The sequence below is a fragment of the Amia ocellicauda genome, chromosome 3 (assembly GCF_036373705.1).
Source record: "Amia ocellicauda isolate fAmiCal2 chromosome 3, fAmiCal2.hap1, whole genome shotgun sequence".
Taxonomy (NCBI): Eukaryota; Metazoa; Chordata; class Actinopteri; order Amiiformes; family Amiidae; genus Amia; species Amia ocellicauda.
In genome coordinates, this window is record NC_089852.1 from 31,576,768 (window position 1) to 31,648,856 (window position 72,089).

Sequence of the window (72,089 nt, forward strand, 5' to 3'; positions counted from 1 at the left end):
TGATTCGTTCAGTCCAGAAAGAGTAAAGATTGTAACCTGTGTAGAGTTCTCCATTTTGAACTTCGATTTCCTATGATTTTTGGTGAAGAAACAATAAGTTTATGTTAAAATGTACATACATTTGAATGCCACCTGGTAATAGGACCAAGCTGATTAGAGTTGGGTAAAATTCATAACCAGATCTGATGGATTAAGACCACTTATGGATTAAGTGGCAGAATGTATTAAATAATAATTAACACCATGAAAATTAAACTTTATATAAAAAATATGTCATGGCTATTCTCAGATTCACCAAAGTAAACACCTATGTGCCGAATGCTTGAAATTAAAATAAAAAAACATTACCATGTACCAATTACACTCTCATTTTGTCTTTAATTATACTATACTATTGTAGATCGGTTTTACTGACATTACCTCATTGACATATCCTGGAGTGTTTCTGCAAGGGAAGCATTAGCCTGCACTGAACTCAGCAGGTTTATGAGCTTTATACTTCCCTCTGAGGGGATGGTCTTTGGGGATCTGCAATGATCAACACATCCTGAGAGAGCTGTGCCACAAAGCATTCTTTAATGAGCCCAAGAACAAGGATGAGAAGTGAAGCCACAGAAGACACATTCTCGAAAGAGATCCTTTATTTAGTCAAGTGTTTATTTTGTCATAAATTTAACAAGTATGATGATATACAGAACCAATCATGTCAACTTTACCAGTCTGGTGTACAAATTAGAGAAAACCATGAAATAAACCAAAAAAGAACAATAAATCTCATTAGCACTGTATTCAGTGGTGAAAGTAGATTTTGATTGTTACCCGGTACCAGTATAGCCTACACCTAACCGCCCCCCCCCAAAAAATAAAATAATGTGTTGCCATCATGAAATCCTCAATATATTATGTTGTCAATTATCTGCAATAAATATTTTTCCTTCATTGCTGAGGAGACATGCTCTATGATATCAACATGTTTTGCTTTGAAGCAATCACCCCATTTCAACCCCATTCATTTGTTTCAGGTCAATCAGGGTCTCTTGGTCTGTAAAAAGGAAGATTCATTTTTGCAATGTAAACCATCCTGAAAACATGAGCAGTGGTTTCAAAGGCTGCTTCATCACGTTTTGCATTAGGTTTGACAAAATGTCTGTTTTACTGTTAGAATTTTTGTAGCTGTGTTTTTTTGTTTTTCTCAAAAGAGGATATTTGATATTTGCCCAACTAGAAGCGATATCCATGCCTCTAGTAATTTGAAGCGTCAAATTAGTAACATCCTTAAATGTTGTGCAACATAGCTTTCACCTTTCTCCTGTCCAGGTTTGTAATTGTTGCGCAATGTATGAGCGGATAGGTGCAGTTGCGTTACTGTAGAACCCAGTAAAGAATTTAAGTCTTTGAAGCACAGAGAATAATATATTTATTTAACATGACTGGAAGGCCCTGACATGGAAGCTCCCCAATGTAACAAAATGTAACAGACTTTATAGAAAGCATGACATGTTGTGCTTTAAAAAAAAAAAAAAAATCCTGGTACGCAGTACATTTCTTACTGGCTTACTTTCACCACTGACTGTAATGTTCACCTGGTGCATCTTTAATTTGATAGTCACAAATAAAGCCTGTTAATAGAAAATTAACTCCTTTAACTACAGTGAGGGAAAAAAGTATTTGATCCCCTGCTGATTTTGTATATTTGCCCACTGACAAAGAAATTATCAGTCTATAATGTTAATGGTAGGTGTATTTTAAGTGAGAGACAGAATAACAACAACAAAATCCAGAAAAACGCATTTCAAAAAAGTTATCAATTGATTTGCATGTTAATGAGGGAAATAAGTATTTGACCCCTTCGACTTAGTACTTGGTGGCAAAACCCTTGTTGGCAATCACAGAGGTCAGACGTTTCTTATAGTTGGCCACCAGGTTTGCACACATCTCAGGAGGGATTTTGTCCCACTCCTCTTTGCAGATCCAAGTCATTAAGGTTTCGAGGCTGACGTTTGACAACTTGAACCTTCAGCTCCCTCCACAGATTTTCTATGGGATTAAGGTCTGGAGACTGGCTAGGCCACCCCAGGACCTTAATGTGCTTCTTCTTGAGCCACTCCTTTGTTGCCTTGGCTGTGTGTTTTGGGTCATTGTCATGCTGGAATACCCATCCACGACCCATTTTCACTGCCCTGGCTGAGGAAAGGAGTTTCTCACCCAAGATTTGACGGTACATGGCCCCGTCCATTGTCCCTTTGATGCGGTGCAGTTATCCTGTCCCCTTAGCAGAAAAACACCCCCAAAGCATAATGTTTCCACCTCCATGTTTGACGGTAGGGGGTCATTCCTCCTCCTCCAAACACGGCGAGTTGAGTTGATGCCAAAGAGCTCGATTTTGGTCTCATCTGACCACAACACTTTCACCCAGTTCTCCTCTGAATCATTCAGATGTTCATTGGCAAACTTCAGACGTTCCTGTACATGTGCTTTCTTGAGCAGGGGGACCTCTGCGGGCGCTGCAGGATTTCAGTCCTTCACGGCGTAGTGTGTTACCAATTGTTTTCTTGGTGACTATGGTCCCAGCTGCCTTGAGATCATTAACAAGATCCTCCTGTGTAGTTCTGGGCTCACCGTTCTCATGATCATTGAAACTCCACGAGGTGAGATCTTGCATGGAGCCCCAGACCGAGGGAGACTGACAGTTATTTTGTGTTTCTTCCATTTGCGAATAATCGCACCAACTGTTGTCACCTTCTCACCAAGTTGCTTGGTGATGGTCTTGTAGCCCATTCCAGCCTTGTGTAGGTCTACAATCTTGTCCCTGACATCCTTGGACAGCTCTTTGGTCTTGGCCATGGTGGAGAGTCTGGAATCTGATTGATCGATTGCTTCTGTGGACAGGTGTCTTTTATACAGGTAAGGGGCTGAGATTAGGAGCACTCCCTTTAAGAGAGTGCTCCTAATCTCAGCTCTTTACCTGTATAAAAGACACCTGGGAGCCAGAAATCTTGCTGATTGATAGGGGAGAAAATACTTATTTCCCTCATTAACATGCAAATCAATTTATAACTTTTTTGAAATGCGTTTTTCTGGATTTTTGTTGTTGTTATTCTGTTTTTCACCGTTAAAATACACCTACCATTAAAATTATAGACTGATTTCTTTGACATTTCTTTGTCAGTGGGCAAATGTACAAAATCAGTAGGGGATCAAATACTTTTTTCCCTCACTGTAACTATTGGGCAGGGGTGACCAACCCTTCCCCTGGTGTTTTTTGTTTTATCCAGATCATTAACTGTTGAATTATTATTATAATAATAATAATAATAATAATAATAATAATAATAATAATAATAATAATAATAATAATAAGGAAGGAGAGTGGAGAGGAGGCAGAATTAGTCTTCTGGCACCGGAAGACTGCAGTGGTCTGGAGGGGATGTATGAAGAGATAAGGGTAACTTGTCAAGGTAACTCGGTGCAGTGTGGTCGAGACAGCGTTAGGTAAGGGTCAATGTCTTAAACTGAATGCATATAACTGAGTCAATAGAGTTTTTCTTTTTTTTTTACTTCTTTATTGTTTTAATTAAACAGATAAATCCATATTGATTGTGAGAAACTTGGCATTAATGGGCACATCACTGATACATTTTTGGTATAAGGAAAATACACCAAATAAAAGATTAATTAAAAAAAGATCCTAACTAATAATACAAAATAGAAATATTATATTCACCTAATTGGCAAATCGAAATGAGTAATAGCTGGGGACCATCTTGTTATAAATCTTTCCATTGTCAAATGTAGTTTTGCTGTTATTGATTCCATTAAGTACACAGTTTTTATTTTTTCAACCAATAGATTTAATGTTGGTGGCTCTGGCTTTAACCAGCATATAATAATGTTTTTTCTTGCTATCATTAAAAGTACCTGTAAAAAGTAGTGTGTATTACTGTCCTCTAAGCCTTCTTGTGAGTCTCCTAACACATAATACAGTGGTTCAAAAGGAATTGTTATATTTAAATAGTTTGTAATTCTATTTCAATACCTTTCAAAACCTGATCTAATTTTGGGAAATCCCAGAATATATTAGCATGATCTCCTAATAATTTACAACCTTTCCAACACAACTCTGACGTCTGTCTATTGATTTTGTTTTGTATGAGGAAGGTCTTAAAAAATATATTTTTGTTTTCCAATTATTTTGTTTTCCATAATGGGGCATTTGTCAATTTGTGACCTTCACAACATATTTGTTCCGAAGATTCATCTGTAATAATTGTGTTAATTTCCCACTTTTCTTTTACATCAAGTGTATTACCTGCAAGTGTAGTCTGTAGTATGCTGTAGAGGCTGGAAATTACATTTCTTACTGTCTGACCCCCACCTACACTGATAAAGTACCTTTCAATGTTTGATGATTGTCTTTTTATTTCCTGCCATTCCAGATGGGTTGTCAAATAATGTCTCAGCTGTAAAAATCTAAGGAAATCAGTGGTTGCTGGTAATAATTGTAATGATTGTAATTATTCTCCTTCAAATATTTGAGATATTGTGACCAAACTCTTTTTAGCCCACCTCTTATAACCAAAATCTAATTTTGCCAGAATAAATTCTTTATACATTTATTGCTATTGTAGTTGCTCTAGATACTGAAGTTGGCAACCAGCACAACCATTTATTCGTAATTTTGATTTGGTTTATCAATTTATGTTTCACAAATGGTAGCACATCCAAAGAAACATGAGATCATGCGTTTTGTTCTAGCTGTAACCATCTAGTGTCTTTATTATATTGTATCCATGTCACCATTGCCATCAATTGGGCTGCCCAGTAGTATAATTTTAAGTTTGGCAGATTCAAGCCCCCTTTCTTTTTTAAGGAATGTAAAATGTTCTGTTTTATTCTGGGTTTTTTATTTTGCCATATCAATTTCATTATGAATCTAACATTTCAAAAGTACTAGTTGGAACTGGAATAGGCAGGGATTGGAATTAAAATAAAAGTCTAGGCAGTATGTTCATTATAGACAATATAGACAAAAGCCATTTGCCCTAACCCTAGACCTTGGATTCAAGTATAATACTTTGACCCAGTTCATAAATTCTAGATGAAACCCCATTTTGTTTAATACGAGTTCAACAAATGACCAATTAACCCTGTCAAATGCCTTCTCTGCATCTAGGCTAAGTAACATTGAGGTTTGTTTATTTATTATTTGTTCTCTGTCTTCCACTAATAAATCCTGTTTGGTATGGATTAATCAGTTTGGTAATATTTTTTTCAATTCAGTTTGCCATTCATTTATTTAAGATTATCAGATCTGTATTCAGAAGGGAAATCGGCCTATATGAAGCACAGTTTAACAGATCTTTTCCTTCCTTGTATATCAGTGATATAGCCTCAGATCATGTATTCGGCGTTGATCATCTTTTAATAATATTGTGACCAGATATATTGAAAATTGTTTATTGAATTAATTTGGATATCCATCTGTACCTGGTGATCTATTTTTTTCAAACATTTAAATAACTTCTTCAATTTCAAACTCAGTAAAGTGTTTCACCATCTCACTTATTTAATTGTAATCGTTAATTTTGTTAATTTTCATTTAAAATCTTTTAAATATTCATTGTGTTGGGTTGGTGTTTTTGGTTTGGTGAATCATATATATCTTTATAGTAAGCAGCAAAGGCGTTCACTACCTCCTTTGGGAGGAAAACCGTTTTGTTAGAATAAGGATGCTTAACATCTGAAATGCAAGCAAGCAGCTGTATCTATTATCCATCTCATAATAACACTGATTAGTATATCTCATTGCTAATTCTGCTTTATGTGTTAATAAGCAATTAAGTTCTTACCTGAAATTAGTAAGTTATTTCAATATATTACTCTTTATTGGTTGAGGATGTGCCTGTTCCAGTTCCCTTTTTTATTTTTCTAACTCTAATTGTTTTTCAGCTTGTTTCTTTTTTCTTATTGAAAACATAGCTAATCTTCCACTTAGAACTGCCTTGTCTCCCTCCCACAAATTTGTTGGTGAAATGTCAGCTGTCATTAAATTCAAGCTTTTGTTTTAGTTCCAGTATCTGAATTGTCTTTCTTGGTTCAAATGAATAGTAATTACAACTGGGGCATGGTCTGTAATAGTAATAGGCTGCATGTCACAATCTCCAACCCTGTATAAGTCCTGGGTGGATACACAAAAAATATCAATACAGGAATAACTTCCATGAACTGCAGAGTAAAAAATCTTTAACTGTCGGGTGTTTAGAACAAAATACCTCAATAAGACCTAGTTCTTTCATTACATTGATAAGCATTTTAGATTTCAAGACGGAGGCCTGTGATCAGAAGGAAATTTGTCAATGTTTGTATTTATTACACAATTTAAGTCCCCTCCCAAAATAATCATCTCCTTAGTCTTACTTGACAATATCTCTGCTACTGACTTAAAGAATTTGGGGTCATCTTCGTTTGGAGCATATACTGTATATAGAGCAATGATACTTCCACCTCTAATACCATACCTACTACCATTACATATCTACCTTGGGTATCTTGATATTGGTCTATTTGAGTAAAATTTAGTGATTTGTTAATTAATATCGCTACCCCCTTTTTCCCCAATTCAGAAGTCGAGAAAAAACCCTGATCTACCCATTCCCTTCTTAACTTTCTATGTTCAACATCTGTAAGATACAGTGGCTCGTTGAGGACATGAAAAAAATATATATAGCCCCTCTGGTTATCTCGTGATCATGACATAAATTACCTCCCGTTAACTTGTGATGACGACATAATGGGCCATTGTCGCGATCATGAGTTATCTCTCATTAACATGGCAGAGGCAGTGCTGGATCAACGCATTTGATGTTATTTCCAACAAGACTTAATGCAGACAGAAATCATTTTATGTCTTTCAATTGAAGGGCTGCACTTCATTGTATGCCACCTTACACATCAACTTGACAGACTTGGACTTCACAGATGCAAACATCAAAGTTATCCTGAAACTGTGGTGAACTTCATTATAACACAAGGTTAATGAATACTACAACAGCAAGAGGTCAATAAAGGAAAAAGTGAAACAGATAAATGGCAAAAATGGAAGTATCTTGGAAAATGAACAAGATGTGGCAAATGTTCTAAATTAGTATTTCACAGAGGTTTTTACAAAAGAAAAAATGGATAACATGCCACAGGTTAACAACCAGTCCAATCAAAACTCTGAGAGATATCAGGATAAATGAGGAGGAGGAGGTACTAAAGGGTCTAGCAGAATTAAGTACTGTTGGAAATACACTGATCAGCCATAACATTTTGACCACTGACAGGTGAAGTGAATAACACTGATAATCTCGGTATCATGGCACTTGTCAGTGGGTGGGATATATTAGGCAGCAAGTGAACATTTTGTCCTCAAAGTTGATGTGTTAGAAGCAGGACAAATGGGCAAGTGTAAGGATCTTAGGGACTTTGACAAGGGCCAAATTGTGATGGCTAGACGACTGGGTCAGGGCATCTCCAAAACTGCAGCTCTTGTGGGGTGTTCCCAGTCTGCAGTGGTCAGTACCTATCAAAAGTGGTCAAAGGAAGGAAAAGCGGTGAACCGGCGACAGGGTCATGGGCGGCCAAGGCTCATTGATGCACGTGGGGAGCGAAGGCTGGCCTGTATGGTCCAATCCAACAGACGAGGTACTGTAGCTCAAATTGCTGAAAAAGTTAATGCTGGTTCTCATAGAAAGGTGTCAGAACACACAGTGCATCGCAGTTTGTTGCGTATGGGGCTGCGTAGCCGCAGAACAGTCAGGGTGCCCATGCTGACCCTTGTCCACTGCTGAAAACGCCTACAATGGGCATGTGAACATCAGAACTGGACCACGGAGCAATGGAAGAAGATGCCAGATACCAAAAAGGGGGACCTACACAATATTAGGCAGGTGGTCATAATGTTATGGCTGATCGGTGTATACCATCTGGCCCAGGTGATTTGTTTGTTTTTAAAGAAATTAGGGAAATTATGTATAGGCCGCTAACTCAAATATTCCAAATGACACTTAGAACAGGGGATGTGCCAAGTATTCAACACAGACCCTATTCTATTTCTGATACCCTGTGTATTGATTTTGTAGATAAAACATGGACAGGTTTTATGAATACCTAAAGGAGAGGGACCTCGATACGGAGTCTATTCACAGAATGAAGCATTTATTATTATTATTATTATTTTTATTTCTTGGCAGACGCCCTTATCCAGGGTGACTTACAACATAATGACAAGGATGACAAGGTAAGTGGATTTATTTATATTTTCATATACCCAGATGAAAAAGTACTATAATTCAATGTACACGTGTCACTGGAATGCATTATTGTATTGTTTGTTTCCTTCAATGTTTAAATTGTATACTTTTCCTGATGATGTATTTTTAATGTATATGTATTATGAGAGTACTTGTGTTTAATGGCACAAAAATGTATTTTAACCATTTACTCATGTTTATATAATGTAGGCATTGTGATAAAATTTGTGATAAAAGTATAAGTATTAAAGTCTGTAAACAAATGCAGGAAACATTTTGTTTTTGTTCTGAAATTAAATGTACTTTTTTATTAGGGTAAAGTTTTTACTAATTACAGAAAGTAAATTGTATTTGTAATAGCGTTTCTCATGCAAGTTACTAATTAAATGTAACTTAATTATTTGTTTTTACCAAGTCTCATTCTTATTTATATATTTTTAGTTTGATTCTGCTGTGGTCAATCTAATGTATCTAAATATATCCCAAACTGCGGGGACCGCTTGTATGCCAAAAATTGGAAAGAAATGTAACGGGCTCATTCGGAGCACATTGCAAAGTGACATAACCCCTCAGTAAAAGTAATACAGCGTTAAGCCACCCATCAGAGCTGTGGATATAAAGAGGTGCCAAAATCTAAAATTGGAAAGAAGCTTTTCTTTCCTATGGGAGTTTCTAAAAAAGGTAAAGATGATTTTGAATTAATGGTAAGCTTATTAGGAGACTGTGTAGATGCTTTGGATGAAAATGTTACGGTTGGTCACCTGTATGAGTCAACACATCACAGAATCCTGAGGTTTTACATATGTACAAAGAAAAAAAGTGAAATGAGCCTTTCTGATGATGTCCAGCAAAACCAGACTGTAATGAATACACAAGTTTTAAAAAGATCCATATGTTTTAGGTAAATCAACATCAATGCCAGAAAACTATTTTCGAGTCATTTTCTCTTGATTCAGTGACAGAGAAAAAGGCCAAAGTGTACAACAGTGAAGACAATGATGACAATGAATCTGATGTGCTTCAAAATCAAAGTGAGGAAAAACCTGTATTGCCATTTATTGTATTGTTTTTATTGTATTGTCTTTATTCTCTTTATGAAGATTGTGACCACTCTTCAGATTAGATCATTATTGTCAACAGTGAAGATCAAATTTCATTTGCAGACTTGAGTGACACACTAATTTATTCCCCGCTGCATGAATGTGCATCAGTAGAAGTAAACTCAGATTTGGTGCCCTTCCAGCAATTGGACACACATTGCAGTGTTCTGGATAGCAGTGATGCAGCTCCAGAGACAAACGGTAGGATTGCTGACATTGACAGTGGAAATGTAGACATAGCTGATGTAAGTGACCAGCGAGACACTGATTTTGATACACCAGCAGACCTGCCTGAAAAATAAACACTATTCAAATGCAAAGTCCATTGTTTGTTAGATATGATTACAATGTTCTCAGATGAAAATATATTGTTGGCTGACATTGAGATCAAGTGCCTACTGTAAAATGGCAAAGAGGAAAAGGGTGCTGGAGTAGGAGTTATTCATGCAGGGGTGATTCATCTGGTGTGGGGGGTCCAGGGCCATGCTCCCCATGGTCCCTTTTTTGTAAAATGGTTATAAAAACTCAAATTTGAAGATAGGATTGAAGCAAATTACAAGGATAAGGAGGGCAATTCATAAAAATACAGCACAAATGAAAATATAATTGCTACACTTTGCTAGTGACAAAATTATATATTTTTATTGACATTAATATTTATATTAATTAATATTTATATAATATAATATAATATTTATTGTCAAATTAATATTTGACAATATTTACATCTTCTCCACCCCCCTAACCCCCAAAAGTGCTTCAATATGGATACATGAGCATTTGTTCTGTGCAATAGGGAATGGTATTGGTAAACAAAATATGCAGACATAAATAAAGGAAATGCCTGATTGGACAGAATGGGTAGACAAAAAACACCTACCCATATGAACTTGCCTGCCTCCTCCTGCTCATCATATCTCTCTCTCTTCCTTCCTATATTTTTATTCAATCTCTGTATATTTGCACTCACCCTCTCTCTCTCCTGAACAGATTAAAATAGTTAAATTCTACGGTTGTTATGGGTGTTGCTAAAACGTTTAACAAACGTATCAATGTCTAATAACTTTGCCCGCCTTGATACAATGCTCAAGACTCCAAGACGGTCTTCTCCCATTGTTGTTCTTAGGTGGTTTTTAATAAGCTTGAGTGCAGAGAAGCTTCTTTCACATGTGGCACTACAGACTGGCTATCTTACACAGTCAGAAAAGTTAATGGATGCATGGTTCCAGAAATACCACAAACTCAAGAAAGGTGGTCATGCTCTGCATTCAATTTTTTTTTCTTTCCTTTCCAAAAGCCTCCTAGTTTGATATAGCTCATGTTTCAGATCTTCTTGATTCAAAAATCTTTGCAAATCTAAACAGAGGTCCTCATCTAAAAATGTGCTGCTTTTAGGGTGAAGTGCTTGGATTCCTTTCATTATTGTGCAGTTTGGTTTTGAGAACCGCTTCTGCAGTTCACAATCATTGAGTCGAGGACCGGAAAGAATATCCTTCTTCTAAAGACTTCACCTTGCCCAATTCTACACTTACCAGTTGGAGAAATGATTATAGATCCATAAAGCCTACTGCTTGTCTTCTGTTGTCTTTTTTGTAGTTTCCAAATTGACATTACATTTTTGAGCAATGATAAGAAGTGATAGAGAGAGAGGGGGAACTGACTGTGAAAGTGCTGGGCAGAGCTGGGAGCAAGCCGAGTTTGTGTTTTTATTTTATTTTAATCTATTAGAAGATAGTTACTCTTACTAAGCTGGCAATTGAGCTGAGTAACGTCTGGAGAGCTGTAATACTACATGTGATTTCATGCTGTTGGGGGGATGGTAGCAGTAAGCCTGGCTTGTGAGATCCGGGTTTGACCAAGTGCAATACCAACTGTTTGCTCTCCGCTCTGCGGAGTGCCTATTGAGTTATCTTTCAAGTCAGAAGATCCCAAGGGGGAGGGGTTTCTGTGCACTTCCATAGGAACCCGATCGAAACGTCACTCTATCAAAGCTGCCATCCTCCCTTGCGACAGGTTTTGTTATACAGTAACCCCTCCCCCTAGGGCAGTGCTTCCAACTTGAAAGATTGCGTATGTCACCCCGGTTATCTGAAAAAGGAAGCACTGCCCAAGGGTTGCAAGGTCGTGGTTGGAGTAATGCTCCCGGCAAAAGAGGACGGACCTGCGCTGACGTCACATTTTAACAGGAACAGGAAGTGGGAAGGGACCTGTTCTGAGTGACGAACACAGGGGCCAATGGCAGCTTTGATAGAGTGACGTTCCGATCGGGTTCCTACGGAAGTGCGCAGAAACCCCTCCCCCTTGGGCAGTGCTTCCTTTTTCAGATAACCGGGGTTGCATACGCAACCTATCATTTTAATTAGATTTCCTTTTTAAACTAAAAGCTCTTTCCCCTGCTGTGTTTCTGGTTTTAGATGTAGTTTTAATGTACTGAGATATTGAAATTGTGATTTATAACTTTATATCTAATTACTGAAAGTGATTGTTAGATTTAATGCAACTCCTCCCTTTAATTAATTACAACTAAGTATATGCAATAAGTGTCTTTGAAAGACATCACACCCTTAAATTAGGTTATTGTTCAGGATTGGGATACTATACATTTACACGTTTGGAGTTGTGTTGCTATTTGGTTATTTGTTTTGAGATTGGTGTTAATTGGAGTTTATATGGTTGGTTTATTATTTTTTTGGATTTCGTTGTTTGAATTTAATTTGATTTGATTTGGTTCTCATTTTTGGTATTTGAACTTTTACTTCCCTCTACCTATGCAAATTCCCTGCTTTAATTGAGGTTAAGTTAATAGAGGTACTCATATTGAACATTGACAACTTGTTAATTGAATTACTTGCTGTGTTGGGAACATTGTAATTTATTATTGCTGGATTTTGCACAATCATTATTGCTGGATTTTGCACAAAGAACTTGCTGTATTTTGCACAATTGATCTCAGTATTTTATAACTTTTATCCATTTTTAAACAAAATAAATAATTCTATATTTGAATATTGTTGTCACGTGTGCCTCGGGGGCTCGGGAACAGAGGACCCAGGTGCAGTGCTGGATAGCGGGATCGTCGGGAAGGCATGGGTCGGGTACCGGCAGATCAGGGCAAGAAAGGCAAGGCAGAGTCGTGGTCGAGGTCACAGGCAGGGGTCGTGGGATCGGGCAAACAGAGCAAACAAGGGCTGGGCGAAGACATGGTTGAGGCTCGGAGGAGAGGAGACAGGGCTCGGAGGAGACAGGGCTCGGAGGCAAGGCAACAGGGCTCAGAGTCATAAGCGGTGCTTGACGAGACTTCGCCCTGACTGAGGGCAGTGAGGGGTTTAAGACAGGGAGCAGGAACTGGGAAGAAAGGTGCAGAGCCAATGGAAACAGAGGAAGAGTGAAGAAGTGCACAAGGGAGACCGGAATGTTAATAAGGTGATTGACAGGTGAGAAAAGAACAATGAGGGGAAAGGAAAGACAGAGAGACAGCGGCCTCTAGTGGAGAGAGAGGGTGATGGCTTAAAACCATGACAATTGTCTCCTCCTTGCATTGTGCATTTTATAATTGCTCTCCCAATTAAATAATCTGTGTGGGAAGTTAAAGGGGTTCTATATGTACAAGAGGACCTTGCCCTCTATAAACACAAGGTGGCATAGTTTAACCCTTAGTAGAAGCTTTGTAGTGACCCGCTAAAGCTCATGTGGCATAGTTGGCAGGATTGGGTTTAATTTTATGCAATGTTTATATTGTGCACAATGCCAGGAGACGGGACACCAACTGCTCCGGTTGTAATGTTTCCTTTTTTGTACGGGTGCTGCAGGATCTTTGAAATTTGGAGGGCCTAATTCTACCATAACATTAACTGAATGGAAAGAAAGTTTGCAATCTATGTCGAAAATGTATAATGTGCCTTCAGACCATTATTTTGACTGGGTTTTAAATGGTTTAGAAGGGGACAAAATATTCAAGGCCTTAGAGGAGTTGTATGGTGATAGGGTCCCTGTTTCGGTCATTCGCTCCATGTGTTTCAGTTTCAGGCAAGAACCTAATGAAGGTGTTCGAGAGTTTGCCCTGCGACTGCAAGAGCTGTTTAGAAGACTTGAGAAACGAGATGCCAATGGAATTCAAGATGAGGACCTGCTGATCAGAGACCAGTTTGTAGATGGCCTTCAAGACCCAATGCTGTAAAGGGAACTATGAGCTCAGGTATTACTAAACTCAAGCTTGTCTTTTGTCAGAGTGAAGCAGGAAGCTCTTTTGCAGATGGAAGCATATGGAGAACTTGCACCGCCTGTGCATCAGTGTCAGGCTTCAGTTGAACCCAAGCTGCTGTTCCCTCCTGAGAACCTGCAACAATGGAAAGAAAATCTGTGTAAAGAGCTTGCTGGTGAAATGAAGGACCAGATGGCTGAACTTTCCCGAAACCTCCTGGGAGAATTGAAGACAGAATTAAGAAGTTATGGACAAGAAAGGAGTCCAATACATCCAGTGGGTGCCATGACTAGAGCTCCAATTCCTGCACCTCATTATGATGGTTTCTACCACCAAGAGAGATGACCACTTGATTACCGGGGGCTGAATATGAACAGTTATGGTGGGCGAGGATGACCCATCTGTAGAAAATATCAACAAGCTGGACACATAGACCGATATTGTCTGGAGTCTGCAAGACCTCACAGCCATTTTAGGGTGCAGGATTTAAACTAGCATGTCCCACCATTACAGATCCAATGGTGGGAAGTTCAAAAATGGATCTACAAGAACAGTTAGAACCAGAAGTCCTGGCTGGAGACCTTCCATTAGTGTAAGTAGAAATGGATGGTGTTAAGGTCCAGTGCTTACTAAATACAAGCTCCCAGGTGACCCTGCTTAGAGAGAGTTTCTTTAATAGACATTTTGGCCCCCAGGTCTCTCGCCTTGAAGATCCCTCTGCTTGGCTCTCCTTAAAAGCGGCCAATGGCTTGAGTATTCCCTACTTGGGTTATGTGGAGATGGACATCTTGGTGGGTGAGGTGAAGATTCTTAGATGTGGTGTGGTCGTTGTTCAAGATGACTGTCTCCCTAATACACCTGGACTGTTAGGAACCAACATTATTGGAAGGTGTTCGGCTCAGCTTTTTCAGAATGATCAACATTTTTCCTGTGCTGCCCCCTGTGCTACAGCCTTTGGTTTACAAGTCTGGCACCAGGCTTTGAAAATGTGTGCCAAGCAGGCTAACATTGCACCACCAAATGGTCATGTAGGATTCATGTGGGCACCAAATAAATTCCCTTTGAAGATCCCTGGAAGGAGTGATGTGGTCATTTGCTGCCATGCTAGGCCTGGACTTGAGGGTTAAGCTTATGATTGCCTGATTGAGCCATTACAGGAACAAGAGACATTTATGGTGGCTCATACCTTGGCTATTGTGAAGCAGGGAAGGGTTCCCGTACGTGTCCAGAATCTGAGTTCTTCCCCCATGTATTTACAGTGATACCAGAAGATGGGCGAGTCGTTTTTGTTGGAGTCAAATGCAACTGTGGAAGGGGGTGATGTTAATATTTTACCTGTGGAAAGAGGTGTTGAAGTCCATCTGCAACAGGTCACCAGTCTAGAGTCAGTCCATCCATCTGTGGCTATCCCTGACGGCCTGGAAGTCTATGGTCGCACAGGCACAGTCCAACATCGGATCCTGACTGGAGAGGCACCCCTCACTCGAGAGAGGTACAGATCTATTCCTCCTAATATGTTTAAAGAGGTTTGTCAGCTGCTTAAAGGCATGTTGGAAGCAGGAGTTATTAACCCTGCTGTGGTATCATGGGGTCTCTGTGACCCCACCCCAATGGTACTGTCAATGTAACTTTTTTCATGGTACCAGAGCAGGGTTAAAGAGAGCCATATCATACCTGTGAGGAAGAAGGATGGATCATTAAGATTTTGTGCAGACTATCGGAAGCTGAATGCTGTCACACACAAAGATGCTTTTCCCCTGCCATGTATTGAAGAGTCCCTAATTTGAAGAAGGCTGCTTGGTTTTCCACTTCAGCTCTAGCCAGTGGTTACTGGCAAGTAGTAATGGAGCCTCATCATGGGAAGACTGCCTTTACCACTCCAATGGGACTTTTTGAATTCGATAGGATGCCCTTTGGCCTTTGCAATACCCCAGCCACATTCCAGCACCTTATGGAGTGTTGGTTGGGTGAACAAAGCTTTGAGTCTCTTAATTTACTTGGATGATGTGATTGTTTACTCCCCTGACTTCTCTACTCACCTTAAGAATTTAGATTTAGTTTTGTCTAGGCTGATCCAGCATGGCTTGAAGCTAAAGCCTAGTACTGTAAGTGCCAATTACTCCAGAAGCAAGTCAAGTATCTTGGCCATATTGTGTCGGAAGGAGGAGTGGCACCAGACCCGGAGAAGGTGAGAGCTGTAGCTGATTGGAAGAGACCTGAAACTGTGCGTGAACTGCATTCCTTCCTAGGCTACTTGGGATATTATCAGCACTTTGTCAAGGACTTCACCCGGATTGCAGCCCCCCTGCATGGTTTGGTGGTCGGGGTGGCTAAAGGGACCTCTGCTCAGCAAAACAAAAGCTACAGGAATGGACTGTGAAGCTGCCTTTTGCCATATGAAAAAAGTGCTAACTGATGTCCCTGTCCTTGATTTTGCAGACTTTAGCTTGCCTTTCATTCTCTATACAGATGCCAGCAAACTAGGCAGTGTTGACCCAGAAGAAGGATGGACGTGAGAGAGTTATTGCCTATGCTAGTAGAAGCTTACATCGGTCAGAACGGAATGACTCCAATTATAGTTCTAGCTTTGAAGTGGGCAGTAACTGAAAAGTTCTGACTATCTTGCAGGCTCACAGTTCACTGTTTTTATAGATAACAACCCATTGGCACATTTACAGACTGTGAACCTGGGGAGTGTGGAACAGCGTTGGGCAGCTCCTTTAACCAACTTCCACTTTGAAATAAAGTACCGGCCAGGGCGGAGCAATGGTAATGCAGACGCCCTTTCCAGATCACCAGTTGGTCTTGAAGAGGACGAGGAGGGTAGAGATGAGGTGGAAGTTCCTGCATTCCTCCCATTTGATGCTGGTGTGGTACAAGTTTGTTGTGCTGGGGTTGGTATAGAAGAGCCTCTTGGAGGCAATTCCACCCCAGAAGAGGATACTGCCGTAGGGAGCCCTTTATTGCTAGGATGGACCAGTGCACAGTGGAGAACTGTGTAAAACGAGTTTTATTCTTCTTTCAGAGAGGATGTCCCCCAACTAGACCAGAGAGACAACAGGAATCTAAGGAAGTTTTGGAGGTGTTGTGGCAATTGAACCGGATGCTTCTACATGATGGGGTGTTATATCGTAGAGTAAGGGACCCAAAATAACAAGATCTAAAGTATCAATTAATTGTAACGGATGGTTTGAAGACTGTAGTTTGGGAAGGGTACCATGAGAGGGCTGGCCATATAGGTGTTGAGAAGACCACAGCACTCAATTGGAACCAGCTTTACTGGGTCAGAATGGCTGCATATGTGAGTCCTAGTGCGCTGCCTGCCAGAGATGTTGTTTGTGAAAGGATCCCCCACATCAAACTAAAGTGCCTCTCATTTCCATACAAACTTCTGCACCTTTGGAATTGCTGTCCAAGGATTTTCTTAAACCGGACTGTTCCACCGATGGATATCAGTACGCCCTTGTCCTTACAGATCATTTTACAAAGTTTGCTTGGGCAATTCCTACCTGTGACCAGACAGCTGTAATTACAGCCAAAGTGCTGTGGTAGAGTATCATACAGCCATTTGGCTGTCCGCAAATGTTCCACTCAGACCAAGGTGCCAACTTTGAATCTTTAGTTGTGAAAGAGTTCTGCCGCTTGTATGGGGCAGCCAAGAGCCATACTACGCCCTATCATCCATCAGAAAATGGTCTTTGTGAATGATTTAACCGAACTCTGCTTAATCTTCTACGTACTTTAGAGGCAAACAAGAAGACCCGTTGGACACACTATATTGGAGAGCTTGTCCATGTGTACAATAACACTGTGCATGCATCAACTAGTTTTACAGCTTTCTATTTGATGTTCGGGAGACACGCTAGACTGCCAATGGATCTTGTGATGGGGACAAAGCCACCTGCTACAGACTGTACCATGGATGGATGAGTGAGTCAACACCATGAGAAGATGGCCTATGCTTACCAAAAAGCAGGGAAGTGTATGCAGGAAGCAACCCAGCGCCAGAAAAAGACGTATGACCAGACTGCCAGAGAAGCTCCACTTCTCCCAGGGGAACACGTGCTTCTGAGGCATCGGGGAGTGAGGGGCCTGGGTAAGTTATCTGATAAATGGGATCAAACCCCTTATGTGGTTGTCTGTCAGCCTAATTTAGAGATCCCCATTTATGTCCTGAAGCCAAAGCACGGAGATGGTAGAGAACAGGTATTACACCGTAACCTTCTTCGTCCATGTTCTTTCCCTAGAGCAGAAGTTATGGAGCCTTTAAACCCTTAGTAGAAGCTTTGTAGTGACCCGCTACACATGTCAGACAAGAACTTGGACTTGTAAAGCACTTTAGAGAAGGTTACCAGAAGCCCAATGAAAGTCAGATCAATTTGTGCAAGGCCCTGTGTTTCCACTGACCAGTCACCACGAATGATCTCTTGAAGAACATGTAATACTGCAGGAAGCCTATCTGTAAGATTACAGCAGGCTTAATGTCTGCATGCCCACCTAGTGTCACTTTTGAAGTGTTTTTGAAGTTTACGAGGCTGGCCATCATACATCTCCTTCTGAATTTCAAGCCACTTTTGGTGTACATAAGAGCCGGACATAAAAACATAAAGCTTCTGTAGAAGAGAAAAGAAGAAATGGGCTTCAGGAACTGACTTGACCGTGTCAACAAGCACTAGATTTAAACAATGTGCATTGCAATGTACATAAAATGCATGCTTTGCTACCTGCTAGATCTGTGTAGAAACAACTGAGTGTTTGCCACTCATAACAGCAGCACTGTCATAGCCCTGTCCAACAAGGTTGCTTTGATATTCCAGACCATATCTTTCAAGGCACTTAATTATCATGCCATTATCAGCTTGCTGAAAGTTTAAAAGGATCTCATGGACTACCCTATCATAATAATAACTCAAGAACAGAGAAAACTGTACTTAAGATCTTTGGTTTCATCAGCAATAACACTGAAGACCTCACTTTCTTTAACCTCTTTAATAATCTCACCCCGGACAATCTCTGCTAAGCACTCCAGTATTTCATTCTGGATCATTGTACTAGTGTACTTGGCATTACCACATCCATCTATTTGTTTCTATATTAGAGGATTATGTTTAGCTATTTCCTCCAAAATGGCTAAGAAGTTAACTTTATTGTGAGAATTCTCACATTCTCTGTGACCTCTTTGTGCAATATGTCTGTAAACAATACAATAGCAGAACTCAAAATTAACTTGATGGAGATTCTTAATGGCATGACCATCTGTAAATAACGTTAGCAAGCCTAGTTACCCATGGCAACTGTAGTTTTCAACTATGATCCCTTCTAAAACCAATAACTCAGGCTACGTGCCTGTAAGCAGACTTCCTACTGAAAATCACCATGCCCAGAATGCATCGGCAGGTTTACATGGGGTGCGACACGCAGACTTTAGTCATTCTCTGGTCAGATTCTGCTTATTTAGCCAATGAATGCTCAAACATTCTGTAGATTCTGTGCAGAATGACTGTGTGTCGCACCCCATGTAAACACAGATTTAATATGTTGGAATCATTGTAGGACATTAAAAAGTATTTGATTTAAATCAAAAGAGGCAGTAAGTGACCGGGTTTTATTTATGTAGCTACTGAATTTAATAGGTACTGTAGGTATGTGACTAAATTTAAATGTCACCAATTACCCCGGTAAAAAAAAAAATGAAATTTGGTACCAAAACCATGCCTGTACCTTCATTATTAATGAAGTTATCACCAATTAACACTCAGCATATTATACTATTTTCTTCCATTTATTTACCATTGAAATTGGAAAAAATTACTGATTGAATTAATTGATTAATTGAAGCTTCACATAAAGGCTAATTCTCAAATTGGAAGCTGTAGGCATTCAGGGTAATGTAAGTAGATGGATTATGAACTGGTTGATGTATAGGAAACAGAGGGTGTTGATTAGAGGAGTTGCTTCTAATTGGAGTGAGGTTGTTAGTGGAGTTCCACAGCGATCAGTACTAGGGCCTTTGCTTTTTCTAATCTATATTAATGATCTGGACTCTGAGATAGTTAGCAAACTTGTCAAATTTGCAGATGATACTGAAATAGGTGGCTCAGCAGATACAATCTTGGCAGCACAGGCTATTCAGAGGGACTTGGATAATATTCAGTTGTGGGATGACACCTGGCAGATGAAATTCAATGTGGACAAGTGCAAGGTAAAACATGCAGCTAACAAAAATGTCCACTATAATTACACTTATGGGAGGTACAGATCTAGATGAAGTAACGCAAGAGAAAGACCTAGGAGTCTATGTGGACTCCTCACTCTCCCCATCCAAACAATGTGGGGAAGCAATAAAAAAGGCAAATAGAATGCTTGGGTATATTGTGAAAAGTGTAGAATTTAAAACAAGGGAAGTAATGTTAAGACTGTACAATGCGCTAGTTAGACCTCATCTGGAATACTGTGTACAGTTCTGGGCTCCACACTTCAAGAAGGATATCGCTGCTCTAGAGGCAGTTCAGAGGAGAGCAACCAGACTTATTCCAGGTCTGAAGGGAATGTCCTACTCGGAGAGACTGAGGGAACTGAACCTTTTCACCCTGGAACAGAGGAGACTATGTGGGGACTTGATCCAAGTCTTCAAAATCATGAAAGGCATTGACCACATCAAACCAGAGGAGCTTTTCCAGATCAGCAGGGACACACGCACCCAGGGACAAAAATGGGAATTGGGCTTCAAGGCATTCAAAATGGAAAACAGGAGACACTTCTTCACACAGAGAGTCATCACAATCTGGAACAAACTCCCCAGCGATGTGGTTGAAGCTGAAAATTTGGGAACATTTAAAAATAGACTGGATAGGATCCTTGGATCACTTTATTATTAATATTATATTATATAATATTATATAATATTAATGGACACCAAACGAGCACAATGGGTCGAATTGCCTCCTCTTGTAAACTTTCTTATGTTCTTATGTTCTTAAAAATGCTCTAAATTAAAAAAAATTATGAAGGATATATCATAGAAATGACAAATGGATGATATTACTTGTATATTGTTCTTCATATAAGTTGGTAACAGACTTCAGTCAGGTTAATTTGATGATGATGATAATGATAATAATAATAATTATAATAATAATACATTGAATTAAGTATTAAGAAGGCATTACTAATAGTACATATGGGAAAAATACACAGACCAAAATAAATCCAAGCCATACATTTCAAAGAGAAGAGTAAGAAATGTATGATTTGACTGGCAACAGTGAGCGCACATTTATTTTATAAACTTATTTGTAGTCAATCAGATCACACCATTTATTAACAGAGCAAAAGCAAGTATAATAATAATAATAATAATAATAATAATAATAATAATAATAATAATAATAATAATAATATAATAACTGACAAAAACAATAATCATTCACTACATACAAATTAATATTGCAATGAAAACGCAATTGTAGATGTCTATAAACTAAGTATCCCTATAACATGAGTTGTGCATGCATACATCCCCTCCAGACCACTGCGCTCCTCCAGTGCTAGACTAACTCTACCTCCTCTCCACTCTCCTTCCTCCAGAGCCCGCTCCTTCTCATCCCTGGCCCCTAAATGGTGGAATGACCTGCCCACCGAAGTCAAAACAGCAGAGTCCTTGACCTCCTTCCGGCGCTTACTCAAGACACATCTTTTCAGACTTGTAATATTAGTCCTTTATCCCTGCTAGATAGCACTTCACTGTGACCCTACATCTTGACAGCACTTAGCTTTTACCGTGCAGGATGTAGGACCTCACTTACTGTGCTTGCCTGTTTAAATTGTAAATTGGAATTTGTAAAATTTATTATTTTGAATTGCTTTGTTTTAGTTTAATTGAATTTGTAATGATTGATGCCTTTTACTTAACTGTATTTTTGCACTTTGTTTTACACTTATGTTGTAAGTCGCCCTGGATAAGGGCATCTGCCAAGAAATAAAAATAATTATAATAATAATAATGCGTCCACTTCAATATAGGCTATAGCACTGCTATTTAAGTTAAGGAACCTAAATGGGTGTTGTTTGGACACTTCCACTCCTTTGATTGCTTAAATAAATGTCACAGTGAAAGCTAACTGTTTGTCATATGTTTTAAATGTGAAACAGATATATCTGTGGGGTGGGGGTGGAGGTTGCATTTTCTTTATATGTACAAGTGAAAAGGTTGGGAATGGTTGTCTTAGCAGAAATAAAATTAAGCTCAGAAACAGTATTTAAACTTGATCAACTTACCATCATTTGTCTGGAAAATACCTTGGAATATTACTGTGCACATGCGGAGCAGAAAGCAGATTTTGACGATACCACCAGTGTTAAATTAATAACTCCACTTCTCCCGCCAGGACTCTTGCAGTAACTTTTATAAAATAAACTATAACCCATTGTCCACAATTAATTGCAACACATTTGAGTGAAATGGTGGGGGGCGCTCAGGGGGCCAATCAGATTTCATCAGGGGCCAGTGCCCCTGCGCCCCGGCCCCGGCTCCACCCCTGCATTCATGAAAGTCTAACAGAGTTGTGGAATCTGTTATATGAAACCCATACGTCAGGAACTACCTATGAAGTCCCCATGCTGCATCACAGTTATCAATATCAAGAGAAGGAATGGAAAGCTGTTACTCGTATATTTGCATTTGGCTACCTTCCCACTCAGCTGGCTCCACCTTTTCTTGCAGAGGTTCTGTCATCTACAAGTGACCACACATTGATGGATTCTTTCTTTCAGTAAATCAGTACTACTGAGAAGGGTGTCTTGCAGGAAGCTATAGCAGATTTTGAAAGTTCAGATTATGATGAGCTACTCAGTGTACTTAGCAGCCATGAATGCACAGTTTTACCAACAATGGAACACCTGGAAAGGCTGGTGCAGGAGATTGCACACAAAGAATTAGTGCAGCAGCCAACATTTGATGTCGCTGTGACAACTGCGCGCCTTCCCCTGCCTGTTGCTGGTGGTCTTGAGTTGTACGCAGGTGTGGTCTGCTTGCAGTTCCGCCGCCTGGAGGTTCAGGGATGCACCCACCTGCATGAGGAAGTCCAACCCCAGAATGCACGTGTCCTTGATGTTCGCTAGCCCAAACTTTTGGGGAACCCTCCTGTTACCAAAGCTCACCACCAACACCTTACTGCCTCTCATGAAGGTGAGTTCTCTGGTGACCGACCTGAGGTAGACTTTGGTGGTTTGCCAGCTGAGGGGGTTGACTCCCCCAGTTCCTGGTAGCAGTCCGGGACGGAGGAGGGAGATGGTGGAGCCGGTGTCGACCAGGGCCTGGCATGCCTGTCCCTCCACCCTGCATGGGAGGTACAGGCTCCTGCCCTGGCCAAATCGGCCCACTTCAGCGATGAGGGGAGGAGAGGGTGGTGGGGTGCAGGGCAGCATTCCCCTCACTGAGCTGCCCAGCTGGCGTTTCCCGGCGGTTGTTTGGCAGCGCGAGGAGCCAGAGCCAGGCACCACCGGGCAATGTGTCCCCACTCACCGCAGCAATGACGCACAATCGTGGGGTTCCGGGTTTTGGGAGCCCTCTGATGGACCTCTCTCTCTTCGGGCATCTCTCCCTCCTCTTCTGGGTCAGCTGCTCAGCAGGTGGATGTACTGCTAGTGGGTGACCGGCTCTGGTGGCTTAACCCGAACACCGTGTCCATGAGCCAGGCAGAAGCCAGTGCTGTGTTTAGGGTGTGTGGTCTAGCGACCAGGACTTGGTACTGCAGAGTGTCAGGTGTCAGTCCCCTGGTGAAAGCTTGCAGTGCCAGTTCCTCCAGCACTGCCATGGGGAAATCGGGGTAGCCCCCCCTCACCAGGAAACCGATGTCAGCAGTGAAGGCTCTCGGGCTGTCTTTGGGGCGTCACCATCGCGCTGTTAGCTGGTCACGGCATTTCTCGGCTGTCTCACCCTCCCAGAAATGTCTTTCCAGGGCCGCCGACAGCTCCTTGAAGTCAAGCCGTCTCTGTGGTGCGATGACTCGGAGTGCCTGGAATGCCTTACCTTCGAGTGCTGTGGCTAGCTCTTCTGCCCACTCCTCAGGTCCCCAACTGTTGGCCCAGGCAACTATTTCAAACTGGGCAAAGTATGTCTCTCAGGCCCCCACCCATCGTACCTCGCCAGCCGTGTCTTCTTGGGGGGAGTGTTCCATTCTTCACCCCAGGTTCCCCTACCTGGAGCGGCTGGGGTTTCCTCACCGTCTCCCAACAGCGGCGGGGGGCTGTCCCAGCCAGCTCCGTGCTTTCACCCTGGTTTGGGTCCCAGCTATGGCCGCAGTCAGGTCTGCGGCTGCAGGGCGGTGTCTCCAGCTCTGGTCATAGCTCTTCCATCTCCCGTGTGAGCTCGTCAATGTCTTCCTCTAGTCAAAGCCGCAGGGTTCTTGTTCTTCTATCCATCCCACTTCTGACACTAATTGTAATGGTTTTGGGTTACTATCGGCGGCAAAAGGATGATGATGAGAGACTGGTACAACAGAACTTTATTGAAAATAACTCAGGAACACACACACAACAGTCCTGGCAAATGGCTTTTATAGCCTCAGTGCAGGTTGGAGGGAACTTCAAATGGACCAATCACGGCCTCTCTCAGGTGTATGCTACCATTGGTCCAGACCTGAACAATGGGAACTTGAGATAGAACAGCAGGGAAAGCAGTGGAGGAGAGAGAGAGAGACATAGCTGCAGTACAACACAAACATAGATCATATTAACACAAAAGCTATAGACTTGACGCTAGCCATTACAAAACATTACCTTTTACTATGGGAGTTTGCTACCAGTAATAGGATCAACACTCTGAAAGAACTGTATACTATCACGCAACCTGTTTTCATTTTACAAGATTAAAATATGCCCCATCTCACACAGTGTGCACCCTGTTTGCAATGGCTTATATTTCTTCCTAAAACCAGGTAAGAATATGTACGTCTTTTCTTTTGCATTGTAAACAATACATTGTGTCTTCATTATGCACAGAAACATAACCAGCTTGACTTCGTAACAGTCTTAGCAATATGTGGTTACTGAAAATAAGTTTTTGTCTATTGCAATAGTCCTTTAGTGGACTAATCTTTGTTTAAAGTGAAGTAGGGGTGTGGTTTAATGGTAAGACAACACTGCCGTCAGGTGATTTCAGCTCCTTCACAGTGTCAAAAAGCTTCCAGTTTCCTTTGCATATGTCACAGTCTGAGACAACTGTCTCAAATCATCTGCTAAGGTATGTCAGAGAGAAGGATGAAAAGGAGCTTGCTTTGTTTTTGAGGTACTGTTCTGGATCTGACCTCTTTCTTTCCAAGACTATTAGGCTCGTCTTCACTGAAATTAATGCATTTACTTGAAGACCAGTTACTCATACATGTTCCTGCACTTTAGAGTTGGCAAAGAGCTCTGAAAACAATGCCGATTTCAAATCTGAATTCAACTCTGCTAAATAGCAGTGTTTGGGTTATGGACATTTGCGAGTTCTTCAGTGGACAATTTTAAAGGGGAACTTTGATTATATTGTTTATAGATAATATAATGGTAATATAGATAACATTTTATTTACATCCGGACCTTTTTTTTTTTTACTCCGTTTACAGTGTTCCATTTTTAAGCTTGCTTTAAATGGACTCGTCTAAAGAATTTGAGAACTACACTTCTCATCACCCACATAATAGATACCAGGGGTGGAAAGTGACGAATTACAACTACTCTCATTTCTGTAATTGAGTAGTATTTTCGTGTACTTGTACTTTGAGTATTAGTTTGAGACGAGTATTAGTGATTAGGCATGTAATTTTTTTTTAACCGAAATCGAAGATCGATCAAAATGAACGTTTCATTTCGACCATTGAATTTAAAGATGGGGTTGTGATTTATTTGGCTTTGCCAAACCAATATTAATTCAAGTATCAGAAAAAATAAAATGACAGCAGACAGTAAATATCTCTGCGTGTGTGCATTTCTCCCACTTATCTGTTCTATGTCACTAAATATTTTAATTAAATTCCTCCTCAGCTGTGAACTCCTCAAATGTAATAAGTTATAAACACTTTCTTCTCCAACCAAGGAACCTGCAGTTTATGCGGCAGGATATACTGAATACAATATAGCCAACAATCTGGGTTTTGTAATGGAAATAAGTCATTGAGAAAGTTATAATCCTGTTGATTCCTGAAACGTGATTTTCACAAATCATATATTAATATTTTATCATCATTATTGTATTAGCAGATTTGCAGCTGCTATAGCGCTTGTCTGTCTGCCCTGTGATCGGCTCAGCAAGTTTCTATCTTTCTTTTGGAATTCATCTCGATGACGTTGCAAACCCATGTCTCTGGATCGGTGTTTGATGCGAATTATTGTATATTATATGGCACTGTATTGTTGAAAAGCACGTTTACTGTGTAGCAGTGAGAATACTTTTTTTTCCGGGACAAATTAAACTACGCCACCTCTTAATATTCCCTGGGGCAAGAGGAACCCCAATATTTTGATCACACTCCTATGGTCAGTCCTAGCCAATGGCTTTGCTCCCCGCTCAGACCCTGTTAAAGTAAATGACTCAAGGAAACAGGTTTTATGGTATAAAGAGTATACAAAATATTTTATTAACAAAGACAAGTGCAATGGACTCGGTGACCAGGCAATGGCAGTACTGCACACTCTCCAAAAGGAGAGAGTCCCCTATTAAAACGATACTCAAAGAGAAGGGAACGATTACAGAAAATCACCCCTGCATCAACAACACTCCCCCCACAAGAAAACCCAAAAGAAAATGCAACCAAATACAAAGTATATAAAAAGAGGAAACGCCAAGAAAATGAGCAATAAAGTTAACACAACACACCAAATAAGTTTACCCATATAAGTGGGTAATGCAGGCGTAATACCCAGTTCCTCGATTGCGTTGTAAGCGCTGATGTAATAGCGTTGCATTGCCAGAGAAAACAGTTCTAACCAGATGCACAATTGCACAAAGAAAATGGAAAGGAACAGTTTCCCAAATGCATAACAATACCTTGACTGACCCCAAAATACTAGTGCCACTAGTTTGGGAAACCGTTACTTTAAAATGAACTATAGCAATACATTAATGCAAATAAATTCCATACAAAATGTTAAGGTACAATGCTTCAGTTGAAGCAACCCTTCGGATTCCCCAGTGAATCAGGCACCCCAGTCAGCGCTTCCATTAACAGATGAGACTTTTCAACAGGAGACAGGCCCGGGAAGTAAAGTATCTGACACAATGTCTGTTCGTTTATCTTAATTTATTGAAAGTTTCACACAGCCTTTTATACATCTACAAGCAATATTTCAAAGGAGGTTCGGGGCAGTCCCGAACCTGAATGATATTTTTTTGGCATATGTCCCGGGGCAGTTCCGAGACACGGGAAGAAATAATTGATAAGGTATTCTTTATAATTGGGAAAACAATATTTCATCCAGACATGGAAGCACTGGTACCAAGGACACAGCACACACTATACTGATAAGAACGTGATATATATAGTTTTGATTCATTAACTAAAGAATGTCCACGGCAGTAAACTATCTCTATCTGCCACACAGATAAGTCTAAGCAGAGAAATAAGAACAAAGAAACACTTATAAGAGCAAGTTTTAACTAGTATCTTACTGGAAAGCAATTTTTACCCCAACACAAAAAACGGTGGTGGACACTAAAACCTACAAAGTAATACAAAAGCAATTAGTATCAACCACAATTAAAATAAACCAAAACAAAATAAACTTAAAAATATTACCTCCAAGGAAGACACAGCTATTTATGGCCACAACAGTCCACGTCAACCCTGCTAGTCATAAAAATAGAAAACCCCATAAAACAACAAAATCACACTAAAACAATCACACTGGAAAGGTAATAAAAGCAGCTTACCAGAAGAGGAGTAATAGTCACAGTTGCGTGTGTGCATATATATACAGTGTTGTGTAAAAGTTTGAGGCAGGTGTGAAAAAAATGCTGTAACGTAAGAATGCTTCCAAAAATAGATATGTTAATAGATTATATTTATCAATCAAACCCCTGTCTGCCTTGAAATGTCTGCCTGGGAGAGACCTTGCTGATGCAGTATAACCTTGTGTCTTGTTGCTGTGCTTGCCATGGTTTAAACTGCCTTTAGCAACCTGCCTTCAGTTTGGCTGTTCCTCACCCAGTTTTATTCCTCCTACACAGTTGTTTATGTTTCAGTTAATGATTGTGTTTCAACCTACATATTGAATTGATGATCATTTGTACCTGTTTAGTATTATTGTTTAATCATACACCTGACCATGGCACTGACTAAGCGAACAGTAATAGGCTAAACAGTAAAAAGGGGGGCTCAGCCTCCCTGGATTTTTGATGAATTACTTAATCATTAAAGGAAGTTAATAAAACAAAAAACACGATTCCAATTAGATTGTCTTTTACACTTGCAGTAATTACAAAACTCCCAGTTAATTGCGTAAATAAATTGTAAATTGCACCATCAGCCCCCCCCAGCTCTGAAAAAACACAGTCAGCATGGTGAAACTTTTGCACAGTACTGTATATATATATTTATATATATAGGCAGCTGTTTTCAGTGCGTTTTCGTTATTCTAGGCCTGTCATTCCATGTCATTCCAGTTTTATGATGTATATGAGGTTATTTTAAATAAAGCGTATTCAGGATTTTTGGATTCCTGTGTGGGATTTAGCTGAAGAGCCGTTATTAATGTTTTATATAAACTGTATTATGTTTTATATTAATAATAATATGCAGACCAAGCAAAGTAAATGTATTATGCTAGAAACAACCACTTTGCAAGTTGTTCAGGGCATACACTCTAGACATTCCTGTCAATAATAAAAGGATCAAACTGCAGAGAGAGAGAGGGCCCACGGCTGTTTGTTAAAAGTCTGTTTGTGGACTTAATCATTTCACCAGATAGGCATGAACTGTTTTTGTTAATGAGCGATTCACAGTTGTTAAATGATGATCGTGGGATCAAATCTTCCTGGTGCACATCAAAGAAAGACATCTGTTCTTTGGATCCCACACCTCTTCCGAGGAAGACTACCATGAACATTACAAGGGTCAGAAATCTGACCTCAAGATAACACTCTGGGAAACCCCCAGTGATTGACCCAGCCCACAGACCCACATGTCTTGCAATGTATAAAAGATGTATACTTTTGATATTCAGTGAGAGTGCCTACTGAGGTGGGAAGCTTTCATGTCGGGCCCCTTCCAGGCCTGGCATGTTAAATAAATACATTTTATCATCTATGCATCAAGACTGGGTTCTTCAACTGCCCTGAATGTTCTTTCGAAGGGTACATTTGCAATCTTGAAAACATGTTTTATTTTGATTGTGGTTGTTAACAGAAAGAATAGTAATAACTGTTTTATATGAACAGTCCCTTATTTTAATTGGTAAAAGTTGTATTTATTTTTGACTAAATTTATTTATTTTCCTTAACATTTTCCCTTATTTCCCTTATTTTTACACTGCTATTTGTTTTTGTATAGCCTTTTCTTCCATTCCAATAACTGGACTGAAAACATTAAAGAAGCAAGCCAAATGTATATAGATTCTTAGAATAAGTGGCAGTGCATGTTAAATGTACAGTATTTAAATCACAGCATGTTAAACAAGCTGGACAACTGCAATGTTGGAAAAATGTTGTTTAATGGTATTCTCAAAATTGTTTCTTTCAGAATGATATGTGGCTTATTAATTACTGTATAGTCGTAGTGTAACTAGGTATTTTTACATGTAAGTTGTAAATTTCATGCTTTATGTGTCAAAGTGTGATTTACACTAGCTACATTACCTAGACAATCTGTGACCACTGTTGACCATCAGGTCAAAACTGGACCAGCTAGTAACATAGCTAGTGTAATCCAATTAAATTTAACACTTGAAGCATGACATTTAGCAGGACTCCATCTTTTATGTAAAAGGCCACACTGTCTGCAGTCATAGTATGTTTAACAATGGGGTGCAAATTAGGTACTTTTCTGTTTATGCCAGGTTCATACTGTAGATTCAGGTCAGACTGCATGTTCCCTCTACCCATGACACCCTTTAATGTATACAAAACATTAAATTATCTTAGATTAAACAATAATAGAAAAAATAATAATAAGTTAAGCATTGCCTTTATATTTAGTTCTGGGTTCAAGTGAGCAGAAATGTAAACACACAAAAAGGAAACATTACCACAGTCAGACTGTTTGCTATGCTCTTCATGAGCTTTTAAATAATCTAATCTAATAATCACGTTATACAAGTTAAATTAGAAGGTACGTTTTTTATTAACTTTAATATTGTTTACTAAACTTAAGTCGCCCTGAATAAGGGCATCTGCCAAGAAATAAAAATAATAATAATAACTATATTTAGCAATGACATGTTTCTATGTACAGATTAATTCAGTGAAGATCACTAAATTAAAACAGGTGGATGCCAATAATGTAGATGCCATTGTAATGTAGATTGGTCATCTGGAATCTCTCACAAGGATTAATCAGTGTTCATACATTTCAAAAACATATTCATCATTGAATAAAAGTAACAGTGGGGTTTTTACATGCAAATTGTAGTCATGATAAGTGTTGTGTTTTACGTGTTAAATTGGTATTGGTGAGTTACATTAGCTGCATTACATGGAAGAGTCCTTACCAGTTTAGTGTTGCCATCGATGCTTTAGAGTTGTGATGCAAATTCCTAGAATAACATATATAGAGGAGAACTCCAGGACCAGTGCTGCACCCTACCAGGTTCTACAGAATGTCCCTTAACATAGGTCTTTGTTACACGGAACTTCTGATTTCCAAATACAGACATTAGCTTGTAAACAAACATCTATACACTCAGGGTCAACCATCACACAGGTAGTCCGTTGTATCATAAAATTCAGGCAGATTGTACATCAGGTTTTCATTACGAGTTGAGTATACACAGGTTATAGTTTTTAATGTTCAAATCTGTGTTATTATAAGATAGAACCAAAGATATTAAACGTGAACTCAGCAAGACAGAAGAACAAATAAATGAGAGGCACCCAGGTCATTACAGCATGTTACTTCGATGCGCAGTAGTACAATATTTGACATTTTGTCTGGGAATAATGTAGGGTAAATCTGTAATGAATGGGTCTGAAAAGAAACAGGGATGTTAAATTTGGTTTCAACAAATATATTGTAGGTAGGTTATTGTGCTGCGCTGCCTAGAGTGAGAGTCCACCCCAGTCTGCGCTGTGATTCCCCAGACAATGGGGGAGTGATAATACCAGCACAACAGCTGACTCGCTGTTCCCTCCTGACTGCCCCCCGGACTTGGTTTGGTTACTAGTGTTTGTTGTGTTTGTGATTATTATTAGTTCTTTGTGTAGTTACGGACCCATTCATATGTGTTAGTCTAAACTAAAAGAAGAGCTAAGGGGTTGTTTGTTGTAGGAAGCAGTAGGAAGCAGAATCTCATTATTTATTTGTTGATCTCATCTCCAGTAAAATGACCAGTTGCTTGCAATCAGTGAAATTCAGTAATCCAGTACTCTGCATTCTGTTTATGATACATGCTCCACCAATTTTCAATCCGCCAATTGCCGTGGCTTGATCCTTGTAGTACACAGCAGCTTTTTCCTCTTGATAGGACTGTTTATACCATTGATACTATAAGATATCACTTTTAAAGTACCCATGTCCAGTCTACCCAACTTAACATTATTGCAAGTAGCAGAAACCACAAAAGTAACCTGAGCACATACACAGTATGATCTGCTTTTGTTTCTGCAGTGTTTGTCTCCTTTAAAAATATCATCATAATCAGACTGAAAAAAAAAAATGTCCTTATCCTTATATCAAAACCCCCAGTGTATATACTGTGCTCCTGTCATACCAAGTTCCATTGAAACAGAACAATTCAAACAGTTGAACTATTAACAAAAACAGATAGACTTCCAGAAATCCAACAGACAGCTTCAAGAATTAACTTTTATACTTTCATCTTCAACATCAATGTTCAGGATTGTTCTAAGATAAGTATATTTAGTATGATCAGCTATCTGTTCCCAATATAAACTGAGCAGAGCATTATCAGGGATTATCTACTCAGGGAAAAGTAACTGTAGTGTACTAAATAAGCCATGCATAAAGAACATATTGTCAAGCTTGTCGCAGCCTGTTACCAGGCGAACGTAAATAACTAAAATACATAACCACAACCTGCATCCATTGCAACCCAAGAACATTTCTTGTTTTATCTTCCCTTATTATTATTATCATTTTTTGTATAAATCCCTGTCATACCTTCAATTGCGTTACATGTACCTTTGTACAAGACATTATGTTTAGTGAGAAAGGGACAACAAGCTGTATTAGTACCACCCAGATGCTAGAAAGCATTAAGTGGAGGGGGAAGTTGCCCTCCTATATCTGTATATCTTTTTACGTTAAACCTAGTTGTATTACAAATCCAAAATAATCCAGAATATAAAGTTGTTACCTCTCATAGCTTTTTGATTACTGTCAACTAACCCTTTATGTTTGTCCGTTTTTCTGAAAGCTTGAATGTTCGTCTCTGACAAGCCCCTGGACCGCCTCCTTCCCCCATGTTGCTTTCCCTGTTGTGTTGATCATTGATTTTGCATCGGTTCTTTCTCCATGATTTCCCTCCTGTCTACTTTCATGGTGATCCCTAGCTCTTTCAGTGTCGGGAGTGCATCCATTAACAAGGAGAAAACTCTCACCCCTGTACTCAGAGTCATTCTTAGCTGTGCTGGGTATGGAGTGCTTTTATGTTTTTCTCCCTCAGACGTTTGAGCTTCGAGTAAATTCTGGTCTTCTGTTGCTTTTATATATTTTCTTCTTTACAAATGATGAAAATACAGATATTAATCTGAGAAAGGGTTGCTGCAGAGAGAGCATGAGTCCCTGTGCTTAGTGTCATAGTCTCCCCTGCTCCTACCTTAGTTCAACACCAGTGGTCTCCCTCTCCTGAATACTAATCTAGTGCTTCTCCTTTCCTCTATCCACCACAACCAGTTTCTCCACATTCTTTCCTTCCAGGTGCACCTGTTCTGTCTTCCTCTTTTACCATTGGCTAATCACTCCTACACCTAGTTCAAACCCTCTCCCCTACATAGTATTTAAACCCCTCTGTTTCCTAGCATAATCGTGAAGTCTTGCATTCTCTCCTGGATCAATTCTGAGCATTGTTTCTTGATTGCCTTACCGTGTATAATGACCTCTTGCTTCCCTCTCTCATTTACCCCTTTTTGGATCTCCCCACTAGCCTGTTTGCTTGATCGATTGACCTGGACTGTCCCTGTTTACTCTCTATCATTTGCCTTTATCAGATTATCTGCTTCAACTCTAAGCCTGCACTTGGATCCTTTCCTTTGGTCCTTGAGGACATTACACTTAGTCTGCACTTCAGTGTTAAGCTTTATATATATATATATAGCTCCTTCAGGAGGGAAGCTTCTGAGATTTGCAGCCCGAACACAGACCTTTGAGACTGTGGCTCTGTAATACTGGGTTAATTAACCAGAATTACAAAATATTACAAATAAGATTAAAAGATTAAAAAATAAGATTAAAACAAGGTGGGTTTTTATTTTCCAGAAAGTGTGTGTATGAAATGTAGGTACAGCAGTGTCAGGTTTTTGTAAGGCACAATACGCCTATGAGTATTTCCATTGATCCAGAAATGCACTGTAAAAGCATATATTACGAATGTATCTTGTATTCAAGTAATTTAATATTCAGTGGTTAGGCCTGGAACACCTAATAACAATGCCCCCCCACCCCCCACCAAAAAATAATCAAATACTACATTCTTCAGAATAATTTCAAATGTGGAATGTGGAACAAAAGTATTCTTTGAATCAACAATAACTTCATAGGTTGTCTGTGGGAAGTTGCGTTTGCAGCAGATTTTGTGAATAATTTATTTCACTGCTGCTGATAGGCCGATTTACTAAAAGTACAACCGGGTCTAATTTAGTAAGTATTTATTACTTAATCACTTGGGTGACATTCATTAATAATCTTGTATTATTAATATTGTTGTCATAGTGTGATATAGTGCATCCAGAAAGTATTCACAGAGCTTCACTTTTTCCACATTTTGTTATGTTACAAATACAATACTTATGTACATGTGCTTTTTTGGTTTTTTATTTTTAATAAATTTGCAAAGATTTCAAACTTCTTTCACGTTGTCATTATGGGGTATTGTTTGTAGAATTTTGAGGAAAATAATGAATTTAATCAATTTTGGAATAAGGCTGTAACATAACAAAATGTGGAAAAAGTGAAGCGCTGTGAATACTTTCCGGATGCACTGTACATATACACTTGTATTATTATGCTGTAATCCTATTTAACAACAGGGCTTCCTTTACAGCTTTATTGAAGGCTTGAGGAAGGCTTTGTAGGTTCAGCTGGCAGGCCTATAGAGTCACTGAACTTTTAAGTTTTAAGCGCAGGGCTCCCTGTGTGATTTACACTGCCTCTGCACCATACTGCTTGTCTCCAGTCACACACCTAGTGCTAGTCTTTGGTACTATATATATACACAGATGGGTGATAAATTAAATGAAAAACCTCAATAAATGAGTGGAGTAACAATAAAGAAATTGCGGCCCCATAGACACTGGTCTACATAGGATATTTGTGGGTAAGTGTGTCCGTGGCTCCCCCCGTCTCGGGGTGGTACAGCCGGAGAGCGGTAATTGGACGGGAGGGAGTCACCAGATAGGGGAATATATAAGGGCAGGGTTACGGGTTAGAGTTTGGGTTGAGCGGGAGTTTAATGGAAAGAAACATCTCTGTGTTTAGAGAATCTGAAGGAAAAAAGGGGAAAGGGAACTACCTCTGTGACAGAAAAATAAATCACAGTTTTTGTTTCAGAAAAACTCCGTCTCGAGTGCTTTAATTTATTAGCAACGCAAGGTCGCTACAATATATATATATATATATATATATATTGTAGCGACCTTGCGTTGCTAATAAAATAAAGCATATATATATATATATATATATATATATGCCTCACAGCTCCAGGGGTCCTGGGTTCGAGTCCCGACTTGGGGTGTCTGTCTGTGTGGAGTTTGCATGTTCTCCCCGTTCTCCTCCGGGCACTCCGGCTTCCTCCCACCGTCCAAAGACATATGGGTTAGGTTAATTGGCCATGATAAATTGCCCTGTAGGTGTGCCCTAGGAAACCTTCTCCAAAGGGGGCAATTTTACCCCAACTATGTGTGTATGTATGTGTGTGTGTGTGTTGCCCAACGATGGCCTGGCATGGTGTATTCCTGCCTTCCACCCTATGCCTGCCGGGATCGGCTCTGGCTTCCCCGCGACCCTCACCAGGATAAGCAATTTTGAAAATGGATGGATGGATGGATGGATATATATATATATATATATATATATATATATATATATATATATATATATATATTTAGCAAATGTCACACCATATAAACAACTGAAGAATCGCACCTAATATAGCTCTGTCCTGTGGAATTCAGTGTAGATCAAACCCAGGTTTCTGGATCCATGCATTATTCAGTCACCTGTTAGGTAGGGCACTGTAGTGTTGAAAAGCGTGTTTTCTGCATTAATATGGGAGCCATTTCAAAGCACTTTCACATTACATAACATATATACCTGGTTATTTATGTTTTAAAATTATATCAATCTGCTTAGATGTGTGCATACAGATGTATACACCAGTTTACAGAGTTTATTGCGTAAAGTTTATTTTATTATTCGTTTTTTCATGTTTGTTTATGCACTCAATTTTCAATGTAAATGCGGTGTTTCTGCCCTGAAAATGTTATGTGAGATGTTAATATGTAAAACTATTAAGTTTTATCCAACACTGTGGATTTAATTTTGCTGTTTTATAAAGGATCTGCACATTATGCAGAGGTGGCGGTTGTATGTAGTATCCCATTATATCTTAATGTCCCAGGATTGCGGGGTCAGGTGGCACCCCTACAGAGCAGCACATGTGCATCTCCTAGCTTGGGAATCCTCTACAAAATAGCTAGTCTCTCATTTCTTCACTGTAAGTTTATTAGGCCTTTAATAATGCAGAGATGCTGTTGTTACGTACCTGGATGCAACCACATAATATACACTTGTTTACCATGGTATCTATTCTGCCCTCACAAGTACAAGACTTGGCAGACAGCGAACAGCTTCTCAATAAAGAATCAGGAGGCAGTAGTACTGCTTGGACTTTATACTGAAAATTGTATCTTTTGTTTGTAAAACGATAGGTTGCGAATGCAACCGTGGTTATCTGAGAAAAGAAGCACTGCCCAAGGGGTAGGGGTTTTCAGCGCACATTTGCTGGAAGATATTGAAGACATTTATCTATTAAAGCTGCCATTGACCCTTGTGCCCTCCACTCAAACAGGACCCTTCCACTTCCTGTTTGTAAAAAAGGTGACGTCTGCCCAAAGACTTCCTCTTTTTGCCGGGAGCTAGAACTCCTGCGCAACCTTGCAACCTTTGGGCAGTGCTTCTTTTCTCAGATAACCATGGTTGCATTCGCAACCTATCGTTATCTTTTGAGTTAGAAGAACATAAGAAAGTTTACAAACGAGAGGAGGCCATTCGACCCATCGTGCTCGTTTGGTGTCCATTAATAACTGAGTGATCCAAGGATCCTATCCAGTCTATTTTTAAATGTTCCCAAATTTTCAGCATCTACCACATTGTTGGGGAGTTTGTTCCAGATTGTCACAACTCTCTGTGTGAAGAAGTGTCTCCTGTTTTTCGTTTTGAATGCCTTGAAGCCCAATTTCCATTTGTGTCCCCGGGTGAGTGTGTCCCTGCTGATCTGGAAAAGCTCCTCTGGTTTGATGTGGTCGATGCCCTTCATGATTTTGAAGACTTGGATCAAGTCCCCATGAGGTCAAACTAGAGCATTGTACAGTCTTAACATTACTTCCCTTGTTTGAAATTCTACACTTTTTACAATATACCCTAACATTCTGTTTGCCTTTTTTATTGCTTCCCCACATTGTTTGGATACAGAAAGTGAGGAGTCCACATAGACTCCTAGGTCTTTCTCATGCGTTACTTCATCTAGTTCTATTCCTCCTATAGTGTAATTATAGTGGACATTTCTGTTACCTGCATGTATTACCTTGCACTTGTCCACATTGAATTTCATCTGCCAGGTGTCAGCCCACAACTGAATATTATCTAAGTCCCTTTGAATAGCCTGTGCTGCCGAGACTGTATCTGCTGAGCCACCTATTTTAGTATCATCTGCAAATTTGAAAAGTTTGCTAACTATCCCAGAGTCCAGATCATTAATATAGATTAGAAAAAGCAATGGCCCTAGTACTGATCCCTGTGGAACTCCACTTACAACCTCACTCCAGTTAGAAGCGACTCCTCTAATCGACACCCTCTGTTTCCTATATATCAACCAGTTCATAATCCATCTACTTACATTACCCTGAATGCCTACAGCTTCCAATCTGAGGATCAGTCTTTGGTGTGGAACCTTATCAAAAGCTTTTTGAAAATCTAAGTATATCATATCATATGCTTTCACGTGATCTACAGCTGCAGTTGCATTTTCAAAAAATTCTAATAAATGAGTAAGACACGATCTGCCTCGTCTAAACCCATATTGATTATCTCCAAAAATATGGTTTTCATTAAGATGCTCCTCTATTTTCTGTCTAATAATTTTTTCCAACATTTTACAAGTGATGCAGGTGAGAGTGATTGGTCTGTAATTTCCTGGCTCAGTTTTGTCCCCTTTCTTGTGGATTGGTATGACATTTGCGGTCTTTCAGTCAGTTGGCACATCCCCTGTTCTAAGTGTCATTTGGAATATTTGAGTTAGTGGCCTATACATAATTTCCCTCATTTCTTTAAGTACTGTTGGAAATATACCATCTGGCCCAGGTGATGTGTTTGTTTTTAATTCTGCTAGTCCCTTTAGTACCTTCTCCTCATTTTTCCTGATCTCTCTTAGGGTGTGACTGGACTGGTTGTTGACCTGTGGCATGTTATCTGTCTTTTCTTTTGTAAAAACCTCTGTGAAATACTCATTTAGAACATTTGCTACATCTTGTTTGTTTCCAAGATACTTCAATTTTTTTTTATCCGTTTCACTTCCTCCCTTATTGTCCTCTTGCTGTTGTAGTATTGAAAAAAGCTCTTTGCATTAGAGCTATGTTTCTTTTTATTTCCCTCTTTGCTTTCCTGATCCCTTTCTTAAGATCTCTTTGCAGCTCGACATATTCTATGTATTTTGTTTTGTCTCTGTCCCTTTTGTATGCGCTATACAACATTTTCTTCCTCTTGATATTTTTTTGCATACCTCTATTAAACCATTTTGGCCACTGTTTTTTGATCCTCAACTTGCTAAGTTTTGGTACAAATTGCTCCTGAGCCTCAATTAGTATATTCTTAAAATATAACCATCCATTTTCATCTGAATCTGTATCCAGTGTGCTCCAGTCTACCTCTTCTAAGTACTGCCTCATACCTTTAAGTAGCTTTTGTCTACCTACCCCCAGTTCACACCTAACTGGCCACACCTGGCTCCTCCTGCATCAGAATTCCTGCTAGTTCTAGACAAAATCTCCCTTCTACAACCTGTTTACTTTCACCAACTCAGCAGCTGAACTGAACTGACTTCAATTTAGGCAAACTACAGACAATGCTAAATTCAATTAAGGCTAACTGGCCACACCTGGCTCCTCCTGCAACATAATTCCTGCTAGTTATAGACAAAATCTCCCTTCTACAACCTGTTTACTTTCTCCAACTCAGCAGTTGAACTGAATTGACTTCAATTTAGGCAAACTACAGACAATGTTTGTGATACGAGTTCTAGGACAAACCCAGTGTGGCTTAATGGGCATCAAATCAGGATTCTGAGGTGGCAATGTGACCAGTAATGTCTAAGAGACATGAATGTTTCAGTGCATTTGTAACAAATGTTTTCACCTATAAAGGTATATATTTATGTAAAATTCACTTAATTCTGACAGCAAATTAAGTAAAATTAGTTAAAGTAAAAAAATGTATTATTCCAAGATATTAAAATAATTTATATTTTTCAAATTCATATTATGTTCATATTTGGTATCCATCACTTCAGAATATGTACTCTTCTGCTGAACACCCTCATAACTCTCCTGCGAATTTGACTCAGTTTTAAGCCGTATATGAGGGGATTTAAAAGAGGAGGGATGACTAGAAATTCCACTGCCAGGAAATTGTGAAGAGCCTGTGGCATGTTGCTTGAACCATATCGCGTGTACATCAAATCAAAAAACATGGTTATAGTAAAACTGATTAAGATTATCAAATGGGGCAAGCAAGTCTGCATAAATTTACCTCTCTTTTCGCTAGACTTTACACAAGCCCTAACAATGTGGATGTAAGAATATACAATAAGGAGGGTTTGTGAAAAGTGTGTAAATATACCAGCATATCCGTATATGTTGTTAACTGTTGTGTCTATACAAGACAGCTTTACAATTGACCAGTTTTCACAATACAGTTTCCTAATGTGAGATCCACATAGAGGCAGTCTCATTGTTAAAGAAATTGCAATTGCCAATTCACAGAGAGGAAAAATCCAAGAAATCAACAGGAACTTGCCAACAGTGAAAGGTGTCATTATAGAATGGTACTGTAAGGGTTTGCATATTGCCACATACCTGTCATAAGCCATCACTGTCAAAATGGTAAATTCACATGTAACAGATGAGTAGATTACAAATACTTGAATCAAGCATCCAGCGTATGAGATCACATGAGAGTCAGAGAGGAAGTCGAACAGCAGTTTGGGATAGAACCCAGCAGTTCCATACAGTCCATTGACACACAGGTTACAGAGGAGGATGTACATGGGCTCATGGAGGGTTTTCTCAATGATGATTGTAATGATCAGTGTCAAATTGAAGAAGTATATCAACAAGTAAGCGAGAAGAGTGATGGCAAAAAAAGTGCATTTATTTGATCTTGTTTCGTTCAATCCATAGAGTGTGAAGACTGCAACAATGGAAGAATTCTCCATTGATGCAGGTCAATGCTTCAAGCTAGTTTGACAGCTGAGTGACAACTAGAAGAGAGAAAGTTTTTTATAGTGGTGTGAGATGTAAGGTTCTCTGTGAGCTTTCCAGAATAAAATGAATCTTTGAATGACCAGGATACTGCAACACAAATGGACTAGGCCTGTCTGAGAAATTAGGATAGTATTAGCTTTCTCCTATTGGGTAACACAGCTTCACCTCCACTTAATCCCTGCAAGATGGGTCGATCGTTGTGGGGTCTTTCCCGCACTCTCTCACACACTTTAGTATCTTCAAAATTAATTAATAAGAATTGATAAGTATCGGAAGCAAGATGTAAGTACAGGAATACTGGTAAGTTACTACTCTGTACATGGAAAAGGCAAAAATAAACAAAACATTATTATTAAGGTTTACAGAGTTTCTCCCTCAAATGAGCAAAGATGTTACAAGTATTATAGGCCTTCTCTTGTCTATTTTCTAATCTGATGAAAATGCCTGCATACAATACCTAAAGAAAAAGACAGCGTGCTGCAGCAGTAAGAGCCCAAGACTGTTTTTTTTTAACCTGGTGCTGCAAATTTTATATAGCTCCTTCTGGGGGGAAGCTACTGAGATTTACAATCTGAAAACATTCCTGGGAGACACTGGCACTGTGGAACTAATGAGGCCTAATGAGTTGAGTTGTGAAATGTTAAACATAAGAAGTCACCAGACTGTGTGTATTTGCTGTTATTTCCAGTTCTGGGAAATGGTTTGATGAAGCAAGATTTAAACCAAACAACAGCATGTGCTTAATAACAAATATTCAGCCTGTAAAACTTGCACCACTAGCTTTTAAGTGCCAGGAAATGTTGATACCTGCAGATGTTTTAAATACTGATCCTTCTCTGCATTGGATGACAATTATACACGGCATAGGAATGTTAAAACATGCTCCTCTGTGATTGATAGGCTATATATATGGATTATATGGTGTATACAGTGTGTGCATAATTATTAGGCAAGTCAGTATTCTGATTATTTATTATTTCCAAGCACAGTTTTCTAAGTCCAAACCATGTCAACCTAAATAATGAGTGGGCAGAATCATTTTCAGGTGATATAATTGCTTAATGAAAGAGGGTGGGGCTTAAAGTGATAAATACCTCATATTAGGGTGTGCATAATTAAGCATTTTCACCACTACAACTACATGTGTTTAAACAATGAAAATATTTTAAGATGTACAGATGTACCACAAACATACAGCTGGTGTGTTAATGTAACAGAGGGTGCTGAGGCTCTGTGTGTTTTCTAAATATTGTTGTTGCACTTAAATTGTTTTTCTATTTTTGGTTGTTGATTAATCCCTTTCACTAATTATTTCTTTCACTTTTTGTTTTCACTGATTGATTGTTTCACCTGTTTTCCCTTACACAAACGCACGGGACAATGACATCAAATGCAGCGCACCTGCTTCACTGAGCATCGCCCCACCCTTCACTCCCAGCCACTACACCTGTCGGTACTCAGCATTGGATTACTACGGACAAAGGACGATCAAATTAATAACGCATGTGGAGTTGTATGTGATTTCGAGATCAATCCTGCAATCCTGGAGTTGACATCTGCTTTTATTGCTGCTGTTATTATTTCCACACGTCTTCTAATAGGAAGGTATGTTTACATAGAGTAATATTTATTTAACAATGTTGTTGTGTTAGATGCATATTAATAAATTACAAAGTATTAATTCATGGGGAAACTATTTGTGATCGAGACATGCGTTTTTAGCTGCTTAGTTGAGATTCTGCTGAAAATAACCATATGTGGTTTGTTTACATTGCGTCTTTGCTGGCATTTGCGCAACTGCAGAACATAGGCATAGTATTGACCAATGGAAAGGACGTTACTATGTTTATGTAATCAGCCTAGAGATCTTGTATTTCTTACCCAATCACAGACCGTAACTCTACGATTATCTAGTCAATCCAAAGACTCTCTGAAAACCCTGCAACTGAGGTATCGGATTAGAAGCTGCCCCAGAACGCACTGGTCAGAACGCAGTTGAGACACTATTTTACAGCGCATACAGTGTTGCATGATATGTTATCACTTGGGTGATGTTATGTTACAGTAAAAGTAAAAATACTTTTATTTCACTCATCATGTTTAAGTTTCAGCAATGGCCTGGCGTTCCATCCTGGGTGTATTCCTGCCTTGCGCACTATGCCTGCCGGGATCGGCTTTGGCTTCCCCACGACCCTCACTAGGATAAGCAGTTTTGAAAATGGATGGATGGATGTTTTAAGTTTAATTTCTATACATTTTCTGCAGGATTAAGTGGATTGTGCAGGCTTGAATGGATTGTGCGAGCTTGAGTGGATTCCACGCTTTTGCGTTAAAAATCCACACCCACAGATTCCATCTGGCCCTGGTGATTACCCAGACACAAACACACCACCTTCTACTTCTTCACCAAAACCTGTTCCAAACGTTAGAGTAGATAATGACACGGCAAAATAATTAGGTGCAATGATTGAGGAGTTGGGAAAGCACATCGTGACACAGTTACTGCCAGACTCCTATCCTGTAATGATCAGGAGAAGCCCTGTCAGCCCTCAGTGGGCCATGCTGGTTTTGATGTTTCTAAGCCTAATAGTGCAAATCTAGATCTGTCTCAGGTGAATGTCATTCTGGAAACTAATGTTAAAGATCCAACAGTGTTTAGGTGAGATGGTTCAGAGACAGGTGGCATTCAGAAATGGGTTGAGGTGATGGAGCTATACAGTGCATCCAGAAAGTATTCACAGCACTACACTTTTTTTCCACATTTTGTTGTTACAGCCTTCCAAAAAATTTAATTCCAAAATGGATTAAATTAATTATTTTCCTCAAAATTCTGCAAACAATACCCCATGACAATGTGAAAGAAGTTTGTCTGAAATCTTTGCAAATTTATTAAAAATAAAAACAAAAAAAAGCACATGTACATAAGTATTCACAGCCTTTGCTCAATACTTTGTTGAAGCACCTTTGGCACCAATTACAGCCTCATGTCTTTTTGAGTATGATCCTACAATCTTGGCGCACATATTTTTGGGCAGTTTCTCCCATTCTTCTTTGCAGGACCTCTCAAGCTCCATCAGGTTGGATGGGGAGCGTCAGTGTACAGCCATTTTCAGATCTCTCCAGAGATGTTCAAATCGTTCAAAGTCTGGGCTCTGGCTGGGCCACTCAAGGACATTCACAGAGTTGTCCTGTAGCCACTCCATTGTTATCCTGGCTGTGTGCTTAGGCTCGGTGTCCTGTTGTAAGATGAACCTTCGCCCCAGTCTGAGGTCCAGAGCGCTCTGGAGCAGGTTTTCATCAAGGATGTCTCTGTACATTGCTGCATTAATCTTTCCCTCGATCTGGAAAAGTCTCCCAGTTCCTGCCGCTGAAAAACATCCCCACAGCATGATGCTGCCACCACCATGCTTCACTGTAGGGATGGTATTGGCCAGGTGATGAGCGGTGCCTGGTTTCTTCCAGACAGGAGTTCAATCCTTGTTTACTCAGACTAGAGAATTTTTTTTTTTCTTCATGGTCCAAGAGTCCTTCAGGTGCCTTTTGGCAAACTCCAGGCCGGCTGTCATGTGCCTTTTACTGAGGAGAGGCTTCAGTCTGGCCACTGTACCATACAGGCCTGATTGGTGGAGTGCTGCAGAGATGGTTGTTCTTCTGGAAGGTTCTCCTCTCTCCAGAGACATGCTGGAGCTCTGTAAGAGTGACCATCGGGTTCTTGGTCACCTCCCTGACTAAGGCCCTTCTTCCCCGATTGCTCAGTTTGGCCGGGCGGCCAGCTCTAGGAAGAGTCCTGATGCTTCCAAACTTCTTCCATTTACGGATGATGGAGGCCACTGTGCTCATTGGGACCTTCAATGCTGCAGAATTTTTTTCTGTACCCTTCCCCAGATTTGTGCCTCGATACAATCCTGTCTTGGAGGTCTACAGACAATTCCTTAGACTTCATGGCTTGGTTTGTGCTCTGACATGCACTGTTGGACCTTATATAGACAGGTGTGTGCTTTTCCAAATCATGTCCAATCAACTGAATTTACCACAGGTGGACTTCAATCAAGGATGATCAGTGGAAACAGAATGCACCTGAGCTCAATTTTCAGTGTCATGGCAAAGGCTGTGAATACTTATGTGCTTTTTTTTTTTTTAATTTGTAAAGATTTCAAACAAACTTCTTTCACGTTGTCATTATGGGGTATTGTTTGTAGAATTTTGAGGAAAATAATGGATTTAATCCATTTTGGAATAAGGCTGTAACATAACAAAATTTGTAAAAAGTGAAGCGCTGTGAATACTTTCCGGATGCACTATACTTGAGAAAGAGAAATGTAAAAATCACTGGCCACTCTGATGAGAATGAGTAGGCTTAGGGGAAAGGCCAAAGATGTTGTAAAGATAGCCTTGCACAGTAACCCATCACTAGATCACAGATCACAGATGAGTGTCTTCAGCAGAGACGGAGCAGGAGAATGGACAACCTAAGCAGAGAGGTAGCCATGACGTTTATCCGTAATTGCCCTAACCACTGCTTAGCTTACGTTTTCAAAAGCAAACCACTTGAACAGTGGAAGGCAAAAGATGTTAAGGAGTGTAGTTGTATTCTAGTGGGAGAACAAATCAAAGATTACTGCGCCAGTTATGTTTCGCCCTCATGTCAAACAGAATAGTAGCACCATTAGTGACAATGTTCAGTGTGTCAGTGAACCTGAGATTCAGTTAAACTCTTAGAAACAGAGAGCAGTGGAATCATGTAAAACCCTTGAACCCGCTCCAGCAAGCCACCCATCTTGACGGTATGGCTGACATGCTGTCTAAGGTCCTTGATGTTCTGTCGAAGAAGGAGGAGCAACAGCCTCGACAGGGCCACAGTTTGGGCAGGAGTGGTGTCTCTGGTAATGTTCAAGGCTGCCGTATTTGCAATGATAAATTGCACACAACTTTTGCGCATTCCAAATCAGATCGCTTGTGTTTTGGTTGCCTCTCACCTGGTCATATTAGACGGTACTGCCCAGCAGCACTGTGACAGCTCCAGCCATCATTGACACTCAGCACAAGTTAGCTTATGTCAGAAAACTAGGCTGCCTGCATTTGGAGAGGGCAAGTGTAGGCACTAGAATTAATTCCCTCAGTGAGACTCCTTGATCTTGAATCAGTGTATTCTGCTTTAAATTACATTTCTCCAAACTCCCCAAAAGTGGTTATACAGAACACACAACAAATTAGTGCTTCAGACAGTCTATTGTATACCCCTGTTTAGGTTGTGTCACTGTGAATGCAAAGATGGATACAGGTTCTATGGCCTACACATTGAATGAGACAGTAGCAGAAAGACTCATTGAAGCAGGTGATCTAAGTGACTCAGTGAAAGAAAACCTTGACACTTTGCTTGTTGTCTGTGGGGGTAAGAGAGTGTTCCCTAGGAGTATCTGTGACCTAAAATTTTATGTTTATGGATATGAAGTTTTGATGCCCACCCTTGTTGTTCCTGGTCAGTTAGATTAATTGATTCTGGGAATGAATGTGATCAAACATGTCATTCACAGGCTCAAGAAATCTGACAAATACTGTGAAGTGATATTGAGGACCTGTGGTGCTGGTTCTGAGAGTGATTACTTTTTGGCCATGCTGGCTGGTATGAACCGCTGGAAAGGGAACGACATCTTTGACTTGGTGGGGACTGTCAGGCTTAACCAGGCTGTAAATTTGTCACCTGGTTACAAACGTGTGGAGCAAGTTATCAGTTAAGTCTTGTGGGCCCCCAGGCAGCACTGTTGTTGTTGAACCCATATGTGTTCGTTCTGCCCCCCGTAACATTTTGGTTGGGCGGGTCATTACTGCTTTATGGGGTGATGGGTGCCAATTAAGATTATTAATCCCAGTGACAGGCCCATAACACTGAGAAGGAAATCTAAAGTAGCAGAAGTCCACCCTTGTTTGGTAGTGGAGGATATTGTCATTGACAAGGCTGAATTTGCTGTTTCTTCATGTCATTAACATGTGAGTTGTGACCAGGCAAACCCACACTCATTGCAGGATGAGTTAAAGCAACATGGATTGGAGAATGTCAATCTACAGTCATGTGAAGTTTTGGACAAGTAATAAGCTGAGATGTGCAAGCTTGTCATAAGTTATGGTGATATTTTTTCCAAACACGCTCTTGATTGTGTCGAAGTGAAATATTTTGTTCATAGAATTCATCTTGTGGACGAGAGGCCTTTCCGCTTGTCATATAGATGGGTGCCACCTGCTCAATATCAAAAGTTGTGCATTGTGTTAAATGAGATAGAAGAGAGAGGTATCATTCAAAAACCAGTGAGTATACCTCACCTCTTGTTCTGTGCTACAAGAAGAAAGGTGACCTCCGCATCTGCACAGATTTCTGATGGTTAAATGCCAGGACTATTAAGGATGCCCATCCTCTGCCACAAAAGGCTGATTGTCTCACTGCGTTTGGCAGACGCTCACTTTTTAGTACTATGGATCTCACCTCAGGATTTTATAACATTCTGTTGCACGAGGAGGATAATAAGGTCTCCATGAATACAATAGGCTTCATCAAGGCCTGTGCAACTCACCTACTAGCTTTTATGAGGATGATGACAAATATATTTGAAGATCAGTTTTTTTTTGTCCCTACTCTGTTATCTGGATGATCTCATGGTTTTTGCCTCTTCTGAACAGGAAGCACTAGATAGGCTAGAGATGGTTTTTCAGAGGTTGAAGACTCATAACCTAAAGCTTTCTCCAAAAAAGTGTCCCTTCCAGTGACGATCAGTGCAGTTCCTCAGACACATGATTGATGAAAGAGAAGACCCAGCAAAGGTTGAATTGTGAGTGTTACTACAACTTGATGTGTCCAGATGGAATCACGACGTCACGCAAGAAGATCCAGTCAGTCTTAGGGTTGGTCATGTGGTACCAAAGGTTCATTGAGAATTGCTGAACCATAGCAAGACCTTTGTTTGAGCTTACATCTGGAAGCAAGAGATGTAAAGCTAACAGACTTAAAATGGACCCCTTCCCCAGGAAGCTCACTGCTACCGATTGGACAACAGCATGTGAGAAAGCTTTGAAAGGCCTCAAAGATGCTTTGCTTGCTCATGTTGTGTTAGTGCATCCTGATTTTAGTTGTCTTCATCTTATCCACTGATGCTTCTTCTGATGTTCTTGGAGCTGTTTTATCTCAGGTTGCCCCAGGTGAGTAGAGAGCCCGTCCAATCGCTTCACCAGTAAATCACTAAATAGAGCTCAGAGCAGATATCCTGCACACCGTCTTGAGTTTCTGGCTCTAAAGTGGGCCGTCTGCGATAAATTCAGCCATTGGTTGAAAGGACATTTCACTGCTTGAATAACCCACTCACGCACATCTTAACTAAGCTTAAGTTGTATTCTTGTGAGCAGCGATGGGTGGCTAAACTGGCTGCTTATGAGTTCAATATCAAGTATGTTCCCGGTCCAAAAAACACTGTAGCCGATGCATTGAGTAGATGCATTGTAGGGGACAGGATCTGTCATTGTCTCATTCGTGAACCTAATGAAGTGTTGTTGGCTGAATCAGAGAAACTGTGCAGTTGCATAGTCCAAGACCTGTTCCAGTTGTCAAACACAAGCCAGAATGTTCAAGCTACCCACACACAAAAGACAACAAGACATAAGAGTAAGGTGTCAGATCAGAGTGCAGCTGAGTCCATCTCAAGTGCTGAAGTCTCTGCCATTTTGAACAACCATGTAGACTGGTCTGTGGGACCATGGACTAGGGCCATTTCTATATTGTGTCACACACAGGAACTCTCAAATACTGGACAAGATACATTGTCCTCATATTCTCACCATTACTTGAGAGTGAAGCAGTTGGAAGATGAGGATTTGCAGTGTGTGATCGTCTATGTCGAGCAGAAGTGTGGGCCATCTAGAAGAGAGAGAGGGAGAAGGAGTCTAGAGGAGCTCTGAAACTTCTTAAACAGTGGGAGAAATTGATGCTGGAAGAATCTTATACAAAGTCTCAAAAGATCCATTGACGAAACTGAAAAAGTTTCAGTACATTGTACCATTGTCTTTGAGAGATGAGGTCATGAAGGGTTGCCATGATGAGGCAGGACATAAAGGCCAGTACAAAATGCTGTACCTCACTACTCCAAGTAGTAGACGTGTTAGTAATTACAGACCATTTCTCGAAGCTAGCACATGCCTTCCATTGTCCTGACCAGACGGCCAGGGACAGGGAAAAGCTTTGGGACAGCTAATTTAGATTTTATGGTTTTCCTGATCGTATCCATTCTGACCAAGGGGCCAACTTCAAAAGTTAACAAAAACATGCAAAGTGATAGAACAGAAGACCAGTCTACATCAAATCAATATTTGTACCTTGAAAAATGTATGCTGTGTAGCATTATGATGGGTGTATTTTGATAAGAGCATTTTAGCTCTGAGCTGAAGCACTGATCTAAAGAAGACCTCTCCCCCCAAAGTTATCAGATTTCCTTAAAGTGTGGGACTGGTTTACATCAAAGTGAGTCTTGGGAGGATGGCACCAAGAATAGGCCAAATAATTTGGAATCCTGCTGTGAGATGTCTGGGGAAGGGGGCCTGTAGGTAATAAAAACTCTTTGAAATGGACGAGAGCCGAAATCCCGACACAGAGCTACGAACCCGGGCCAACTGGCATTTCCAAAAGATGGCATGGATTGACATCAGTCATAAATAAAGCCCCCCTCCAATAGGACACTGGGGTCTGAAACCGAAATCCAATCTCAAAAACTCAAGAACCAATCAGCTATTGATTTGACAGGCGTATAAAGGACAGTCTCTCTCTCTCTCTCACCTGAACCAGAAACTCGCTGCCACAGCTCAACCTGTATCTCTGTTGCCCGAACCAGAACCAGAAATCAACCAAGTCTTTGCCGGCAACAGAAGAGTTAAATTGGGAGAAGGAGATTGAGCTGTACGAAGAATTCTTTAAAAGGACTTTATTAAATAAATACAGACTGCGCATGCCTGCCTGTGCCCACCTGATCAGTGGAGTTCTACAGCTGGACAATTGACTAAGTCGACTGTATACGAAAGTGTCAGTCATTTAAATAGCTATTTGAGTCTTAAGAAACTCGACCCTTGGAACGAAACAGGGCCCTGCTTTCTTTAAAGACTTTGTCTTCAAATAAGTACGGTGAGAGACCCTGCTTGCCAAGAAGATTTTGTGCACAACCTTGGAGCCTTCAAACCAGTGGAAAATCTGTTTGGAAAAGACTCTGTTTCGCGAAACCCCAACTTCCAGGTGCATCGACTGAGTGGAAGTTCTTGGACAAAGCTGAACCGGACTACCTTTGTTCCAAACCACACGGACCTTGTGCCGTGTGCTGTTATCTGAACCCGAAGACAGAGAGGCCTCTCTGCAATGAAGTTCAGATAAGTTTAACAGTTTGGAGTTTGTGATTCATGACATTTGAGAAATCAATTATGAATGTTAATCTGTGATTCATAACTCTAGAATGTGTAATATCATTTAGTTTTGCTTAAATATAAATGTGTTACATTATACTGTTTTGTTAACAATTTTAGAAATAAAATCTGTCAACGCCGAGAAATATCTTCTCATTCCTGTTTAACTGTTTAGTCTGAAATTGACACACGTTAATAGACATTAGATTATTGGTGGCCCTGCCTATCCTTAATCATTGAATAATAATCAGTTAAGGGAAATTGTGGTAACAAGTTATGATAGGATCTTTCTCTGCACCTAAACATAAATGAGACATATATATATATATATATATATATATATATATATATATATATATATATATACACTCACCTAAAGGATTATTAGGAACACCTGTTCAATTTCTCATTAATGCAATTGTCTAACCAACCAATCACATGGAAGTTGCTTCAATGCATTTAGGGGTGTGGTCCTGGTCAAGACAATCTCCTGAACTCCAAACTGAATGTCTGAATGGGAAAGAAAGGTGATTTAAGCAATTTTGAGCATGGCATGGTTGTTGGTGCCAGACGGGCCGGTCTGAGTATTTCACAATCTGCTCAGTTACTGGGATTTTCACGCACAACCATTTCAAGGGTTTACAAAGAATGGTGTGAAAAGGGAAAAACATCCAGTATGCGGCAGTCCTGTGGGCGAAAAATGCCTTGTTGATGCTAGAGGTCAGAGGAGAATGGGCCGACTGATTCAAGCTGATTGAAGAGCAACTTTGACTGAAATAACCACTCGTTACAACCGAGGTATGCAGCAAAGCATTTGTGAAGTCACAACACGTACAACCTTGAGGCGGATGGGCTACAACAGCAGAAGACCCCACCGGGTACCACTCATCTCCACTACAAATAGGAAAAAGAGGCTACAATTTGCACAAGCTCACCAAAATTGGACAGTTGAAGACTGGAAAAATGTTGCCTGGTCTGATGAGTCTCGATTTCTGTTGAGACTTTCAGATGGTAGAGTCAGAATTTGGCGTAAACAGAATGAGAACATGGATCCATCATGCCTTGTTACCACTGTGCAGGCTGGTGGTGGTGGTGTAATGGTGTGGGGGATGTTTTCTTGGCACACTTTAGGCCCCTTAGTGCCAATTGGGTATCGTTTAAATGCCACGGCCTACCTGAGCATTGTTTCTGACCATGTCCATCCCTTTATGACCACCATGTACCCATCCTCTGATGGCTACTTCCAGCAGGATAATGCACCATGTCACAAAGGTCGAATCATTTCAAATTGGTTTCTTGAACATGACAATGAGTTCACTGTACTAAACTGGCCCCCACAGTCACCAGATCTCAACCCAATAGAGCATCTTTGGGATGTGGTGGAACGGGAGCTTCGTGCCCTGGATGTGCATCCCACAAATCTCCATCAACTGCAAGATGCTATCCTATCAATATGAGCCAACATTTCTAAAGAATGCTTTCAGCACCTTGTTGAATCAATGCCACGTAGAATTAAGGCAGTTCTGAAGGCGAAAGGGGGTCAAACACAGTATTAGTATGGTGTTCCTAATAATCCTTTAGGTGAGTGTATATCAAACGAGAAGTTACCTGACATAAATACTAACCTGCATAGTTATTTAATGTCTGACTAACAATACTAATGAGAGACTCACCTTCGTCTTACTAACTGGTATTGTAGTCATTGTGTTTATAACCTTTTTTTGTTTAACGATTTGTGTGATATCATATGCAATCCCATGGTCTTTGATTTGGTCACGGAAGTGATTTGTCTTTGATTTGTTGATCTAGAGTTGAATTTTAATTAGTTTTTCCCTTTTGTATAATTAGTGTAGTGCTACATTTAGTCTTTGTTTTTGAATAAATTTGACAATTTATATCTTTGGAATTGGTGTCTGCGTCCAATTATTACAGAAATTGAGTTCTACAAGATTCCAGGATTCGTGATAAGGTGATACTATAAATTCACTTCTTTAATTGAAATTTATAAGTGTACCTTACGCTACAGCTGTTTTGAAGGCAAAGGGTGGTCACACCAAATATGGATTTGATATAGATTTCACTTCTGTTCACTCACTTTGCATTTTGTTAATTGATAGACATGTTAATAGATTATATTTATTTTTGAATAAATTTTATAGCATTTTTTCACATCTGCCTAAAAATTCTGCACAGTACTATATACACAATAAAACACCCTGTGACTGGCTGGTCCACCGCAATCTTTTGCTCTGTGTGAATTTCCTGCCACTTTTGTGCGAGATGGACAATGATGATGACTCTTTGAGTGTGTTGTCTGATGGCAATGAGGATGTGAGTACCAAAGGGGATTTGGCAAGCTCACCTGATGCAGATGGAGATGATGGTGCTCCATCTGCAATTTACAGGGAAGAGGAAAACTTTGGAGCTGGACCAGAGGAGGCGAGTGCGTATGGTAAAGATGATGAAATATCGGGGGACAGATTGGAGGATCACAACTCTAGCAGGCATAGTGATGGAGTGACTATTGAGGTGCCAAATCATGTGCTTGAGCCAGAGCATACTCCGGATGCCAGTAGTTTAGATTCAGATGAGCAGGGGAGTAGCCAAGCAATTATCTCTGAGGTTCTTATTGCTAGATCAAAAGTGGGCCACATCCTAAAACCTGTTAACCGCCTCATTTACTCCATGAGTAGCCAAACCTTACTTCAGTCACATAGTAACACTTTCAAGAAATTGGCACATTCTGCCTTTTGTTTACAATTTTTTAGATACGTTTGTACATGTACATGTAGTCACACTTGCTTGTATGATTTTTTTGTGGGATGTGTTTAGTTAGAGTATAAGAACATAAGAAAGTTTACAAACGAGAGTAGGCCATTCAACCCATCTTGCTCGCTTGGTGTCCGTTAATAACTAAGTGATCCAAGGATACTATCCAGCCTATTTTGAAATGTTCACAAATTTTCAGCTTCAACCACATCGCTGGGAAGTTTGTTCCAGATTGTGACAACTCTCTGTGTGAAGAAGTGTCTCCTGTTTTGAAGCCTAATTTCTATTTGTGTCCTTGGGTGCATGTGTCCCTGCTGATCTGAAAAAGCTCCTCTGGTTTGATGTGGTCGATGCCCTTCATGATTGTGAAGACTTGAATCAAATCCCCACGTAGTCTCCTCTGTTCCAGGGTGAAAAGGTTCAGTTCCCTTAGTTTCTCAGAGTAGGACATTCTCTTCAGACTTGGAATAAGTCTGGTTATTATTATTTTTATTTCTTGGCAGACGCCCTTATCCAGGGGGACTTACAACATACGTGCAATACAAAGTGCAAGAATACAGTTAAGTACAAGGCAAACATTACAAATTAAAATTTACATTAAACATAGCAATTCAAAATATAATACATTTTACAACTTCCAATTTACACAGGTAAGTACAGTAAGTGACGTAATACATCCTGGAAAGTAAAAGCTAAGTGCTGTCAAGGGCTACGGGAAAGGGAGTAAAGGAAGAAATCAATCAATACTTGCTCTCCTCTGAACTGCCTCTAGAGCAGCGATATCTTTCTTGTAGTGTGGAGCCCAGAACTGTACACAGTATTCCACATGAGGTCTAACTAGTGCATTGTAGTCTTGACATTACACCCCTTGTTCTAAATTCTACATTTTTGACAATATACCCTAACATTCTGCTTGCCTTTTTTATTGCTTCCCCACATTGTTTGGATGGAGAAAGACCTAGGAGTATACATAGACTCCTCACTTTCTCATGCATTACTTCATCTAGTTCTATTCCTTCCATATTGTAATTATAGTGGACATTTTTTTTACCTGCATGTAATACCTTGCACTTGTCCACACTGAATTTCATCTGCCAGGTGTCGGCCCACAACTGAATATTATCTAAGTCCCTTTGAATAGCCTGTGCTGCTGAGATCTGCTGAGCCACCTATTTTAGTATTATCTGCAAATTTGACAAGTTTGCTAACTATCCCAGAGTCCAGATCATTAATATAGATTAGAAAAAGCAAAGCCCCTGGTACTGATCCCTGTGGAACTCCACTAACAACCTCACTCCAGTTAGAAGCGACTCCTCTAATCGACACCCTCTGTTTCCTATACATTAACCAGATCATAATCCATCTACTTACATTACCCTGAAGGCAAACAGCTTCCAATTTAAGGATCAGTCTTTGGTGTGGAACCTTATCAAAAGCTTTCTGAAAATCTAAGTATATCATATATGCTTTCACAAGATTTACAGCTGCAGTTACATGTTCAAGAAATTCTAATAAATTAGTAAGACATGATCTGCCTTGTCTAAACCCATGTTGACTATCTCCAAGAATATGGTTTTCATTAAGATGCTCCTCTATTTTCTGTCTAATCATTTTTTCCAACATTTTACAAGTGATGCAGGTGAGACTGATTGGTCTGTAATTTCCTGTCTCAGTTTTGCCCATTTTCTTGTGGATTGGTATGACATTTGCTGTCTTCCAGTCAGTTGGCACATCCCCTGTTCTAGGTGGATGTGCCAACTGTGCCAACTGACTGGAAGACCGCAAATGTCATACCAATCCACAAGAAACCGCATTGTAGAGCATTGTAGAGCTGGTGTGGCCTCGCTCTAGCTGGGCTAGTGGAGCAAGTGGCCAATGCTCCCATGTTATGCGAAGATAGCATGAACTGTTTCCTGCAGTTATGGTTTAATTGTCATGGTAGAGCCTGCTGTTGCATTAGCTGTGCTAATAGGTGACAACTGCTCCCGTGTTACATGGTGGTGCATGATCTGCTTCCTGCACCCTGCGATGTGTATAGTTGTTATGACAGCACAGTGGAGCTGGATTCTCTGTACCGTTCAGTGAACGTGATTTTTCCTGTGCTGCACGGAGGCAGCATTAATATTCCTGCTGCCATGCTGTTTATACTGTTATGTCCAGCTGTGGCTACTCAGTTGACTAGCTAGCTGTGTGTTATTCAGTGGTCTGTGGCCCCACTCCTGCAGGATCAGGGGTTCACTGCCAAGATAATGCATGGAAGGCGCACAAGTTACTTGATTGCCCGCGTCATATATTGTGCAAGTAGATATACGGTCTCACTCCTAGATGCACTAGTAGCGCAGCCGGCCTTACTATTGTAAGCAGAGGGTCTAAGAGTTGACCTCTGTAGCCCCGCTTTGTAAATGCTGATTGCAGACAGTCCCCGGTAGAGCGTGACTGCCGTCCTCGCTTCTGGACAGCCCAGTTTGACCCCAAGGGGCCTCTGTGTCTCCTGTGTGGAGTTGTGTTGCCGAGGACACTAGCGGTACACCTCGGGGCAGGCTCCCTTATTGGCTCGCTGCCTCCTCTCTTGTGATGATTTTGTTATACAGTAACCCCTCCAACTTGGGCAGTGCTTCCAACTTGAAAGATAATGATAGGTTGCGAATGCCCAAGGGTTGCAAGGTCGCGCGGGAGTCCTAACTCGCAGCAAAAGAGGACGAACCTGCGCTGATGTCACATTTAATAGAACAGGAAGTGGAAGGGACCTGTTCTGAGTGACGTGCACAGGGGCCAATGGCAGCTTTGATAGAGTGACATTTTGATCGGGCTCCTACGGAAGTGTGCAGAAACCCCTCCCCCTTGGGCAGTGCTTCCTTTTTCAGATAACCAGGGTTGCATTCACAACCTATCGTTTTCAATATCCCACTTATAAAGAAAGTGCTTTTAATTCATTAATTTGTACGATTCTGCATTGCATGCATGTTTAATTCAAATATTTAGTAAAACTTAAAAACAGGTGTGTGAAATATGAACAAACACAAAGATATTTAAATTTGAATGGCAAAACCTGTTCAAAGTGCAGCTATGGCAGTTCTAGTGTTAAAGTTCTTTGTAATTTAATGCATTTTTATATCTGCTATTTATTTTATTTTATTTATTTTAACTTAGTTTTTCTTTAATTTCATAATACAGCAGAGATTCCACATATAACTGTGGTGTCAAGCAAAACATTAAATTACTTAATTCAGTAGTGCATATGCATTGTTTGGAATAGTTGAGAGACAAGAATGTTTTTCTGTACTACATTTTATCTATTTTTCTGTTACACAATCTCATTACTCGTCTGCGAATGTGCCTCAGTTTCAAGCCATAAATTAGGGGATTTAAAAAAGGAGGGATGACTTGAAATTCCACTGCCATGAAATTGCGAAGAGCCTGTGGAATCGTCTTTGAACCATATCGAGAGTACATTAAATCAAAAACTATGGCTGTGGTGAAGATTATTACTGTGAATAAGTGGGGAAAGCATGTCTGCAGAAATGTACCCCTCTCTTCTCTAGACTTTACACAAGCTCTAACAATGTGGATGTAGGAATATACAATAAAAAGGGCTTCAGAAACATGCACGAGTATGAAAATGTAACCATATACATTGTTAATGATGTTATCTATACAAGACAGTTTTACAATTGACCAGTTATCACAGTACAACTTATCAATGTGAGATCCACATAGAGGCAGTCTGATAGTAAGAAATAATCCGATTGTTGATTCACAGAAAGGAAGAACCCAAGAAATCAACAGAAACTTGCTTATAGTTAGATATGTCATGATAGAATGGTACTGTAAAGGCTTGCATATTGCCACATACCTGTCATAAGCCATCACTGTTAAAATGGTAAATTCACACATAAGAGAATTGTAAATAACAAATATTTGAAGGAAACATCCAGAATATGAGATCACATGAGAGTCAGAGAGGAAGTCTGCCAGGAGTTTAGGATACAGACCAGCAGTTCCATAAAGTCCATTGACACACAGGTTACAGACGAAGATGTACATAGGCTCATGGAGGGTTTTCTCAGTGATAATTGTAATGATCAGTGTCAAATTGAAAAGGCATATCAAAAGGTAAGCCAGAAGACTAATAGCAAAAAATATGAATTTATGAGATGCTGTCTCATTTAGTCCTTCAAGTGTGAAGACTGTAACACTGGATGAGTTCTGCATTGCAGTAAGAGATGTTTCCTTAAATACAAATAAACTTATACCTAAAGAAGCAAAGAGTACCTATAAGTCTCTCCATACATAAGTAGAAGATCAATTAAGTGGAAATATAAAAACAATAATACAGTTATAATATAACAAGCACAACAATGAACCATAATGTTAATTCCTATGAAAGGGTTGCTGCAGAGAGAGAAAATGAGTCCCTGTTCCTTAGTCTGCAGTTCAGTGTTAAGCATTATATAGAGAGCTCCTTCAGGAGGGAGGCTACTGAGATTTGCAGCCTGAAAACAGACCTTTGAGACTGTGTCTGTGTAATATTGGGTTAATTAGCCAGAGGTAGAAAATATTACAAATAAGATGATTAATACATGCCGGGTTCCTTTTTCCACAGGGTGTGTGTATGAAATGTAGGTACAGCCATGTCAGGGTTTTGAACAAGACAATGTGCCTTTTGAGTATCTTAAATTCTTAAATTAAATCTTAAAGCAACTTGCAGTTACTTGATATACAGTGGTTGGGTGTCACCCACCTGCCAAACACAAGTGAAAAAGACTGTGCTTGACAGTGTTATGTTCAAGCAGTGAGAAACACGCTGTAGTAGTTTGAACATCATACTTTATTTTCCAAAGACAAACACACACTCCACTTGCCGTAAAACATTAGGTTGCGAATGCAACCCCAGTTATCCATGAAAGAGAAACCGCACAGATGGTGAGGGGCTGTGCAGTTACTCATGGGAACTCTGTGAACGTATGTGTATCAAAGTGGGACACTTTGGGACACACACTCCCATTCTTCCTCTTTTGCCAGAGCTAGATGTCTGCACGACAACCCAGCTCTGGGCGGTTTCTCTTTCTCGGATAACCGTGGTTGCATTCACATCCTATCCTTATTCTTCAAGTTGAGAAACCGCCCAGAGGGGGAGGGGTGAGTGTATACCCAATGCGTCGTGTGGAAAGCCGGCAGCAGAGAAATACATAAGGAGGCTGCTGCAAGGCCACAGCCAGATGGGGCAAGGCCTCAACTTCATTGGTAGAACAGACAAGGTAGGGGAGAGGCTGGGGCCTGAACCCTACCATGAAGAAGGTAAAAGGACACATCTGAGGCCACAGTCTATGAGGATGTGCACGACCAGTGGTGCACAGATGGATGGAAAACTAGGAGGGGGAGCAGGTCTCAACCACCGACACTGGACGGGAGTACAGTAGCACAGATATCGGGAACGCTGGGCACCTTGAAATAGGGCCCATGAAGCTGCCACGCCTCGAAGCTGCCACACCACCGGAATCCGCGCTGACTCGTAGGCCAATCCAGTGGGACAGTCGTTGTTTAGAGACGGCTTTTTCCAGCGTCCGTAAGACACAAAGAGTTGGTCCGTAGCGTGGCTCCCCCTAGTGCAAACCATGTTGCACCACAAAGCCCTAACTGCGCAAAGCAGGTGCAGTCACCTGTCCTCTTCGGATGAGAAAGGCGGAAGATAGAAGGCCATCAACTCCACTTGCCAGTTGACATGTGAAGAACCCAGTCTTGATGCACCGATGAAAACATGGATTTTTCTAACATGCCAGGCCTGGAAGGGCCCAAACATGGGATCTCTCCAGCAGAGACTCGTTGAACAACATAAGTATACAGCTTTTATACAATGCATGACGTGGGTTTGTGGGCAGGGACAGTCACAGATTTCCCAGAGTGTTGTCTTGAGAGGCCTTGGAAAGTGCCTCTAGCACTATGTCCAGGTGCTGTGCTGGTAGAGAAGAAGAGATGGACACCAAGTACACCTTGAGGGTGGATAGGGCCTTGCCCACGTCCAACCGCTCCTGCAGAAACTCTAGGATCACCGCTATAGGGCAGGTGACGGAGTCATGAGCTCTCTCCGGCACCAGGAGTGGAAGGCCTGCCAGCGGTATGAGTACTGCAACCTCGTAGAGGGAGCCCTCACCGATTTGGATTGTAGCCACCACTGCCTCCGAGAGCCCTATGGCTGAGAGGCGTTCCCGTTCAGGGGCCAGACCCAGAGATGCAGGAGGCCTGCAACAGCTGGTTCACCCAGAGGGGGAGCCACCAGGGTTCCCCGTCCAACAAGGACATGAGGTCCGCGAACCACGGGCAGCATGGCCACCTGGGGTCGACCAGCAGGACTGTTGCGCTCTCCCTCCTGATCACTGCTAGTACGGCTGGCAGAAGAGGGAGTCTCGGGAAGGCGTAGAGGAGACTGCGTGGCCACCAGTGTGCCAGTGCATTGATCCCCAACAGCCCGTCGAGGTCTCGGACGGAGAACCATCGAGGGCAGTGCGTGGACTCTCAAGTGGCGAAGAGATCTACATGTGCCCTGCTGAATCGGTGCCAAATCCGCTGCACCAGTTGCGGGTGAATCCGCTACTCTGAGGCCAGGGGAGGCCCCCTGGAGAAGAGGTCCGTCGCTGTATGGAAGCAACCTGGGAGATGAACTGCTCGGAGTGAGCAGAATAGAGGATGTGCCCAGAACAACAGCTGGCGAGCCAGGCGATTGAGTGTTGTCGATCTCAGTCCACCCTGCCTGTTGATGTAGGCCACCGCAGCCGTGCTGTCCATCCAGATCAGCACGTGACGGTCCCGCAGGAATGGTGTGAAGTGTCTCATGGCCAGACAGATGGCACGGAATTCGAGCAAATTGATGTGGAGGGCTAGGTGAGCTTTGCCCCACATTCCCATGACTCCGCGACCATTGCAGACAGTGCCCCAGCTGTGTCCATTGTCATAACCACTCTGTGGCAAACTGGGCACACCGAGGGTCAAATTCGAAGTGCTCCACCTCCAATGGAGTGCCTTCCAACATGCCGGAGTGACACACACTCGGAAGAGGCGATTGCATTGTGGATGCATGTGAAGGGCAGCAAACCACCGCTGCAGGGGCCTCAACCACAGGAGGCCCAGGGGCAGGGCTTGAGATGCGGCCACCAGGAGGCCCAGCAGCCCCTGGCATAGGTGCACCGTCATGCTACCTCTCAACCAGAAGTGGGAGAGGCACAAAGTGATGGCAGTAACTCTCAAGGGCGCCAAGAAGGCACACATGGCAACGGAATCGAGGCACAGCCCTAGAAGCTGTGCCTGTTGAGTCAGCGTTAAGCGGCTCTTCTTCCAGTTAACCCAAAGTCCTAGACCACAGAGGTGGTCGAGGACAAAGTTTGTCTGGGCTAGAATCTGCTCCCTGGATTGTGCACACACCAGCCAGTCATCTAGGTAATTCAGGATGTGGATGCCCTGAAGCCACAGGGGGGCCAGGGCGGTGTCCATGCACTTGCTGAAAGTGCGAGGGGCTAGCAACAGGCTGAAGGGGAGGACGGCATATTCGTATGCCATGCCCTTGAAAGCAAAGAGTAGAAACTTCCTGTGCTGCTGTGTGATCGGGACATGAAGGTTAGCATCTTTCAAGTTGACCGTGATGAACCAGTCCCTTGCCCGAATGGCATGGGAAATGCTGCACTGTTTTATTTGGTAAAGTATTTTACATGACAATAATAAAAACAATCAAAACAAATTTTAATTTAAAATTATTTAAATTATTTTATTTTTAAATCAATTCTTAAAATCACTTAAAAAAAATTAAATCTTAGTGATTTAACATAAACAAAATAAATGTTCAAATAAACAAGTGCACAAAACAATAAAACAAACTAGTGATTAAATCAAAAACTGCAAACCAACAAAAAAGGTCAAATACATTGAAATTAACTGAAAATGCACTGGACAAATCAAAAAACAATTAAAATGATAAAAATAAAAAACAAACCAAAACAGTCCGATGCATTTAAAATCAAAATCCTAACGGCCAATGTATTTGACAAAAGAAAAAAACAGAACAAAACTAACCAAAAAACCCAAACAACTAGTACTTTAAAAACAACTAAATCTTTAAAAACAGTTAAAATTCATTTTTAAAAGTCATTTTTTTAAAACCTATCTTTCATAAAATAGTTAAAAGATCTTGGACTCGGGCTCCAGCAGGGGGAGATGACCGTCCCCGGAGGTGGGTCCCATCATGGGATCCTGAGCTCCCCCAGATCTTGTATATGCCAGTTCTTAAAGGCTTCCTCCTTGCCCCTCTGATGGACCTCCAGATTGACATAGTCCCTCACAAATACCATGCCCCTCCGCACGATGACAATTGGGTCCAGCTCCTGCTTGTTAAACAGACAGATGTTCTGTCCCTCCCACAGGGCTTGTTTCACTGCGCAGACGACACGCCACCAGCACCTCAGGGTGGGAGATGTCAAACCCCTGGCTGGACCATATAGGATCTGCTGGGCGGTCGCCCGCACAGGAATGGCAAACCTGTGGAGGAACGGAGAAAACAGGAGCCAGACCCTGCAGACCCTCAGTGCTTTGGCCAGTATCTTGTAGTCGGTGCACAGGAGGCTGACCGGCCGCCAGTTCCTCAGATCCTTTGGATCTCCCTTCTTATGAAGAAGAGAAAGGATACTCCTCTTCATAGAAGGGGCCAGTCTACTCTCTCTGTACATCGACCCCAAGACCTGAGCCAGATCTTCCTTAAGCACCTCCCAAAAGATCTTATAGAATTCAGCAGGGATCCCATCGGGACCCGGTGTCCTTCCAGAGTTAAGACTCTTTATCACCTGGGAGAGTTCAGTGGTGGTGATTTCTGGATCCTCCTCCGCCTCCTCGTCCCCCTCGTTGCTGGACTCCAACAGGGACAGAAATTGATGGATCAGATTTTGATCCACCACCTTCTGATCGTACAACTCCCTGTAGAAGTCCCGCACCAGTCTCAACAGCCTCTCTGCCCTCCACCTCCTGCCCCGAGGAGTTGATCATGGAGGACATTGCAGGCTGCCTCTCCTTCGTTTTCTTGAAGAAGAAGCGGCTGCACTTCTCGTCGTCCTCCATGATGCGGACCCTGGAAAGGACCTTGATCTTTTCTTGCTCCTCCCAATAGAGGGCGGAGAGACTCAGTTTGACCCGGGCCACCTCCTCAGCTAGGTCGAAGCCTCTGAGCTGTAAAAGACTCAGGTGCTGGAGGCGGGCGTTTAGATGGGAATATCTCGCCCACATCTCGTGAGCTTTCCATTTCCCCAGCTGAATGAAGTAGCCCTTGGTCCTTTTCTTCACCATCTCCCACCACTCTATGGGAGAATCAAAAAGGTCCTTCAGGGTCCTCCACTCCTCGAGGCGTCTGCTAAAGGTCTTAATAACATGAGGGTCATTGAGCAGAGAGGTGTTGAGCTTCCAGACCCCAGGCCCCGACTCCCATGTCTCTGTCGTCAGGAGCCTGTGGTCTGAAAAGAAGACCGCCTCCGAAGACATGGCAGTCCTCTCCAGTGGCTTACTGAGGAGGACGAGATCTATCCTGGAGAAGGAGGAGCCAGAAGAACTCACCCAGGTGAATAAGGGGACCAGGTCCCAACCTGCGTTGCAGAGTTCAAAATCCTCCACGAACGCAGCGAGATCCCTGCTGGATCTATCGTTGCGGGGCTTACTCCGATCTACATCCCTCAGAGCACAGTTGAAATCACCTGAAATGATAACCGGTAAGGTGCCGATCAGGAGCGGGCATAGCTGAGGGAGAAAGAGGACTCTCTCTCTCTGGCTGGTGGGGGCATAGACATTGACCAGCCTCAATACAGCCCCCTTGTATTTAAGGTCAAGGCTGGCCAACCTGTCCGCCTCTATCATCCTAAATTTTTTAACTTCTATGAATGGGTTCTTCAGGAGTACGGCAATCCCGTCCGCTTGGGACATGTTGGACCCCAACTGTGTGAGCATCTTGAAGCGTAAGACCTTCAGGTGCCGTGAGATGGCGGCACAGGTCTCCAGGGGATGTCGTGGCTACGGGTGGGACGCTCGAGGTCTGGGTGGCACCTGAGGAGTGCATTGTGGGTAATGTGGGATAGCTACAGCTAGCGTTGCACAGCCACCATCGCTGCCAAGGACCGTCCTGTGGCCCGGGCGCCGTGACGCAAGGTGTCCACCAGGAGGTCACCCGTAGGTGCCAGTTCTCAGTTCTCAGTACAGGTGGAGCTGCTGGTTGAGTCTGTGCCGCAGACAACATGGGGGGTAGGGCTGCTGGCGTGGGGGGCAAAGTGGCCAGGCCAGTGGTGACAGGGGCTGGGGCACTCCCATCAGAACCGTGGTCAATGTGGTAGGCTGGTGGTTGTGGTTCAGGTGCTGGCACCCTTACGAAGGCGACTTCCATGCCAGTGGGAGCCGTCCTCCAGCTGAAATGTGTCCAGGCCAAGCTAACGGGAGACACGCAGTGGTACAGATCAGAAGGATCTCAGCTTGTGACCACGATGAGGGTGGAGAGTGCGCACCCATTCAGAGACCTGAAAAGAGGTGGGCTTTGCTTTGTGTGCCTTGTTGAAATGTGTTTTCATGGCCTGTTGGTGATGGTGTACTGTGGCCTGGACAGAAGGTGCGCATTGGCGGGCTACTGGGGGTCGCAGCCTGTCCAGTTGCAGCTGCAGTTCCCGCCCGGTCATGAGGAAGGCAGGGGAAACGCCAGTGGTAGTATGCGATGTTGCCCGGTAGTGCAGTAAAGTGTCATATAGCATTGTCTGGAAAGGGCACCCTTGTACTAAATGAGCCCTGATGCTGTTTTTGAGCATTTCGTTAAAACACTCTACTCCACCATTGGCCTGAGGGTGTAAAAAGGAGGACTTTATGTGGTTGATGCCCCTCTCTGATAAAAATGAGCCAAACACAGCCGACAGAAACTGTGGCCCATTGTCATTGGTGATGGCACGAGGCAGCCCCTAATGGGAAAACAGGCGGCTGAGGACTTTCACCATGGCCCTAGCTGTGACTGAGCCTGTAGGGATGATGTCTGACCACTTGGAACTACAAGAAAATGCTGGTGGTGCGGGATGCCCTGGAGCGCCCCACAGATGTCCATCTGTAAGTGTTCCAAGGGTCTGGAAGGCCAGTTGAGTGATTGCAGAGGAGTTGGAGAAGGCTGTCCACTCTTGCTACTGACCAGACAGGCGGTACAATCACTAAACTAAACTAAACTAAGCCCTCAATGTCTCTGTTGATTCCAGGCCACCACATCAAATCCCAGCACGGTTGTTTTAGCTTGACTATGCCTAAGTTGCCTTCCTGTGCCCCGTCCGCGCAGCATTGCAGGAACCACCCTAGAGTGGCCATGGGCAATACAGGTCTCATTCCAGTATGAGAGTTCATTCTTCACACGGGCGAATGGCACCAGCTCCTCAGGCACACGTGTTAGGCACACGTGTTGGCCACATGGCCGTCATGTAGGTGCGAAGGTCTGCCTCAGACGCCTCACGGAGCTCCTGGAGGGACACTGTGTCCTGGAGGGGAGTGTGCAGCAGTTGTATGAGATCAAGCTCTGGGTCCACAACCGTGTCCTGTGTGTCGCAGTCGGTAACTGACCGTGAGAGCAAATCAGAAACAACATGTTCCCTCCCTGGTGTAAATTGTAGCTGGTAATTATATTGTCACAGACGGTTGGCCCACCGGTAGAGGCAAAGAGGTCGGTGTCCTGTACCAGAAATGGACTGCAATGCTGTAAGGGCCTGGTGGTCAGTCTTGAGTATAAAAAGGCGGCCTTACAGGTACATGTGCCTCCGCTCACATGCCCAGAGGCACACTAGTGCCTCACGTTCATCCACTGAATATCACTGCTCCGTGAGTGTCAGTGCCTGGGAAGTTAAAGCAACAGGCCTCTCTGTGCCATCCTGTAGCTGAGAGAGTACAGCTCTCATGGCTGTAGCTGAAGCATCGCATGTGACCAGGGTGGCACTGTTGAGATCAAAGTGGGCCAGAATTGGGGAAGTGGTGAGCCGGCTCTTTAGGACATGCACCGCATCACCGCAAGTTGGGGTCCAAACCCAGGGTGCGTCTTTTTAAAGCAACTGACGAAGTGGAGATGTTGTGGTTGAGTACTGCGACAATAAGCCGTCATGCCTATGAAAGAAAACAGCTCCTTGGTGGATGAGGGCTCAGGTATGCGGTGTACAGCATCCATGTTGGATTGAAGTGGAAATACAGTGAGGGAAAAAAGTATTTGATCCCCTGCTGATTTTGTACGTTTGCCCACTGACAAAGAAATGATCAGTCTATAATTTTAATGGTAGGTGTATTTTAACAGTGAGAGACAGAATAATAACAAAAAAATCCAGAAAAACGCATTTCAAAAAAGTTATAAATTAAATTGCATGTTAATGAGGGAAATAAGTATTTGATCTCCTATCAATCAGCAAGATTTCTGGCTCCCAGGTGTCTTTTATACAGGTAACAAGCTGAGATTAGGAGCACTCTCTTAAAGGGAGTGCTCCCAATCTCAGCTCGTTACCTGTATAAAAGACACCTGTCCACAGAAGCAATCAATCAATCAGATTTCAAACTCTCCACCATGGCCAAGACCAAAGAGCTGTCCAAGGATGTCAGGGACAAGATTGTAGACCTACACAAGGCTGGAATGGGCTACAAGACCATCGCCAAGCAGCTTGGTGAGAAGGTGACAACAGTTGGTGTGATTATTCGCAAATGGAAGAAACACAAAATAACTGTCAGTCTCCCTCGGTCTGGGGCTCCAAGCAAGATCTCACCTCGTGTAGTTTCAATGATCATGAGAACGGTGAGCCCAGAACTACACAGGAGGATCTTGTTAATGATCTCAAGACAGCTGGGACCATAGTCACCAAGAAAACAATTGGTAACACACTACGCCGTGAAGGACTGAAATCCTGCAGCGCCCGCAGAGGTCCCTGCTCAAGAAAGCACATGTACAGGCCCGTCTGAAGTTTGCCAACATCTGAATGATTCAGAGGAGAACTGGGTGAAAGTGTTGTGGTCAGATGAGACCAAAATCGAGCTCTTTGGCATCAACTCAACTCGCCGTGTTTGGAGGAGGAGGAATGACCCCAAGAACACCATCCCCACTGTCAAACATGGAGGTGGAAACATTATGCTTTGGGGGTGTTTTTCTGCTAAGGGGACAGGACAACTGCACCGCATCAAAGGGATGATGGATGGGGCCATGTACCGTCAAATCTTGGGTGAGAACCTCCTTCCCTCAGCCAGGGCATTGAAAATGGGACGTGGATGGGTATTCCAGCATGATAATGACCCAAAACACACAGCCAAGGCAACAAAGGAGTGGCTCAAGAAGAAGCACATTAAGGTCCTGGAGTGGCCTAGCCAGTCTCCAGACCTTAATCCCATAGAAAATCTGTGGAGGGAGCTGAAGGTTCGAGTTGCCAAACGTCAGCCTCGAAACCTTAATGACTTGGAGAGGATCTGCAAAGAGGACTGGGACAAAATCCCTCCTGAGATGTGTGCAAACCTGGTGGCCAACTACAAGAAACGTCTGACCTCTGCGATTGCCAACAAGGGTTTTGCCACCAAGTACTAAGTCGAAGGGGTCAAATACTTATTTCACTCATTAACATGCAAATCAATTTATAACTTTTTTGAAATGCGTTTTTCTGGATTTTTTTGTTGTTATTCTGTCTCTCACTGTTAAAATACACCTACCATTAAAATTATAGACCGATCATTTCTTTGGATCAAATACTTTTTTCCCTCACTGTATATAGTTCATTTATTGACATCAGTAGAGCATCTGTTGCCGCTAGCTGCTGGTCGGCAGTGTGTAACTTGCTCCTGTTTCCTGCATGTGGTGCATGAGCTGACTCCTGCACCCCACAGTGTATATAGTTCTTTGGAATAGACAGTTGAGTTTGTCCGCTCCTTATTAAGTTGAGCGTGGACGACTGCTCCTGTTGTTAGTGAGGGCACACGTGCTTCGCTATGTATATAGTTCCTTTGCCAGCAGTCTGTGGCACCACCCTAGCTATGCTAGATGTGCTGGAGGCCACTACTGCTGTGTCCAGCGGAAGGCACTTGAGTTGGTTCTTGTTGGTCCGCTGTGTATATAGTTCCATTATTAATAATTGAACTATCCAGCAGTGGCTATCTAGTCTGGTTAGCCTGCTGTATGTTGAGCACGAGGTGTGAGACTGCACCTTGTGCTTATATGGTGTGGTCTTGGTATTGGCCCCGCTCCTAGCCCTGCTAGTAGAGCAGGAGGCCGCTATTACTAGGCTTCATGGTAGGCACAAGGTTCTTGTTGCCCGTGGATACACCTTTGCTTATTTCTTCCCAGTTCAGCATGACTGCGGTCTTCGCATCTGGGCAGCCCCTGTGGTCATAGAGTTGGTACGGCTCCTAGTAGGTATGCCTCGGGGCAGAGTCTCTTACCAGCTTGCTGCCTCCTCCCTTGCAACGGTATGGTTATACTGTAACAACTCCCCCTTGGGCAGTGCTTCTAACTCGAAAGATAACGATAGGTTGCGTATGCAACCATGGTTATCTGAGAAAAGAAGCACTGCCCAAGGGTTGCCATGTCATGCAGGAGTTCTAGCTCCCGGCAAAAAGAGGAAGTCTTTGTGCAGACATCACCTTTTATACAAACAGGAAGTGGAAGGGTCCTGTTTGAGTGACGGCAACAAGGGCCAATGGCAGCTTTGATAGACAAAAGTCTTCAATGCGTTCCAGCAATACGTGCTGAATACCCCTCCCCCTTGGGCAGTGCTTCTTTTCTCAGATAACCACGGTTGCATACGCAACCTATCGTTCCATAGCAAACTAATGTTATATTTCAAGTTGAGAATTAGATCCAAAGGGGTCTTTGGGATACTGTGTAACCTACGTCAGAGGTACTTTAGTTAAGGCCATTTCAATACGGTGCTCATATTGAAAACTTAATTGGAATATTTCATGGATATTATTTACAGGGAGAAACAACTGCAGTTGACTTGCAGCTACTTTCTCTAACCTTTTAGAGAGGACTGGAAGGTTTGAAATAGGTCTATATTTCTTAAGAGTACTGGGATCTAAATTAATTCCTATAGAGTATCTATAGTGTGGCGACCTGCAGTTTGAGTGCCACTGTCTCCTTAAGATCAGGATTCTGAGATGAGAAAGTGACCATTAAAGTAAAGTCTGGCAGATACGAGTGAGTAATTCAGTACATTGTGCTGGTTATTGTGCTGGTTGAGATGTGACTATAATCAAGCAGTACAGCAATGTCCAAAAACTAAATGTATACAGGTGGAAACCCAGTGTTGAAATCATTGTTGCTACCTCTGTATTTAAGACCTAATACTCAATTCTTATTATGTTATACAATTGCTATTAACTTTATTGAAAACCACTTTCCGTAACACATTTTCAACTATAGGACATACATGTATATAATAATGTAAAAGGCCCTGAAATCTGAGAGCAAATTAAATGAGATAGGAAATGTCAAGGAATAAGAAGCATTTATTTCCAAGATATAAAAAGAATGTACAGTATGATTTATAAATTCAGATTTAGCTAATATTTGATGTCCCCTCACTTGAGAATATCTACTTCTCTGCTGAACACCCTCATAACTCTCCTGCGAATCTGACTCAGCTTCAAGCCATATATGAGGGGATTTAAAAGAGGAGGGATGACTTGAAACTCCACTGCCATGAAATTGCGAAGAGCCTGTGGAATTGTCTTTGAACCATAACGAGAGTACATTAAATCAAAGACTATAGCTGTGGTGAAAATAATTACAGTGAATAAATGAGGAAAGCATGTCTGCAGAAATTTACTGCTCTCTTCTCTAGACTTTACACAAGCTCTAACAATGTGGATGTAGGAATATACAATAAAAAGGGCTTCAGAAACATGCATGAGTATGAAAATGTAACCAGATACATTGTTAAGAGTTGTGTCTACACAAGACAGCTTCACAATTGAGTAGTTTTCACAGTACAGTTTGTAAATGTGAGATCCACATAGAGGGAGTCTGAAAGTTAAAAATATTGAAAGTGTTGATTCACAGAAAGGAAAAATCCAAGAAATCAGCAGGAACTTGCTGATAGTTAGAGATGTCATGATAGAATGGTACTGTAAAGGTTTGCAAATTGCCACATACCTGTCATAAGCCATCACTGTTAAAATGGTAAATTCACACATAACAGAAGAGTAAATAACAAATATTTGAAGGAAACATCCAGAAAATGAGATCACATGAGAGTCAGAGAGGAAGTCAGCCAGGAGTTTAGGATACAGACCAGCAGTTCCATACAGTCCATTGACACATAGGTTACAGAGGAAGATGTACATAGGCTCATGGAGGGTTTTCTCAATGATGATTGTAATGATCAGTGTCAAATTGAAAAGCCATATCAAAAGGTAAGCCAGAAGAGTAAAAGCAAAAAATATGTATTTATGAGATGCTGTCTCGTTTAGTCCATCAAGTGTGAAGACTGTAACACTGGAGTAGTTCTGCATTGCAATAAGAGATGTTTCCTTAAATACAAATAAAATACCTAAAGAAGCAAAGAGTACCAGTAAGTCCCTCCATACATAAGTAGAAGATCAATTAAGTGGAAATATAAGAACAATAATACAGTTACAATATAACAAGCACCACAATGAACCATAATGTTAATTCCAGCCTTCTTTTGATTTCATATATTTTCTTCTTTACTGACACAAATGATGAAAATACTCACAGATGTTAATCTGTGAAAGGGTTGCTGCAGAGAGAGCATGAGTCCCTGTTCCTTAGTCTGCACTTCAGTGTTAACCTTATTTAGAGAGCTCCTTCAGGAGCTAGGCTACTGAGATTTACATCCAGAAAGCAGACCTTTGAGACTGTGGCACTGTAATACTGGGTTAATTAGCCAGAGATAAAAAAAAATTACACATAAGGTGATTAAAACAAGCTGGGTTTTTATTTACCACAAAGTTTGAGTATGGAATTTAGGTATAGCAGTGTCAAGTTTGTGAAAGAGATTATATGCCTTTTGAGTATTTCACATTATACAAAAATGTACTTTAAATGCATAGAATAGGGAAGCAATTTTCTGTAATTTAATATACAGTGCCTATCAGAAGTGAAGAAGACAGTGCTTTATAGCTGGTTTGCATTAGGTACTGTAAAATGAAGAATCCTGTATGAAACAAAAGCCTCTAATGTTGGAGTTCTAACATGTGAGTGGCATTTGGGTCAAACTTTAGAAAAAGTTACAGGACTTAAAGGATTTGCTGCTAATGTCTTGGTTCCAGATACCACAGCATACCTTCAGAAGTCTAGTGGAGTTCATGCCTCGACGAGTCAGGGCTGTTTTGGTGGTAAAAAAAGACTAGCTAGACTAGCTGTTGTGGTTGTTTGCCTTTCAGGGCTTTTCTTTTACATCAGGTGAGCATATGAGGTGGCGTGGTCGTGTCAATCTGCACCTCAGCTACATGGCCTGTGCCCCATGTCTGCCTGCGTGAGGGGCTCCTCCGCCGGCTTGTATCCACACTACAAAGTGCTGGAAGCATATTGTTTCTGTTAGGATTTTTATTAGGCTTCCATGCACGAAGTGCTGGAAGCCTATTGTTTCTGTTAGGATTTGTATTATTATTAGGCTTCCATGCACCAAAACTACATGTGTCGGTCACATGGTGCCGCCGCCATGTTGCGATTAGAGGTGAAATTGTGAATTGCTACAAAAATCTTCTTCTCCAAAACCAACGGACACATGCATATGCCACTTCATACACATGCATACCTTATGCCCCACTATTACGCTTGTTCATCAGAAGTTGCTCGGTCTCACACTTTGTCCGCAGTACATAGCACAAACAGCACTGAGTTAAAAAAAGCAGCCATCTTGGGCATATACATCGTAACCACAAAACACTATCAGTCACTTTCAACAGTATTAGAGTGGAAACGATTATTTTAAACACAGAGACACTTCTGCCTGCAAATACAAATAGTGTAAACTGAGATGTGTAGGGAGGGATTATTTCTGCTGTAGAGAAACCGTGAAGAGAAGCAAGAGAAAATGAAAGTGAAACTAAAAAATAGGATTAAATGTGATTCACAAGAAACATGAATACACATTTTATAAAATAAATACATGAAAATGAACAGTGGTACAACAGCAATGACGTTGCTGAATCTGATGTGGTGGGTTATTGCTTTCAAATTAATTTCAAACTGAAATAACAACGAGTGCATTACTTCCTGTTTATATCATGTTATTATTATTATTATTATTATTATTATTATTATTTCTTGGCAGACGCCCTTATCCAGGGCAACTTACAGCATAAGTGTAAAACAAAGTGCAAAAATACAGTTAAATAAAACATAGCAATTACAAATTCCAATTTACAATTTAACAAGTACAGTAAGTGAGGTCCTACATCCTGGATGGTAATAGCTAAGTGCTGTCAAGATGTAGGGTCACAGTCAAGGGCTACGGGAAAGGGAGCAAGGAGGAAAACAAAATCGAAAACACAAGACGCATAATTTAACTGTGAAGTGCTATCTAGCATCGATAAAGGACTAATATTACAAGTACTGTTGGAAAATATGTGTCTTGAGTAAGCGCCGGAAGGAGGTCAAAGACTCTGCTGTTTTGACTTCAGTGGGCAGGTCGTTCCACCATTTAGGGGCCAGGGATGAGAAGGAGCGGGCTCTGTAGGAAGGAGAGTGGAGAGGAGGTAGAGTTAGTTTTCTGGCACTGGAGGAGCGCAGTGGTCTGGAGGGGATGTATGGAGAGACTAGTGTCTGAAGGTAATTTGGTGCAGTGTGGTCGAGACAGCGGTAGGTGAGGGTCAATGTCTTGAACTGAATGCGTGCCGGTATCGGGAGCCAGTGGAGGGAGAGGAGTAGCGTGTGCGAACCGTGACAGAGAGAATACCAGAAGAGCCGCGGAGTTCTGGATGAGCTTGAGCGGGCGGGTAGTAGTTGCAGGCAGGCCGGCCAGGATGGAGTTGCAGTAGTCCAGGCGGGAGAGGACCAGTGACTGGACAAGCAGCTGAGTCGAGTAGTCGGTGAGGAAGGGATGGATCCGGCGTATGTTGCTCAGGAAGAATCTGCAGGTGCGTGTCAGCGTGGTGATGTGCTGGGTGTAGGAGACCGCAGGATCGAGGGTAACTCCTAGATTTTTAGTGAAAGAAGAAGAAGAGAGTGTGGTGGATTCCAAGGGGATCGAGATGGGGAGGTCAGCAGAAGGTGAGGAAGAGTGGGGGTTAAACAGGAGATCCAATTTGGAGAGGTTGAGTTTGAGGTGGTGCGAGTGCATCCAGGCGGAAACGGCAGACAAGCAGGAAGAGATGCGAGAGGGGATGAGAGGGTCGGAAGAGGGAACAGACAGGAAGATCTGGGCATCATCAGCGTAGAAGTGGTAGGAGAAACCATGGGATGCGATGAGGGGGCCCAGGGAGCGAGTGTAAAGAGAGAACAGGAGTGGGCCCAGGACGGAGCCTTGGGGAACGCCTGTGAGGAGAGGTTGGGGGGTGAATGAGGAGCCTCGCCATGTCACTTGGTAGGACCGGTCACTGAGGTAGGAGGAGAACCAGGTGAGAGCAGTCCCAGAGATTCCAAGGTCAGCAAGGCAGGAGAAGAGGATGGAGTGATCAACGGTGTCAAATGCTGTGGAGAGGTCAAGGAGGATGAGAACTGAGGAGAGGGAGGGAGCACAGCTGAGGGAGTCAGTGACTGCCAGGAGAGCCGTCTCAGTTGAGTGAGCTGCGTGGAAGCCGGATTGCAGAGGATCAAGGAGTGAGTGTTGGGACAGAAAGTCAGAGAGCTGATGGTGGACTGCCTGCTCGAGAGTCTTTGAGAGGAAGGGGAGTAGGGAGACAGGGTGGTACTTCTGAGGAGAGGTGGCGTCAAGGGTTGGGATGACAGCAGCTTGTTTAAATGCAGAGGGGAAACAGCCAGATAGGAGTGAGGAGTTGAGGAGGGAGGAGATGAAGGGAGAAGATCAGGAGCAGTCGCTTGGAAGAGGCGAGAAGGGAGAGGATCCAGGGCACACGTTGTAGGTTTGTGACGTAGAAGGAGAGCAGAAACTTCAGCCTCTGAGAGGGGTGAGAATGAAGAAAAGGAAGCTTGATCGGAGGGAGGTTTGGGTGTGATGGGAGAGGGGGGTGGAGTATTGAAGAGCCTGTGGATG

The 72,089-nt window shown here is 41.7% G+C and overlaps 4 protein-coding genes across 4 annotated transcripts in view; all 4 read right to left on the reverse strand.

The window, feature by feature from the left end:
* The window catches only part of LOC136747044 (olfactory receptor 8I2-like), a 933-nt gene extending 879 nt beyond the window's left edge, over positions 1 to 54 (reverse strand). Inside the window, exon 1 of the mRNA XM_066699998.1 lies at positions 1 to 54. This exon is cut by the window's left edge and continues 879 nt beyond it. Coding sequence (XP_066556095.1) covers positions 1 to 54 — 54 coding nt within the window.
* A 38,684-nt stretch (positions 55 to 38,738) lies between these two features.
* On the reverse strand, positions 38,739 to 39,671 carry LOC136746535 (olfactory receptor 52E8-like). The gene has a single exon (XM_066699106.1). It carries the CDS (start codon positions 39,669 to 39,671, stop codon positions 38,739 to 38,741), a length of 933 nt encoding a protein of 310 aa, XP_066555203.1.
* Positions 39,672 to 55,197: 15,526 nt separating this feature from the next.
* Positions 55,198 to 56,127, reverse strand: LOC136747045 (olfactory receptor 4K14-like). The gene has a single exon (XM_066699999.1). The coding sequence runs from the start codon at positions 56,125 to 56,127 to the stop codon at positions 55,198 to 55,200; it is 930 nt and encodes a 309-aa protein (XP_066556096.1).
* Positions 56,128 to 67,488: 11,361 nt separating this feature from the next.
* Positions 67,489 to 68,421, reverse strand: LOC136746538 (olfactory receptor 52J3-like). Its single transcript, XM_066699109.1, has one exon. It carries the CDS (start codon positions 68,419 to 68,421, stop codon positions 67,489 to 67,491), a length of 933 nt encoding a protein of 310 aa, XP_066555206.1.
* Between the last annotated feature and the right edge of the window lie 3,668 nt (positions 68,422 to 72,089).

Excerpts from the sequence above, each read along its gene's own strand:
- LOC136746535 (XM_066699106.1), bottom strand. The coding sequence starts at position 39,671 with ATGGAGAATTCTTCCATTGTTGCAGTCTTCACACTCTATGGATTGAAC.
- LOC136747045 (XM_066699999.1), bottom strand. The coding sequence starts at position 56,127 with ATGCAGAACTCATCCAGTGTTACAGTCTTCACACTTGAAGGACTAAAT.
- LOC136746538 (XM_066699109.1), bottom strand. The coding sequence starts at position 68,421 with ATGCAGAACTACTCCAGTGTTACAGTCTTCACACTTGATGGACTAAAC.